Source organism: Panicum virgatum, chromosome 5K (assembly GCF_016808335.1).
Source record: "Panicum virgatum strain AP13 chromosome 5K, P.virgatum_v5, whole genome shotgun sequence".
Lineage (NCBI taxonomy): Eukaryota > Viridiplantae > Streptophyta > Magnoliopsida > Poales > Poaceae > Panicum > Panicum virgatum.
In genome coordinates this window covers 48,046,562-48,101,454 of record NC_053140.1, presented here as the reverse complement: position 1 = coordinate 48,101,454, position 54,893 = coordinate 48,046,562, and the positions used below count along the sequence as shown (strand labels likewise).

General features: G+C 44.7%; 5 protein-coding genes, 1 long non-coding RNA gene and 1 other non-coding gene across 10 annotated transcripts; 3 read left to right on the top strand and 4 right to left on the bottom strand.

Moving 5' to 3' along the window:
• The first annotated feature begins 8,884 nt into the window (after nt 1-8,884).
• Nucleotides 8,885-17,359, top strand: LOC120708013 (villin-2-like). The gene is made up of 26 exons (XM_039993092.1): nt 8,885-9,168; nt 9,307-9,366; nt 9,474-9,533; nt 9,844-9,955; nt 10,094-10,193; nt 10,287-10,355; nt 10,431-10,667; nt 10,745-10,922; nt 11,002-11,134; nt 11,887-12,046; nt 12,151-12,307; nt 12,380-12,477; nt 12,581-12,739; nt 13,059-13,127; nt 13,212-13,280; nt 13,422-13,559; nt 14,051-14,179; nt 14,341-14,491; nt 14,635-14,645; nt 14,730-14,870; nt 14,971-15,096; nt 15,247-15,303; nt 15,540-15,638; nt 15,753-15,996; nt 16,249-16,493; nt 16,834-17,359. The coding sequence occupies exons 4-26, from the start codon at nt 9,903-9,905 to the stop codon at nt 16,945-16,947; spliced, it is 2,937 nt and encodes a 978-aa protein (XP_039849026.1). The 5' UTR covers nt 8,885-9,168; nt 9,307-9,366; nt 9,474-9,533; nt 9,844-9,902; the 3' UTR covers nt 16,948-17,359.
• A 1,306-nt stretch (nt 17,360-18,665) lies between these two features.
• Nucleotides 18,666-20,643, bottom strand: LOC120708012. The gene is made up of 3 exons (XM_039993091.1): nt 19,802-20,643; nt 19,268-19,625; nt 18,666-19,055 (listed from the first exon to the last, which is right to left on the bottom strand). Exons 1-3 carry the CDS (start codon nt 20,362-20,364, stop codon nt 18,807-18,809), a joined length of 1,170 nt encoding a protein of 389 aa, XP_039849025.1. The 5' UTR covers nt 20,365-20,643; the 3' UTR covers nt 18,666-18,806.
• Nucleotides 20,644-21,225: 582 nt separating this feature from the next.
• On the top strand, nt 21,226-21,298 carry TRNAF-GAA. The gene has a single exon. It is a non-coding gene; the product is annotated as a tRNA-Phe (tRNA).
• A 491-nt stretch (nt 21,299-21,789) lies between these two features.
• On the bottom strand, nt 21,790-29,581 carry LOC120708011 (kinesin-like protein KIN-14C). The gene is made up of 22 exons (XM_039993089.1): nt 29,265-29,581; nt 28,737-28,891; nt 28,547-28,654; nt 27,464-27,698; nt 26,854-26,951; nt 26,683-26,766; nt 26,502-26,579; nt 26,331-26,423; nt 26,215-26,244; nt 25,686-26,027; nt 25,525-25,606; nt 25,321-25,416; nt 25,053-25,232; nt 24,856-24,962; nt 24,593-24,768; nt 24,234-24,398; nt 23,901-24,154; nt 23,627-23,790; nt 22,658-22,787; nt 22,443-22,557; nt 22,204-22,304; nt 21,790-22,071 (listed from the first exon to the last, which is right to left on the bottom strand). Exons 1-22 carry the CDS (start codon nt 29,302-29,304, stop codon nt 22,001-22,003), a joined length of 2,904 nt encoding a protein of 967 aa, XP_039849023.1. The 5' UTR covers nt 29,305-29,581; the 3' UTR covers nt 21,790-22,000.
• Nucleotides 29,582-32,317: 2,736 nt separating this feature from the next.
• LOC120708010 (pseudo histidine-containing phosphotransfer protein 5-like) lies at nt 32,318-34,912 on the bottom strand. The gene is made up of 6 exons (XM_039993088.1): nt 34,737-34,912; nt 34,264-34,394; nt 34,071-34,139; nt 33,181-33,252; nt 32,816-32,888; nt 32,318-32,699 (listed from the first exon to the last, which is right to left on the bottom strand). The coding sequence occupies exons 1-6, from the start codon at nt 34,794-34,796 to the stop codon at nt 32,649-32,651; spliced, it is 456 nt and encodes a 151-aa protein (XP_039849022.1). The 5' UTR covers nt 34,797-34,912; the 3' UTR covers nt 32,318-32,648.
• Nucleotides 34,913-40,837: 5,925 nt separating this feature from the next.
• On the bottom strand, nt 40,838-42,431 carry LOC120708009. Its single transcript, XR_005689217.1, has 2 exons — nt 41,800-42,431; nt 40,838-41,177 (listed from the first exon to the last, which is right to left on the bottom strand). It is a non-coding gene; the product is annotated as an uncharacterized LOC120708009 (long non-coding RNA).
• Nucleotides 42,432-44,996: 2,565 nt separating this feature from the next.
• LOC120708008 lies at nt 44,997-51,591 on the top strand. 4 transcript variants are annotated; one of them, XM_039993086.1, is made up of 10 exons: nt 44,997-45,379; nt 47,325-47,413; nt 47,489-47,572; nt 47,857-47,969; nt 48,040-48,105; nt 49,085-49,186; nt 49,282-49,834; nt 50,023-50,228; nt 50,302-50,350; nt 50,732-50,872. In XM_039993086.1, exons 1-9 carry the CDS (start codon nt 45,240-45,242, stop codon nt 50,344-50,346), a joined length of 1,398 nt encoding a protein of 465 aa, XP_039849020.1. In that variant the 5' UTR covers nt 44,997-45,239; the 3' UTR covers nt 50,347-50,350; nt 50,732-50,872. The 4 variants fall into 4 exon arrangements, with proteins under 4 accessions (XP_039849020.1, XP_039849021.1, XP_039849019.1 ...); XM_039993087.1 differs by lacking the exon at nt 50,302-50,350 and adding an exon at nt 50,514-50,595 and having other exon boundaries at nt 50,732-50,867; XM_039993084.1 differs by lacking the exon at nt 50,302-50,350 and adding an exon at nt 50,954-51,591 and having other exon boundaries at nt 45,001-45,379; nt 50,732-50,883.
• Nucleotides 51,592-54,893: the final 3,302 nt, after the last annotated feature.

The following is a 54,893-nucleotide window of genomic DNA, read 5'->3' as shown; positions in this document are numbered from 1 at the left end:
TTGAAGCATTTGACATGTTTAAGCTTCTCTTCTTCCTTCTTCAACTTGAGCTTTTCTTTGTTGGGGCAACCATTTGCAAGATGTCCCATCTCATGGCATTGAAAGCACATGAAATGAGATAGCTTCATTTCTTCTTGCTTCTTCATCTTCCTATTATATTTATTCTTGCCCCATTTCTTGCCTTTGGTTTTGCTCTTGTTGGAACCAATGCCACTCATGTCACCGAAGCTTCTTTGATTTTTTATTATGCTTTCAGGGGTGACTTTTGATTTTGTCCATCTCTCTATCTTGTTGCTCAAATCCTTCACTTGACTTTGGAGCTCTTTGTTTTCTTCTACAAGGTTAGTCTCATATTGCATAGTAGAAGAAGAACAAGCATCTATATGTGAAGTACATGGCATAGACAATAAATCATCACATGAGGTGGATACATGTTTCTTTCCTACATCACAAGGGTTAGCAACATTTTGCAATTGATCTTTTAACCCATGTGATGAGCTCTCACTAGTTTTAATTCTTTTATTAGAAAATTTGTTAGTGAGTAAAGCATGGTCTAGTACCAAATTCTCATGAGCAACACTAAGCTCCTCATGAGTCAATTTTAGCTCCTCATGTGAACAACTCATGACATAAAGTAGATGCTTTTGTTGTTCACATGTGTCTTTGAGAAAAGAGTTTTCTTTTTCAAATTTGATTGTTTTGGCTAACACTTCCTCAAATAATTTGGTCAAGCTAGCATATCTACTCAAGAGCTCATCATATGAATCGTGGAGACGATGCGGGAAGCGCGGACCGGAGGCGCGACGCCTCTGCGAGCCCGGACGCCACTACCTGCAGGGGCAGCGACGGGCTGCAACGAAGCCGCCGAAGGGGTAGGCGCTGAGCGAGGACCGGTGCCCGCCCTTCCCGCTGCCAGCGACAAATCCGCCTCCTCCTCCGCGGCCACAACATCGAGCCTTCTTCACGGCCAACGGGGGAGGAGGGCCCTGTGATCGAGCCAAAGGGCTGGCTCGGAGGAGGCCGGCGATGGCGCTGGGACTGCGAGGTGGAGGAGGCGACGGCAGCAAGGCGAGGCAGGACGCGACGACTCAGGCGGAGACGATTTGGTCCGCGGACAAGCACGACGCGCAGGTCTTGATCTCCCTTCTGCCACGAGCGGCGTACGACCGACGCGACCGGCCGGAGGCTGCCGCGTGCACAGCTACGTGCCGCAACGTGAACGGCGAGAGCAGGAGAGGTGTAGGGTCGAGATGGCGGACTAGAGGGGGGTGAATAGTCCTTTCTAAAACTAATTGCGCCGGCTAACCGAAACTTATGCGGAATTGAAACTATTCGCTTAGCCAAGACTACACCCCTCTAACTATAACTCTAAGGCACCTCCAAAAAGATCCTACACAAAGCAAATGGAGTGCCAAGCTAGTAAGAGCTCTCTTAATAATTCTAATGCCAAGTCACACAAGCCTAAGCACTAGTACTTCACAAACCGGGGGAGCTCCTACACAATTCTAATGAGCAAAAGCACAAAGCCAACCTAAGCTCACTAGATGCTCAAGGACAAGGATACACAATCCAAATCCAAGAGCTCAACTTGCTTAGTTACACAATCTAAGCAAGAACAACTAATTAAGCTACACAAGCTAACTAGATACACTAGGATCTCTACTTCTAGCTACACAAGCAAGAAGATGATTAGCAAGCTACACAAGCTAACTAATCACTAGAGAGCAACTACACAAGCACAAGATATAGAAGAATGTAAATACAATGCTTGTGATTTGGAGAATGCAAACCACCGAGAAGAGTAGACAAAGTTGACACGGTGATTTTTATCCCGAGGTTCACTTGGTTGCCACCAAGCTAATCCCTGTTGAGACAAGCTCCAAGGTTGCCGCCGATCCTCTTGCTAGTGGTGACTCTCAAGTCACACTCTCCCACGTGGAGTGCTCACACCGAGCTCTAGCACATGATCCGGCCGGACCACTTGTTGCTCTTCACGTCGCGCTCAACTAGAGTTGCTCTTTGCGGCTCCCGCGGGGTGAGCACAATACCCCTCACAAACTCTTCTCCGGAGCACCGCACAAACTTCTTGCGGGCTTCAACGGAGTCTCTTGCCACCAAGCCGTCTAGGAGGTGGCAACCTCCAAGAGTAACAAGCACACCGGCTTGCAACACGATCACCTAGTGCCACTCGATGCAATCTCTCAAAGCAATCGCACTAGAATCGCTCTCTCACTCGATCGGATGATTACTATCAAGTTAGAGTGAGTAGAGGGCTCTCAAGCACTCTCACACATGGACACCAAGTCCCCAAGGTGCTCTCGCTACTCAAATGGCCGGCCACACCCTCTATTTATAGAGGGAGGCCCCAAACTAGCCGTTACACTCAAATCCCGTGAAAACTGAGTTTTCGCGGACTGTCCGCCTCACAAAAACCGGACCGTCCGCCATTTAAAACCAACGGCTAGAACTGCAATGATTATGTGTCAGAGTCGACCGTTAGAGCCCCGGGCGGACTGTCCGCGCCCCTGGGGCGGACTGTCCGCGGTTCAAAACTTCGAACCAACCGATTTGCAAACGTCTCTGACTAAATCTGGAAGTTACCGGCGGACTGTCCGCTCCCCAGGGGCGGACTGTCCGCAGTTCAAAACGTGAGCACACACAGAAACCGCAGTGTTTCTGTCCCAGAAATTTCAGTAGGAGGCGGACCGTCCGCCCCCAAGGACCGGACGGTCCGCAGGTCATTTTGGGCACCCAAGACAGAACAACCAAGTTTCTGCGCCCGTTTCAGCTTTTAAAGGCGGACCGTCCGCCCCCATGGACCGGACGGTCCGCAGGTCATTTTGGACCACCCACAGAGGCAAAAACGGTTCTGTTTGAGCTCAACCGAGATAACGGTGGACCGTCCGCCCCTCAAGGGCGGACCGTCCGCAGGTCTAGGGCGGACCGTCCGCAGGTCTATTTCCAGCAGAAATGTACCTCGGTAAAACGGCCATAACTCTTAACTCCGATGTCCAAATTAGGTGATCTTGGACTCTATGGAAAGCTAATTCAGAGGGCTACACAACCCAACTGAATTCTTGATCCAAAACACAATGGATCAAAGCAGTATTCCACTCCAAGAGACAACCTAATTTCCGGAGAAAACCAAAAGACCTTTCTTGCTTCCCAAAGTTGATCAACATCAACTCCAACTCTTTCTTCCTTTGCAAATGTGCCAACACCACCACGTGAACAACACCATGTGCATGTGTGTTAGCATTTCACAATCATTTTCAAAGGATTTTCACTTGATCTCACCACGCCACTCGATTCCTAGCAACATCGCAATGTTAGATCGCTCAAGTGGCACTAGATGACCGATATGCAAACAAGTTTGCTCCTCTTGATAGTACGGCCATCTATCCTAAATCCGGTCATGCACTTCTCTACACAACCTTTGACCGGTGAAATGAAATGCCCTACAAGTCATACCTTTGCCTTGCGCATTCCATTTCATCTTCCCAAATATTGATGCCACACAAGCACCAAACTCCATCAAGCCTTTTGATCATCATTATGAGTCAACACTTGGCTTGATCTTTCTTAAATGATATGATCCACTCCATATCATCACATGACTTTTTTGGTCCATCGATCTTGACCTTGCTCGCTCTTCACCGTTGCCTCGGTCCATCGGCGCCAAATCTTGCCCAAGCTTCACCGCCTCGCGGTCCCTCGCTTCAAAGCCTTGACTTGCCCTTCTCCATTGCAACCGGTCCATCAAGCCGAGCCTTGTCTTGATCTTCTCCACTTTGGTCACATAACTCCATGTCATGTCTCATATGCAATGAGCTCCTCGATCACACTATATGAGCATAGCATCAACACTTAGCCATTTCTCCTCCATGGCACATGTTGCTCATACTAGTGTCTTTGTGTGGACTAATCTCCTGTGTATCTCAACATAAACACTTATTAGTCCACATAAGTTATCACTCAATTACCAAAACCAAACAAGGGCCTTTCAAGAGGCTCCGGCGGCTGATGCCACACGCCGTGGGCCCCACACGAAAACAGTAGCACAGGCCTCCGGAGGACACGCTTTGGTTCAGCGATATAGGTTTACTTATTATTTCAGACTCTCTGATTTGATCTGGACAGAGAGAGAGAGGGAGAGAGGTGAAAAAGAAAAGTTTTTGTCTGGTGGAGGTCGCTAAATGAGATAACGACCACCCCGCGATCACCGGATAATCCCGTTTGCCGTTTGCCCGTGCGTAAAAGTTTCCATAAAAAAATGATGGGAATGGGGTACGGTGTGGTGAATCATTCTACTGTGTTTCAGGCTCTGAGGTTGTCTGTAGCTAGAGACCTAGAGGAAGACCTAGAGACGGCCCTATTTAGTTAAAAAAATTTTCTACAGTACCCGACATCGAATATTTGGACACATATATGGAGCATTAAATGCAGTTGAAAAAAATAACTAATTACACAGTCTAACTGATTAGCACGAGATGAATCTTTTAAACTTAATTAGTTTATGATTGGACATTAAAAACTCGACCTGCGAGGGGCTAGCCGCCCCCCGAGCATTTTTATAAGAAGGAGGCCTTCTAACGCAGGCCGAGAAATCCCCCGAACCCCGGCTCTTTCTGACCTTGGGTTTGGTGCCATTTCCTGGAACCGTTACCCAGGCCGGGACCGTTACCCACTAGGCCGGGAAACCATGACGTCAGGCCGGGCCAGGCTGACTACACAGCCCAAGCTATCAGGAGCACAGCGAGGGTTTTTTTTTCCCACAGGCGGGGAAATTCGCCCCAGTGGGGGTTCGAACCCCCCACCTGTGGAGTGCCGCCGGTTGCTTCGCACCACTCGGGCTAACAACCTTAGGCTTTATGATTGGACATTATTTGACAAGTAATAACGAAATGTGCTACAGTACCAAACCCCAAACTTTTTCGCAAACTAAAAAATAAAAAAGAAGAGCAAAGCCGCAGCCCCAAGGAGCCTGCTGCCTGCAGCTACCGGCCGGCAAACAAAAACACCGTTTTACTTTTATCAGCGAAAATTGTAGGCTTCTAATCCGTGAAGATGATAGGCTATATCGGCGAAATCTGCTGTGTTCTTGCTGGTTTGCACCATGTTCTGATATTATTAATTCACATGGTCAGCCACTCAGCCCGACATCTGAACTTTTTATGGTGTCAACGCACTATCAGGCCGCGAGAGCAGTTTTTCGCGATGCTTGGTCTGTGGAAATGCAGGCTAGGTTTCGATTCAGTACTGTCTGTTTTGAGGCAAATTGTTCGGGAACTGACGAATGAACGTGGTTCTGCATCTTTGAGGTGATGATGAGGTGCACTGCTGCGTTCGGTACGACAACAGGTTTATCATGCTTAGCCTACATGGTTAGGTACAACGTATACAAAAGGGTATGTGGTTGTAACTTGTAATCCGGCAGTGTGTGTATACTTCAGGTGGTCCATGAACTGGGCAACTGGCTACTGAAAAAGCTCCCAACTCATAGGCATTAGTGCACTAAGGCAATAACAAGAATTTCTTGGAGCTGCGATGAAGAAAATCCTCAAGTTTCTGTTGAGCAGCAGTAATTGGATAGACTGGTTGTTTTTGGAAACGAAGGATGGCATTGCAAGTCGTGGTGGTAAATGTCACGGCCCACAAGTCGACTGGGCCGCACGGGTTATTGCAGCGCACAGCTACTGTAGCGCCGCGGCACAGGATCTTTAGTTCCACATTGAAAACGGTGAGGGAGCCGAACCAGCTTAAATTGCCGGTCCTTGAGAAGCTAGTAACTCCGGTTCGAACCTTTTGCGCGAAGCGAGGACGAAAGCGTAAGAGAGTTATTTAGCATGTGTGATTTACTCAACGTGTAGAGTAGATCTGTTATCCCGGGCCGGGTCGTTACAGAGACACAGATGCCACCGGCATGTGGACGGACACACATGAGCTGCTGACAGTGAACCCACGGACGTGACACATGGGATCGTTAGCACTAGACGTATGGGACATGACCAAGAGAAGAAATCCTGCTCCTTTGTCCCGTATGGGTAAACTGGTTCGACGGAGACACTAGACGTATGGGACATGACCAAGAGAGGAAATCCTGCTCCTTTGTCCCGTATGGGTAAGCTGGTTCGACGGAGACGTCGAATCCTAACGGGGGAGATTGCCACGGCCCACGGGCCGACTGGCCAGCGTGGGTTACCGTAGCGCACGGCTACTATAGCGCCGCAGCACATGACCTTTAGTTCCACACTGGAAACGGTGAGGGAGCCGAACCAGCTTAATATAGCCGGTCCCTGGGAAGCTAGTAACTTCGGTTCGAACCTTTTGCTCGTAGCGAGGACGAAAGCGCAAGAAAGTTATTTGGCAGGTGTGGTTTACTCAACGTGTAGAGTAGATTTTAGCTGTTATCCCGGACCGGATCGTTACAGTAAATCGATTGCGAGAAAGGATACGCTCTCCTGATGGATTAGTTTTGGGCTTATCGACTAAAATAAATTAAAAGGATGTATCAGGTGTAAACCAATTTTTTCGTGCAAACTATAGAAACTTCAATTTGTGCAATAACCTGATGACCGTATCCTCGCATACTACTCCGTAGAACACTTCAAGTTCAGACTCAACAGAAAAGCCTACAAAGTACTGCAAGGCGAGTTGATACAACTCCTTCCAACTCTCTCGTCGCTCGATTTGAAATCCTTTACTACAACCCGCGATGGTTTCTGATCTGATGTTGCTGCCTGGCCTTCAGCTCGCAACATTGGTTGGCGCCGACCACCGGGGCGTGCCTTGACGTGTTCATACATACTCGGCCCAGCACTCGATCACTCCGTCTGCGAACCATGGGCTTCCGGTGTCGCGCTGCAGCCTGTGTACCAAACCACTGCGCTTTTGCCGTAACAGCCGCAGGCTGCAGGCCTACCAATGTTCAGATCAGGAGCAGCGCGGCAGTTATGCAGAGAGAAACGCTGCGCCGGCGAGGCGGTGATTCGAGAATTTCGTTTTCGAGTAACTAACCATAGGAATGAATCCGACATTGATCTGATCGTGGGCAGCAGAACATGGAAACAAGAACACGTGAGCCGGGATGGATGGATGGATGGATGATACACCACAACCTCCTCCAATGCAAGCATGGAAACGAATCCTGAAGGAAATAAGATGATGGCGTCGATGCTCCCAACCAACTCCCTGAATCATCAGGCCCTTTTTCTGGTTAGACAGGCGCAGCCGCGCAGGCTGTCGCTTTGCCAGTCGAGCGAGCGAGCGCGCGGCCGGGCTGGGGCAGGGGCAGGCGGCCGTGCCCCGGCGCCCGTACCCCTCCTGCTGCCGACCCGATTCGCAGCTGCGGCGGCACATGGCATGCCGGCGCCCAGGCCCCAGCCCCCTCCTCCTAAAAGCTTCGAGCAAGCGGCGGGCGGGGCAGCCGGCAGCCAGCCTGCGTGTCCTCAATCACACGCTCGCGGCGCCGTGCGTGCTAGCCATTGCTGCTGCCGATGGCGCGGCTGGCTGGGGCGTGGGGTCCGGCCGGAATGAGATGGCGTGATCAGTGAGCTGGGCGCGGCGGGCTGGATGAATCAATCAGATCGACGATCGGATGCGTGCACGAGCCGGGCCATTATTGCGCCATGTGGAGGCGGCATGGCTAAATCAGCGAGCTCTCGCCGGCGTGGAAAAGGAGGTGGTCCGGCCGCCTTTGATTTGATCCATGTTTCTTTAGTTTTCTTGCCAAGACAGCGAGAGAGAGTCTCGATGTTCTTTCTCTTTTTTTTTGATTTTTTTGCTTGGTTTGTTTACTTGCAAATGAGATTTTGAACGGGGACTAAACCGTTCCACGTAGAACTCATGTGCACTAGCACTGCACACGCTTGGTTGATAAAAAAGTAATGTGAAATTGCAGCTCGAGAGACATTTTTGCCGCGTGTTTTGGCTTTTATTATAACGACCGTAGCGTATGACCGACCAAATATGTGGCGAATACGCTTTGGGCTGCCACCGGCTCTTGGGCCATGGATGAGGTGGAGTGGGTCGGTGAAATTTGAAAAAGCAAGCAAGCCGGCATCCTCCTGGTCGGTGTGGGCGGTGGCGCTAGGAGATCCTCACAGAGCCGAGCGCCCCCTCCAGTTTTTAGACAAAACAATTGAGAAAAAAGTTTTGGCCAAAGTATTTGGTAAAACTTTTATAGCAGAAAAAACTTTATGAAACATTTTGAAGAAAACCTCTTGCATCCAAAAGTTTTGTATAGAAACTTTTAGAAAACAAAAACTTTTCTCAAATGTTTCCGAGAAAAACTTTGCATCCAAAAATTTTATATACAAACTTTTGACGAAAAATTTGGAGAAGCAAAAATTTTGCGGGGCGAATTTAAATCAATTTTTTTTAAAAAGTTTTGAGAAACAAAAATTATAGCGCCGTGTGTTAGTTCGCAGTTGTGACGCGTTGTGCACCGGTTCGCAGCATCGACCACAAGCAAGCCTACATGTTATTAGGTTCCGCGTGGGCGATACGATCTACTCCCTTCGTCCCACAAAGATTGTTCATTTAAAAAATTCAGACATACTGCTACTAAAAAATAACCATGTTACCTATAATTAATTATAATAGTTGTCGTGTTGTTTATTTGACTCTAGATTCTTAATAAATGCATGCGTTGGAACCAGAATAATAAACATTAATTATGGGTATTTGATTGGCTCTATTGCCCTTGTCTATGCAATTATTTTTTAATATTTAATATTTTATTAATTATATAAATTTACAATTTTTTAGGATAAAATTTAAAAGCTAAATGAATAATTTGAATTTGCAGGGCGGAGGAGTACTACGACCCACCCACCAGGCCAGCAAGCTAGGGGAGAAGAGGAGAAGAGAGCCGGCCAAGGCCGTGGCCGAGCCAGCCAGCAGTGCTCCGCCTGCCGTCCCGTTCATCATCATCGCCGCTCCCCTTCCCTATTTACGCTCGCCACTCTGTTCCAGGTGGCTCCTCCTCCCCCTCTCTCGCTTTCCGGCCTCCCCTTCCGTCTCTGATCCACTGATCACTCCCCGCGTTCCGCTCTCCCTGATCCGGCGATCGGCGGGGAGCCTCCTCTCCCGGCGCGTAGATCGGCGACGACGCACGCCCTCCGCCGCCGCCCCGCGCCGGCAGAACGCCACTCGATCCAGATCCAGGTATCGCCTCTCTCTCTCTCTCTCTCTCTATCTCTCTCTCTCTCTCTCTCCCCAATTGCGCGTCTCTGCGGAAGAACAGCAGCACAGCTCGGGGAACGCGCAACTGGCGTTCTGATGCCCTGGTAACTGTCTGCTCAGGTTGTTTCTGGTCTTCCCGTGAATCAGCCCTTTGCAGTGATTGGTCCGGATCTGAGGGAGGTGAGCATCAATTTTCGTGGTTCACTATTTTGTTCTTTCCATTACGGCACGCCATTTATCTAACATACAGATCCAAAATCCCTTCTTGGTTTTGTGCGGGGTTGCAGATCCGTCAGTTCTTGGGTTCCTATCGTGGTGCTGGTTCGGATCTCCCTGCTGCTTGTTCTGTATATGCAAACCCCTCCCCCTCCTTCTCTGCCATTTATCTAATCAGCTGACTTTTACAAGAGTTAAAGCTCTATCTAGCTAAAGCTACAATTTTGAATCACGATAATTTTCCATACCTTGTGCATTAATATCCATATTATCTGGTTCAGAACTTCTTTATCCGCCTATTTGTAATGGGTATTTTGGTTTTAATATTTTTCCTTTTTTATTGTTTTCTTGATTAAACACACTTTCACATTTTTTATTGTTATTTTTTTTCCATTTTCAGCATATGGTTTGTCTCTAATATTCAGCACACTTGTTGTGCAGCGGAACTTTCTGCTACCATCTTGTTTTCTTCAAAGTAATCCCAGAAACGTTGCTTCCATATGTCAACTGCAAAAGTGCTAGATCCTGCTTTCCAAGGAGTTGGCCAGAAAGTGTATCCTTTCATTGTTTGTCAGTCTATTCTAGTTACATTTTGAGAAATTGGCTTTGGTAGATTTTTTTCTTCTGTTATTCAAACTTGCAATCTAGAACTTGTTTATTAAATATCAATGCATCCCTTAGCGTCATCCAGTGGGACAGAAATATGGCGTATTGAAGATTTTAAACCAGTTGCATTGCCAAAATCTGATTATGGTAAATTCTACTGTGGAGATTCATACATAGTTCTGCAGGTGCCTGCTTGTGCTTTATTCTCATACCCATTATGAAGGTCTTCCTATTTTACCATAAGACAAAAATATTAACTATTTATGTATTTTTTATAGACATCCTGTACCAAAGGCGGCGCGTATCTGTATGATATCCACTTCTGGATTGGGAAAGATTCAAGTCAAGTATGCACGTTGAACTTAATTCTGTATTATTAGTACTACTGCTTGCTTTTCTTGTGACTACTGTTTGTAATGCAGGATGAAGCTGGGACTGCGGCCATCAAGACAGTTGAACTGGATGCCGTCCTTGGAGGTCGTGCAATCCAACATAGGGAACTCCAAGGTTATGAATCTGACAAATTCTTGTCATACTTCAAGCCTTGCATTATACCTTTGGAGGGCGGTTTTGCTTCTGGGTTCAAAAAGCCTGAAGAGGAGAAGTTTGAAACACGGCTGTATATTTGCAGAGGGAAGAGAGCTATACGAGTTAAAGAGGTATGGAAGATTCATGTGCTGCGCGCCCTTTTCGATTTTCTGCTCAATAATTCCGGGATGCTGCCTTACTTGTTCAGGTTCCCTTCGCCCGGTCATCGTTAAATCACGATGACGTGTTTGTCTTAGATACTGAAAATAAGTTATACCAATTTAATGGTGCTAACTCCAATATCCAAGAAAGGGCCAAAGCATTGGAAGTGATCCAATATTTAAAGGAGAAATATCATGGTGGTGTGTGTGATGTTGCAATTGTAGGTGAGGGACATAACTTTAGATTGGCAAATTTGTTGTCCATCTTTTGCTCTACTTATGGTTTAGTTTATTTTTATATCAGATGATGGGAAGTTACAAGCAGAATCAGACTCTGGTGAATTCTGGGTCCTTTTTGGAGGTTTTGCACCAATAGGGAAAAAACCTGTGAGTGATGACGATGTTGTTCTTGAAACTACGGCACCAAAGCTCTACAGGTATTTCCCGTGTCAATCATTGTTATGAAAATTGAAAATCATGCGGTAGGTGGTTGATCCATAAAAATAGTCGAATTAACGGTTCTCTTTTAGTAGCGTAAAGGTAAAGGTTACTGCAATGAAAGAATTACATTCTTTTAAATCATGGTCGATTTCTGTAAACCATATCAATGATTCTGTAGTTTCCCATGCAATTGTACCTCCTAGATATAAATGGGATAAGGTACCTAGATGTATTCTGATTTGGCAGCTTTGGTTTAATATGCACTCCGTCTTGCTAATTTTGAGATATTACCTACTTGAGAGCAGTATTATCTTTTGGAGCCACAAAAATAAAACTTTAATATAAATAACTAAATGTTTTCATCTAATAGCAAAGTTTCATGGTTTGATGGTCACGTAGCAACTGCAAACTAACTGTACCGTACTCTGCATTCTTTAGTGCATGGTTTTTTTTTATTCTGCTCTGATAGGCTATCAAATTGATAATTGCAGTATCAATGTCGACCAATCTATGCTAGAAGCAATATCATATATATAAAAATTTGATTACTGAATCCATGCCATGGCTCAGTTGGTGCCATAACTATGTTTCTGTGTTCCCTTAGAGATTCTATCATATTTTAAGTTCTTTATGATCAATTGTGCCTTCTGTATTTTACCGGCCCCTTCTTAATTGTAATGCTGTGAGGGGGCAGTTCTTCCTCCACCGGTTGAGTTTTTGTTTTTATTATGAAATGTTCTCCATGCAGCATCAATGATGGTCAAATGAAGCTGGAAGAGGCAGCTCTTACAAAAGCTATGCTTGAAAATACCAAATGTTTCTTACTTGATTGTGGTGCTGAAATATATGTATGGGTCGGCCGGGTAACTCAAATGGAGGATAGAAAATCTGCCACTAAAGCAGTTGAGGTAAATTCCTGAACAGTTTTTCTTTCCTCAGCCCCCACCCCCCACCCCACACACAATGCTTTCATTTCTTGTAGGTAATACTTTCATGGTTGTGTCTTTTTCAGGAATTCCTTATTAATCAAAAGCGTCCAAAGACAACAAGAGTTACACAAGTCATTCAAGGTTATGAGAGTCATGCTTTCAAGTCCAAGTTTGAATCATGGCCAATGGGCAATGCTGCTGGGAGCCCTGGCGTAGAGGAAGGGAGGGGAAAAGTTGCAGGTACGTCATCCAATTATGAGGATAACGAAATTTCCCCCTAGATTACCGCTGATAATATTTTTTATTTTTCAGCTTTGTTGAAACAACAAGGTGTAAAGGGAGCTGCAAAAAACACCGCTCCAGTAAATGAGGAAGTTCCTCCTTTGCTTGAAGGCGGTGGAAAGCTCGAGGTTGTATTGATCAATATTCCTTTTTTATGAGCTGTGTTGTTTGAAACAAGTAAACTGAAAAGACATTTAAGGGATATGTCCTTACCATAACAAATTGTAACAGGTATGGTGTGTTGATGGCAACGCTAAGACTGCTCTGCCGAAAGAGGACATCGGAAAGTTTTACAGTGGAGACTGTTATATCATTCTCTATGCATATCATTCAGGCGACAAGAAAGAAGAATACTATCTCAGTTACTGGATTGGGAAGGATAGTTTGGCGGTAATATACTTTGCATGCTGCCAGACTTATGTTGTTTGTCTTAAACTGTTCTTGCATCCTTTCTCCCTTTCTACTTTTGTGCTTAGAATTTCATTGTGTCGGCAACGTTTCCTTTTGCTGGTAGAATGTCGGCTGATGAAATTTAATGTTTTTAGTAAAAACATTTTTTAGACTTATAACCAAACAGTTTCTGCTCATCTGCAAAGCTAGTGGCATAAATTCTTTTGAAGCTAATTTGCACTTGTTCTTTTCCTTTTGCAGTGTTAACTTCTGACTTTTACAAGTGATCTGGATCTAACTTATGGCATTTGCTTCGCAGGATGATCAAGCGATGGCATCTCAGTCAGCTAATACAATGTGGAATTCGTTGAAAGGACGGCCTGTTCTGGTGCTGCATTTTATTATTTCAGATATGCCTGAGCTATTTGTTCAAAAGAGACAACTTCTGAGTTATTGATAGTTTTTTTTGTAGGGTCGCATATACCAAGGGAAGGAGCCACCACAATTTGTTGCTCTTTTCCAGCCCATGGTTATCTTGAAGGTATATGTTAAGCCTACCAAACATAATTAGTTGTGTCCCTTTTATGTTTTTTTTTCAGTAATGGTTGTCTAGTTTGATTCCATGCCTATCTAAGTAATATATATGGATAATATGTATCTGGCAAATCAATAAATTATGTAGGGTGGAATTGGGTCCGGGTACAAGAAGCTTGTAGAAGAAAAGGGTGTGACTGGTGAGACTTATTCTTCCGAAGGCATTGCTCTATTTCGAGTATCTGGGACATCGACCCACAACAACAAGATTCTTCAAGTTGATGCGGTACTACCTACCTCTTTCTACTAGATGATGTTGTGGTAGGTTGGAACTGCAGAGATATATAGGGGTAGATGGAGGCGTGCTCACCCTCCCTGTGGAGGCTCTGAACAACCTGATTAAGTGGCTAAATATCTCTTTGCTTAACCTGAACAATCTCTACTCTGCTGCTTATATAGCAGAGGACTAACAACCAACTCCTAACAAACTGGAACTCCTTTAACAAACTGACTAACAGACTAGACCTCCTATCCTATTTTCTAGCCGCTTGAACCTGATCTGGCCGGTTGTTGCTTCTTGCGCTTGCACTGATACTGGACGCCAGTGAAAGCGTCCACAACAGATGAGGATGAATCTTTCTATTGGAAGCTTTTGGATAATGTGTAAATTGTGTAGTGTTGTATTACAGGATAATATTGACTCGACAAATACCTCCACAAAGAGCTTTAATGAATTTCAGTTGATTATCTTTTAGCTGACTAGTAATCATTTTATAGGTGGCAACATCTTTAAGCCCAACAGAGTGTTTCGTATTGCAATCTGGAAATGCTATGTTTACGTGGCTTGGCAATTCTAGCACATATGAGCAACAGCAGTGGGCAGCAAAAGTTGCTGAATTTTTGAAGGTATGAGAGCACCTTTGAACAGCTTGAACCCAATCTATTAAAATTTCTATCACACTTTTTAAGTCCTATAAATCAATTGAGAACTTCCAAAACTTTGTGAAGCTCTGCTTTTTCTCTCGTTCAATATCTGTTGCTAACCTTTGATGTTTCCAATCTTACAGCCTGGTGTTGCAGTGAAGCATTGCAAGGAGGGGACAGAGAGTTCTGCTTTCTGGTTTGCACTTGGTGGGAAACAGAGTTATACAAACAGAAATGCTACTCAGGATATTATTGCTAGAGAGCCTCACTTATATGCATTCTCATTCAAGAATGGTCAGTTGTTGTAAATTTCATACTTTCATCCAGTTTTGTATCCATACAAAGTTTCTATTTCCTTTCATTCATTTGAAATATCTGGCCTAATCATCATTTGGTTGCTTGGGTTTGTTTGTGCTACAATCTTCGTCATTGACCAGGGAGATTGGAGGTCAGTCCTCTTGCACTTGCTCTCCTTAGATCTATTCCTTTGTATTGCACAGTTCCAGGTATGTGATTTTATGAGCTGCTTCAGGTTACTGAGATCTTCAACTTCTCCCAAGATGATTTGTTAACTGAAGACATGATGATACTGGACACACATGGTGAGGTCTTCATTTGGATTGGTCAATGTGTGGAATCAAAAGAGAAGCAGAAGGCATTTGAAATTGGCCAGGTATCGACTGAAGCAGAGACCTTATTCAGTATTGATCAGTTCCAGTTTGCTGCTGTGGTACCTTTATTCAATATGCAACCCCTTGTTACTTTTCCCCCAGAAATACATAGAGCATGCAAATTCTATTGAAGATCTTTCTTCATATGTACCACTATATAAAGTCATGGAAGGGAATGAGCCATGCTTCTTCAAGACGTACTTCTATTGGGACAACATAAAATCTGTGGTAAGCTCTTGGAAACATTATATTTTATCTTGCCTTTTCTGTTCTATCTGATATTAATCATACAAGAGATATTAATCGATTGCTGCTGAAAAGTTAAGGTTTTGTTACAAACTGCACCATATTAAATAATAAGTTTCATACTTCATACAGGTTCATGGGAATTCCTTCCAGAAGAAACTCTCGCTACTTTTTGGATTTCGTTCTGAGGTAAGCCTGAGATTTTTAGTTGAAGATACAAAGTTACATATGTATATATGCTTGGTTTTCTTGAACAAGTTTCTTCGATGTTAACCATTCAGTTTTTAAGTTCCTTTTAGGCGATGGACTTAATATATGCATGATTAACCATTTCTTGAACTGTATAAAGGTTCCATTGAACCAATACTCGGAAATGCAAATAAATATTCAACAAGTGCAATCTTTACATCATAGTTCTTTTGTAGGGTGCACCTAGGAGCTCTGGTAATGGTGGACCCACTCAGAGGGCATCTGCATTAGCAGCTCTATCATCTGCATTTAATCCATCATCCCAACAAAAGCTGGTAAACTTTAAATAGCTGATTTGATTCGTCATAGTATGTATACATTTTGGCTAAAAGAATTATACATTCTTTATGAAAACATCAATGTAACTAGCTTCTTGATCTTTATGTCAGTCTAATGAGAGGCCTAAAAGCACAGGCGATGGACCCACTCAACGTGCCTCTGCACTTGCTGCCTTATCAAATGCATTTAATCCGTCCTCAAAACCCAAAACTCCCACCCCACCTCCATCTCGTTCAGGTCAAGGATCTCAAAGAGCAGCTGCTGTAGCTGCATTGTCCTCTGTGCTGACTGCTGAGCAATCTGGATCTTCAGAAAATCTACGAGCCAAGGCTAGCAGCACAGCAGATAAGACAGGTAGAGCTACACGTTTCTTTCCAGTACCATTCTTCAAGGAATCACTTGTTAGGCGTTTTGAGTTCTCTGATTTGCTTTCCTCGTTTCTTCGAAATGTTTCCTTTAAAGGCTTGTCCTTTTTGTTTTGCAAGTGTAGCCTTGGAGCACTAGTCGTCTATTTGATGTTGTTGGTACACCTGACGAATGGAATGAATCATACCTCCTTACTGGCATATTTATCACTTCAATGTTTGACACCCTTTTTCAATGCAGATGTCGACAGGGTTGTAATAACTCAATCTGGTGCATCTTCTCCTCAGTCTGAAGCTGGGGAGTCCTCTGTGTTTCACCAAGAAAAAGATGTTGTAGATGGGGCACCATCTGAGGCTGATGGAGCAGAGGCTGAGGCCCCAGAGGAAGAAACAACAGAGAATGTGGGTGAAGCAACCTTTAGCTATGACCGCTTGATATCCAAGTCCACTGATCCTGTTCGTGGGATAGATTACAAACGCAGAGAGGTTTGTCCCCGCCCTCATTCTTAAAGTTGTGAATTTCCGTTAATGACCTTAGGATGTGAATAGATATTGAATTGTTTCTTGGGGTTTCATGCATCAATAAGTAACTTTACTTTGGCTTTTGGCTGCAGCTAAATTGTGTGCTTCTGTTATATGATGCATTTGGTTCTCTTTCGACAACTCCTTTACACCTTTCTATAATCATTCGTACATATATTCTACTGTTGCTCGTCCAGCCAATTCTGTTAATATTTGAGTTTGCTTGAAATGAGCTTTACATTTAAAGGAAAGCATGTGAGGACATCAGTTCAATTTTAATTGTACTACTCTATTGATTTTGCAGGCATACTTATCAGATAGCGAGTTTCAAACTGTTTTTGGCATGACTAAGGATGCATTCTACCAACAGCCAAATTGGAAGCAAGAACTGCAGAAGCGAAAAGCTGATCTCTTCTGAAGAGAACAAGCTTCGTATCTAGTGTCCGCTATAAAATTCTATCGTCTTATCGTGAATGGTGGTCCCACGGGAGTAAATCTATCATATATTGTCAGTCATGCTTCTTTCTGAGGACAGGCTACTGGTGGCTTTGCTCAATTGGTTTTTTTTTTTTTGCAACCAATTTTATAGGTCAATTCTTTTATTTGTACATGGCCTGAGTTGTGCTGCTTGCGAGGTCCTTATACATACTCTAGCTTGCTTTGTGACTCTGTCCATATGTGTATATAAATTTTTTTTCATTGGTTTGTTACGTATGGGCATTTCCTGGTAGGTCATCGTTGTATTGTCACTCAGGTGCATTGCTCACGAAATACTTGTGCTATTTGTTTGCTGTTTATGGTTGACAATTGAACGCCTCTGGTTGAACTTATCCACCCGTACAAATAAGTGGCCACCTCTGACCCTGATTTGTGAAGACAGTGATTATTATATCATATCTATTATCTAGTACCCGGCACAAAGGACGTGCATCCAATTTTAGATCACCAAGATAATGGACATGCAAAAACAGTTTTTTCTGGGAAACTGCAGCAGCAATTCAACCAGAACCAGGAGGCAGACCTTCACGAACGCATGTCAGACTAAGCAAGGAGCTAGATTAGTCCATCCCAAACACTCTTTGAACCAAACGCTGCAAAAATGGAGCGGCTCCGTCCCGAACTGAATCATCTCATGAACCAAACGCACCCTAAGGTTCCCAAACGGAATTGAAATACACCATTAACATGGGAACCACACTATTTTCATTCATGCTCCATTCATCTACAATCTGGCAGGCTCCTGTCATCAACATTACATTGCCTCGCAGGCAACCTTGCTATATAATAATGCGTTATTGCAAGTAACATACGCGGGAAAAGTGGTACTTGCTCGCCGTTGCATCCATGAAACTGTGGACAACACGTGTAGTCTCATGATCCATATCGTAGGCAATCAGGCTCCGCCGTCGTCTGTCAAAGAGGAAAATCACATTGCAATCCGGTAGCATATATTTGCAAGTTTATATATATCGACATACTCATATCGTGTATTGGTAATAAATAAATGTCGATGGATGTTTTCTTGTCGTTGATGGAGTCGTTCGAGCTTTCAGTTCTCATTTGACGTAAGTCTCATTTTACTGCTCTTTCAGTTTATAATATCGACAATGTTTTTAAGAATTAAGTAAATCTTACTACTAATATATGCTTTACCATTTTGCAAATATGAAAAAAAAATTAGCTTAAGGGCCCACCGTATCCCGTTCGCTCTAGGCCCTCTTAAAACACTAGAGCCGGCCCTGACCGGGAGACACGTCACACGTACACTTGAAGCGATCCAGGCCAGCGGTCTCGCCGGCAGCCGCACAAGGATCTCGATCAGGAGGTCGTCAAGGTACGACGACGCGGGGTTCCGCTGCCGCTTCCGCCCGGCCATCACTCCGAGCTGCCACGTGAAATCGATCGCCGATGATACATTACGTTTAGTAGACGCGTTCACACGGCTACCCCGGGAAAGTAACTGTATCAGAATTTATTCAGAGGACCGACTCGAGGGATGCAGCTCCCTGTTTATTGCTTTCTATTTTTGTCGAATGTTGTTGGATAGCACTATTTACCATGCGTATATGGATGAGACGTTTGATTAGTACCATCTGTGGTCAGGCCTGTTGATTTTTTGATATTGGATCCAGTGTATACGAGCAACACTTTCCCTGGCCAAATTTGGTTAGTACTTTTTTCCTGACATTTCAGCTGACGAACAGTGGCAAACAAGTTTTTGCTGTTACTTGCATGTTCAGGCAGGGGAAACAAGCCCCGCAGCTGCTGAACTGAACATCACCAATAGGAGCATGAGAGGAAGAAATGGTAAACCAGCACAAGGCAAGCTGCTACGATGATCTGCAGATTCAGCGGGAAGACCTTGCCGCCGGCGCCCAAGTTCAGGGAGTCCTTTGCTGCGCTGACCGAGGCGCAGGAGAGGAAGAACTCTGCCGACACGGCACCGTCCCCGCCGTCTCCTTGGCGATCGTCGCTGCTGTAAGCTGGTTTCCCAGACACGCTCTTGTAGAGCCCACAGCTCCATGCCTGCATACATGGAAGTGGAACAGGTGAGTAACGCAGCCTGTGAAGTGTGAATCAAGAAGAATACTGATGTCGGTGATGGCAATGGGCCTGTGAATTATAAAGTTTCAGTCAATTTCTTGTTTACAGGCTCTATTACGTTTGGACACCGTTTTGTGGCCGGCCTTCCTCTTGCCCGATCGTTTTCGCAATTTTAGTAATGATGTGTTTGTCACCTGGAGTTGCTCCCCGACGGTGACCACGACGGCGCCGTCCAGAGGCCGGAACCTCGACCAGCCTCGCCGGGAGAAGACGTGGAACCCCGACGCGCCGGGGCAGAGGTGGAGGGCGAGGGCGCGCGAGCAGCGCGAGCTCCGAACCAGCATCCGCAGGACGTCATCTTGGCTGACCGGGCCGGACGCGCTGCTGCCGTCGTGTCGGTGCTTGCGGATGCAGAGAAGCGAGGTGTTTCCGTCAGCCTTCGCCAATGTTGCTTCTGCGGCGTCGGCGGCTTCCTTGTTGCCTTGCTGCAAGGCGTGCAGGAGCATGGTTGAAGCTTGCTCAAGCTGAGCGAACAGGTCATCTGCTGTGTTCCTGCGCAGTGTCAAAATCAAGGATGGGATGGATGCATGCCATCCAAAAATTTCAGATCGATTATGAGTTCGCACCGGAAAATTGTTCAAATCGTCTAGCCTTTTTTTGGGTCACCTGCACGGTGCAGCCAGTCTCGCAACATTTTGAGTTCATTAACTAACTTGCTTTGTTCATACCTGATTTGCTTGGCACCATTTCGCAGCGGCCGATTTCCCGCCATTTCTCCGTCTCCTTCGCCGGGCGGCCACCACAGCTCCTCGATATCCTCATCTCCTCCGCCACCCTCCCCCGACGCTGGCGATCCTTCCCTCGCCGTCGCAGCACGTAACGCCCCCAGGACCAAACCCGCGTCGACCCCGTGGCCGACCACCTGGAAGCAGCCAAACGCGACGGCCGCCGACCTCAGCGCCTCCACCGCCTGCTGCGCGCCTTCAGCCACCGGCGACGGCGAGTCCAGCACGCGCACGTCGATGACGGGCGGCGCCCACGCCGCCTGCTTCTTCCTGTTCCCCCGCGGGCCGGGCCTCTCCGGCAGCCGCAGCACGGGGACCCTGGCGGAGCAGCGCAGGAACCTGCCGACGTCGTCGTCATCCTGGCACTCCCCGTACCCGGACGACCCCGAGCTGCTGCCCGCGAGGACGCCGGTGACCGGGGACGGCGGCGGCGCCCGGAACTCCGGCACCGGCAGCTCCCGGGGCCTCTGAAGGTAGGTGACGAAGGACGCGGCAGCCATCACCATCAGCGGCGGTATAAATGGTTCTGGTCTAGTTCATGATGCTCTAGATTTCTAGCAGGTTATATATATAAACACATGCATGGCTGAGCTCGAATGCAAGATGTGCCAAATTATTCTACCAGTTTCTAGTGCGTTTGAGTTCTTCAGTGGTATGGTAGGGACATGAAGTCATGAACATGAGCGTGTGGGGATCAAAAATCAAAATGGGCGCACAGAGGAAGTGGGGCTCCCTGAGCTTCTTTGGTGAGCTTTCTTTGTGCGGTAAAGAGGGACAAGGGGGGAAGGGCGTCGGCAGATGACAGCTCGAAAGAGGAGAGGGTGCGGGGGCATGCATGATGCCGCATCATTGTGCCAGGGGGGCGATGGAACTGTATCTGCGTACGACTGAGTATCCTTTCGTTTGTGCGTTCTGTTGAAGATGTTCTGGAACGCGACGTACTAAAGCGCTTTTGTTTCTGTTGTGCTGCTTTAATTTGGAGGGTTTGATGATGATCTAGCGTCCTTCTGTACGTGCATTTTAGTACTTTAATTTGTTTGTCGATTGTAGCTGTGGCAGGCAGTGGGAGGGAGAGGGACCATCTTCTCGTTTTCCTCGAACTAACATCGGCGTCTCACCCAATCCTCTTGCAATGTTCGTGTCGTTTATACTTTTATTTACTCTCGCGAGATATTCAAAACCAACACGAGGCCGAGCAAAAGTTTCAGAGCACGAGATGAGGACCAGCAGCACGCATTGATACGTGCTCCGTAGTTTCGGATGCCACTGAAGTCGTAAACGTTGCGATTTGCAGCTAATGGCAGGTTCATTTAAAGCCATTCATCTATTGCCTATTAAAGTAAATTTCTGTATAAGAAATAATTAAAGCGGGGATAGCTCAGTTGGGAGAGCGTCAGACTGAAGATCTGAAGGTCGCGTGTTCGATCCACGCTCACCGCATTTTTTTTAAGACTATGGGTCTATGGCTACATGTTTACGGTGGCTTTGCTCATTTGCACGACTATCACCTTTATCTTTCCTTTTTTATTTTTTACGAATTCTGTGCTCTCATCATCGGCAACAATCTGCTGCTTTTTTATTTTTTACGAATTCTGTGCTCTCATCATCGGCAACAATCTGCTGCTTTTGTTTGTGCTTATCGCCTGAAGTGAAGCAGAATCACCTTTATCTTTCCTTTTTTTATTTTTTACGAATTCTGTGCTCTCATCATCGGCAACAATCTGCTGCTTTTGTTTGTGCTTATCGCCTGAAGTGAAGCAGAATGAGATTGGACACCTGGAGAAGCAGCCGCTGCTGCCATTCGCCTTGGCCTCAGGCGTGAGCCGCCTGAACCCACACAATTCACAATGGCACAGCGCGCGCCTGCTATCCGCTGTACGCTGTACGCTGTACGCTGTACGCTGCACGCGCACGGCAACACAATTTCGGCATTTCCCATCAAATGGCCAGCCTGTCTATAATCGGCTGAATGCCCATTATCATTACTCAGCAGATCGTTGACAGGTGATTCCGGTACAGCGACACACATATACCCTACACCAAACCACCCGTTGTGTTTCAGCACAATCTGTCAGCGTCAGATTACAGACGCGTGGAAATGGCATTTGGGGGCCCGACCCATACGCTGGAGTCTTTATTCCTCTACCGCCTTTTGGGGGGTTTCAGTGAAGAAACTCCTCCTGTAACCTGGCTTCCCGTAGATTTAGTGCGACCTGGTTAGCGAACATGAGTTTGCATCAGTATCATGGGATACGGATAGTACCACGCGTCGAAATGCAATTTCTGGATGCTCGCAGCATAGATCAGCTTAGGTAGCATGCAAGTGATTTGCGTTTGTATTGTACCTGGAGGTTTTAGAGCAGACTCCCTTGGTTTTGGCTTGGAGTTTGCCGGCTGCCCATTCTTTGTGAGGAACAGTCTGGCTATCCTTGATGGGGTCTTCTGCCTGTAATTGTAGGGCATCGTTTTAAGTTGCAGGATTCGTCACCGAAAGAAATATGGGATGCCTTATCGATGATGAAGTCAAGAGAATGATGGCAAGGAAGATAGATGTGGAAAGTGGAAGCGCTCAATGGTAACATACATCTGATCTGCTGCTGCCTCGGAAGCACCGCCAATGGAATACTCTGTTCCTGCTACTGAGCAGCCGTCATCAGACACATTATCTTCACATTCAGCTTCACCTGATCCCGCAGCCCCTGTAACAGTGGCCAAGTGTGTCCATTACTGATTCCATTGACTACTGCATAATTTTGAGGCATGGTGAAATCCTGTCACAAGACATAAACGATCCATTACCTGATAATCGCCGGATCTGTTGTCTACTGTCATTTCTATCTGTTGATGAACTTGGAGATTTGGATTCCTCCTTCAGGAGCTGCTCAATTTCCATATCTTTCCGTGATATCGTGTCTTTCAGATATGAAACCTGGACACAAAAATGATGAAATGCTTCTGAAATTAAGATAACCAATGGAACATGCAGAAGCTATCTGATCTGATTACCTATGAATCACCGATACTTCAAAATGGATGCCATACCCGTATCCGATACGGCGATACGCCCTGATACGCGTATCGGGAAGTATCGAAAAATTATGATTTAAAAATAAAAGATTTAATTCCCGATACTCCGTCTGATACTTCCCGATACTCCGTCCGATACTTTTGGGCCAATAACACCTCATTTGAAAGAGCATCGGGAGCCCATCAACGTAGGCCCATCCAGGTTGAACTAATCATTTAGCTATATTTGGTTGAACTTGAACATTTACTACGTATGTTGGCTCTTTGGAAATGTAATATTTATTATCTATTTCGTTCTTACGAATTATTTGACAATTTACATTTTTAAAAATATATATACTTGCCGTATCGGTGTATCCTTATTTTTTGAAAATCGCCGTATCACCGTATCGCCGTACCCGTACCCGTATCGGCGTATCGCGTATCGGTGATACTTAGCTGATTACAGTAACAACTACCAGATATTAGCCTTATTAACAGAAATACACTTTTTTAAGATTTTGATATTAATATGTGAAGCAATAAACTTACTATAATGTTTAATAAAGACTCTTTTCTCCAATTAAAAAATTAATTCATATAAGAAGAGAGTGTACCCCTTGAAACTGATCACTGTAAGTTAATATGAAGCTTACTAGTTCTCAAAGCTAAAGTGATGTTTGTATAAAACTTGCTATTACTGTTAAACTAGTGAACACAAATTATCCTGATCTATGAGAGTCAGATAAGAGAGATAAAAACCTGTTCTAGCAGCTCCTTTATATCTTTGCCCTCTTTATTACTTCTTGCAGCACCTAACTCGACTCCAGAAACCCTTTCAGCAAACTTCAAAGTGCTCATTGTTTCTGAAAATGATTCGGTATCAGGATTTATTTGAACAAACATCAGTGTCTTTGCTTGTCCACCTGCAAGAAATAGAAAAGAATTATGATAAGTAATTGCCCAAAAAGTAATAACAGCTATATGTTAGCAACCCCCGTCCCTCTTTCTTTTTTGAGGAACAACTATATATTACCTAAAGAGCTTTGTAGAACTTGAGTCAGCTTGCTGTTTCTGTACGGAACATGGGCATTTTTTTGTGCCAAAGCAAAAATCACATCACCAAGGGCAGACAGGGATTTGTTTATATACTGCGCTTCTTTTAATCTTTCTCCAATTGCTTCAGATCGCTCAACTCTTTCACTCCCAGCAAGATCAATCAAATGGAGACATCCTCGAGAAGTAGAACCATTCTTCAAATCCAACCCTCTAACATGCACAGTTAGAATGCTGCATGCAACAAAGTTTCAGAACATTATATTCCAGAATTTTTAAGGTTTGACTTTAACAATCAATTATTGGCACATACCTGTGAGATCGACTGCTCCTTTCATTCAGAGCTGTTGATCCAACTGCTCTATTTGATTGTCCAATTTCCATCAAGTCTAGCACATCTGATGTTGATTTGACTGGATGTAAGCTTGCATCTGGGACGACAAGTCCATTCGGCTGAGAGGTACTCCAAATTCCAAGTGTTTCTTTATGTCAAGAATAACAAATTTTTTTCTTTGCATATCAGTCAGTTGGAACATTAAAATGGAGCCATGTGAGAGATCATAATACTCCCTCCGTTTTTAAATATGTGATGCTTATTTTCTTGTTCTAACAACGCATATTTAAAAACGAAGGGAGTACAAAATAAACATGCTTTTGGTGGGGGAAGGATATCTTTTTTGTGCAATATTATTGGATAGAAGATCCCGCACTTGTTCGTTGTAAATCTCAACCATTTGCACTTCCACCTCATATGAGAAAGCATTCCTTCTACTTAAAGAGATGTCGAACAAGTCATTTAAGGCTCGATAGTTAACACCCCAATCTTCTTTCGATGTGCCCGGTCCACTCTACGGAAATGATACCAAGCACCAATTAGTAATATCCCCAAGAATAGTATCAGTTCAACTTTGTTATCTTGAGTCTTGATTTCTTACCATTGTGTAAGTTTTTCCTGAACCAGTTTGACCATAGGCAAAAATGCACACATTAAATCCATCAAGTACTGATCTGATCAATGGCTGGATGTCTGAGAACACTTCAGCTGAAAGTTTGTAAGAAATGTTGGTGAGCTATATTCAATGACATGCCTTTTTTAACTTCAAATTGCATCACTAGCATACATGAGATATACCTTGAGAAGCATGCGTTTTAAACACCTTGTTAAACTTGAACATTCGACACCCATCCTTCCCTTGTTTGAATGGGTTTGTGATGATGATCTCACCATTTTCACCAATATAATCAACTGTAGTTGTTTTCCCATCTTGACCAGGAAGAAATGGTCTGACACGGCAATAGACTCGGATATTACCTGATAATAAACATTAGAGTACAAAGGAAAATGTTAAACAACAATAAAATGTGCACAAATGTAGACATATCGTTGTGCAGAAAATTACCTTTTAGTTCCTGTACTTCATTAAATAACTTCTGATTTTCAGCAAGAACCTTATGGTAATTGTTGGCAGCATCTACTAAACCTTTTAGATCATGTCCTAAACAAGTTTGGCAAGTTAAGAAAAGAAAAAATATTTTATCAGCAAAAATAGAAAATGTATGTGTGGGACAATGCCGCTATACAAATCACGAGTACCCTCACATACCAATGTTAGATATTTCGTCCCTCCATTTCATTTGAAGGGTAAACATTTCCTGCTTAATGGACTGAGATGATAACCTTATATCCTAACATAGTTGAATAATATAAGTGAGAAGCATAAATAATCTACAGACAATGGAAAATTGATATAAAAAATAAAATAACCTTAATTGACATTTTTTGATTATCCATAAAACTCTGGAAAATGTTTGCCTTCCTGCTCCAAAGTTGAGATTTCAGTTGGGAAGCAGACTCAATCTCTTCAGCTTTCTTTTTTGATTGCATTAGAAGAAACTCAGCTTCTTTAATTCTCGAAGTCAAGTGTTCCTCCATCTGCCTAGCTTCTGTTTCCGTTCTCTCACGGTAATGTTCATGCATCCTACTCAAGATCTGTATTTCTTTCTGAAGAGAAGCTATTGTATTCTCTGCGCTCTCCTTTTCCCGGATCAGCCGAACCATATCTTGTTCGTCTAGTTTTCTTTTCTCATCAATTTTTGATTTCTCTACCTATGTGAGTAAAACAAACAAATTTATGATATGTTCACTATAACTATGAGCACCAAATGTAGTACAATATTCAAAAGTGATCCAAGCATCATACAACCAACAGTTTTTTCATTTTTTTCTAAATACTGATTGAAGCAACATGGTTAGAAAATTTTTTAAAAAAAACAGATTAGGATATTTTGAATACCTCCATTAGCTCAAGCCGATTTACTGTCATCTGAAGAAGAGCAACATGTGTCAATAACTAAACACAATAGTGATTCCTGTGATAATTTTCAGACCATGAACAAATTCGATAGCTACCTCATTTTCTTCATTTGTTCCATTTACTAATGTCTCGAGTGCTTTAATTTTTGAACGGTACTTGTCTTCCCGTGTCTTTATGATGCTATTTTGCTGTGAAAATAAGTGATCTGTTTCAAGTAGAATTTATATGACAGGAAATGGTGAATTCAAAACAAATGACACACTTACATTTCTTATGTGATCTGCTTGAATAGCAATGCGGTGCTCAATCTCTTGAACAACATTCCTTAGCAAGTAAACAACACGCTGAGACAAGAATAGACTGGATTTAGTCATCAATAACTGATGATAAATAAACACTGAGATTCCAGGCAGTAAGTTTATTGAAAGTCCCTGAAAACAGACTTACATGTGGTATTTCTCCTCTTTTTCTCTCAATGCTCTCATCTAGAATGCCATTAACAATTCTAAGAAGTGATTGAGTAGGTGCGTTCTGATAAAGGATAGTTATATTAATTAATAAAATGGCAGAGATAAGAATAAAAAAAGTGATGACATGGTCTGATGCTAAAGAGTTTACATCTAGACTACTTGGATGCATCATCTCTGAAATTTTGGCAGCAGGAAGATCAGTGTAGGGGCCCCGCTTAAGTTGGAAAGCATCATGGACCTTTTGTCCTGCAAAGTAAGGTAAGCATGATGGGCTGTTAAGTCTTGTTTCTTCTGTTGATTTCAGCTTCATGCTGATTTATTTTAATAACGACCGGACTGTGCCCCATCATGATGCAGAGACTGGAATTAACATGCCCTTCTTTTTTCTAAAAGAAGGGTGAGAATGGCCATATATAAACATGGCAAGGCACTTAAGTCAAACTTAAAGTGAAGAAACAGGACTAGAACCTGTAAATGTAACCTGTCTATTAAAGATACACAAGCTAAGGGTACTCGGAAAGCATGAATATGAAAGTTACCAACATATAAAGTCATTCGTGCTGAAGTGCAAGATGCCTGATTTTTTTTCCTTGGGAAAGGGGGGATTACTATATATATGTGAAGTCCAAAGATAAGTTAGATATACCACCGGCAACCAGTCATTAATGGAAATTTTTCTGTTTAAACTACATACTTAGAACCAGATACACAGTTCATTGCCACAAATGATGACGCCTAAAGAAAAGACATATGCATACCTGAATGAAGATTGTTTCTTTGTTGAGACTTCAGATCCCAGTGGCCCTTCTGTCTTTCTTCCATGGGAGATCTTTTCCCCGGCGTCACAACCGAAATTATAGGCCCATCGGATTCTCGAAGTTCCAGTCTCCTTCTAAGGGGTGTCTTAACATTGTTTGAAATGTTTTGACCTGATCCTGTAGTCACATCATCCTTTAGAGTCAAGAGACACTCCACTACAGAAGACACTGATCCCTGTAATCATTGAATGGGCAGGGTTAACAAAAACTGACATGAACAGAACCACAGACTTTCAATTGACAACTGTGAAAAAAGTCTCTATCAAAATGTTGGACGTACATATACCCCAGGACCATTTCCCAAAAGAAATCACAAACTATGAACTCTACTAACCATCTGAGAATGACACAGATTTCAAGGGGGTTTTGAGTCTATGCTGTAGGGGTGAAGCTCTTATGGATTTTGGTGAAGGTTTGATATAATTCTACAGGAGAGTTGTAAGATCTAAGTGCAACACTTTTCAACCTTTCCAATAGCAACTGAGGTTATTGCTGCTTTTCAGTCAACCATAATCGAGCTTAGTGGTACATCTCATATATAGCCATATTTATGGACATGGTTGTCAAAATCTCAATTACCGATTTACGCAGTTACAATCAGAACCAACGGGTATGGTTATGCGATTCTTGTCAATATAATCTACCACTCTATGATTTTTAAGTTTATGATCCCATGCCAAGATAGCAATCTTACCTAAAGACATCCAATTTGACTTAAAAATCCACAATTTTGATAACCTTGGTTATTTTTTTAGATAATGGAATATTCCGGCCTCTACGGTTATGAATACACAAAATCTTCATACTGAAATAGACCCACCGTTGCTAAGCAAGGCCTAAAATAGTAGGCATTATTGCCAACATGGTATTAAGGACTAACACCAACTATGGCAACAACCATTATTAACATACACCTTGAAAATGAGATGGTGGCACCATTTAGTTCAAATAAAACGCATACTGGCAAGCACTATGTATACCGGAAAACTACTTCACAATTTCACATAACATGAGTAATCTCACCTCCTCCAGATCCTTGATGCTGAATCCTGGTAGCCCCATCTCCGCGACAACAGAGAGGAATTTCTTCACATTCGACCTCTGGTCTGATGCGTTACCACCCCACATTCCCTTAAAAAAAAAGAACTCAAATTTAGATCAGCAAGAGTAACACGCACCAGAAGTTCAGCACCCCGGAGATGACTGAACTCACCTCCTGAACATCAGGCATGAGCTTCTCCGCAATGTAGCAGAGCGCGGTACCGTCGATGAGGTACTCCCGCAGCTCCTCATCTGACGAATCCAATGGCAAGTCGAACTCCGGCAGCAACCCACCAAGCCAATCTATCACCTCAGCACGCCGATTGGCTAGAAATAGTTTATAACCAAAAGGAGCAGTCGTGAGAAATGCGTGCAGAATCGTAAGATTGAGCTCGCAAATTAAAAATTTAAAGCCTCAGCACATCACTAGAGACGAAGATCAAATTTTGAGCTCCTATACAAAACTCTGACAAGCCAATGCTCAAGGAAAACTACTGCATCGCTCCAACTTAGACCTGAATCGCTCCAACTTACCAGTTTTTACAAAAGAAAAAAAATCAAATGGCATACTAAACACATGAAGCTTTCAAAGATCCAAACTTTGGGCTTTGGAACTTGAATTAAGGCGTTAGACCATTCCCCACAGAAGAAAAGGCAAAGGAAAAGAAAAAGTGAAAGCTCAGATCGGCGACCATCCCACCTGCATGGAACTCGCCGTACTCGCCGTCCACGTTCCCCATCCCTCACCGCCGGAACCGGAGCCTGCACGGGTCCGAAATGCAGGCCGATCTGGGCCCAGATCGAGCCCTCCGGCGGGCAGGGCGGCACGGGTCCGGCCGAATCGAGAGGCTTGGAGGCAATGCGGGAGGCGGATCGGCGTGAGCTCGGGGAGCGTTTGGCCTGGGTTTTCTTCGCGCCTCCCCTCGTCGGCCTCTCGCTGCGACTTCAGCAGCTTCCCTTTCCTCCTGCGACTTCCCCGCTTCACTGGTTAGTTGGATTTTGATTTTTGTGTTTGCTTGTGCGTTAAGGCCGGTAGTCAGTGTAATAGCGGCAGTACTATGCTGTCCCTGCCAGTGCCACCCACCTTGAAGGCCTTCTTTCGTTCTCTTCAAAATTCCAAAATTTTATAAAATTTTTGGTCACATTGAAATTTTTAACGCATGCATGAAATATTAAATGTAGCTAAATAAAATAACTAATTATACAGTTTGTCTATAATTTACGAGACGAACCTTTTGAGGCTAGTTAATCCATGGCGGGACAGTAATTACTAAATACAAACGAAAGTGCTACAGTGCTTTGCACCCAAAATTTTACGCGTCTAAACAAGACCGAAACATGCGTGGATTACTGTTACCACAGGCTTCGCACGGTCTGAATCAAATTTTCGGTTGTTGTGATAGTCTACCGTTCGATACAGGTTGCGCCGATGGTATGAATATGCCTAAGACTATTTGCACTGGGATCCTATAAAGGATCCTAGAGGAGTCCTATACCGAAAAAACGACTGTAGTGCCATACTTTGAAGCATCCCCTACCCAAGCGGACGATCTCGTTTTCCCTAGGAACAGGGGACTTGCGGGACTTTTGCAATCGGCCAGCGTGGCGCTGGGCCCCGCGCGCCCGCTCCGGCGGCCTCGCCTTCGTGCCCAGAGAGGGAAGAGGGAAAGGAGCGGAGGACGGGCGACGGGAGAGCACGGGCGGTCGCCGGGGAAGCGAGCCGGTGACCTGAGTCGCATGATGTGGCCGGCGGGGAGGCGTGGATCTAGTCGACGACGCCATGGCCCCGCGCGGGCTACCGCCATAGTCGCCTGCATCCGGTCGCCGCCCTGCTGCGTCGTGCCCGCCGCCGGCCGCTCCGGCAAGGAGGGAAGGGAGGCCGCCATGGAGGCCTGCCGTCAGAGAGAAAGAGATAGGAGGAGCGAGGTAGGACGCGCGCCAGCGAGAGAGGGCGCGCGCGCCGGTGAGGGAGGAGGATGGAGGACGCGCGGGCCGCCAGGCTCGTCCCCTGTCGCCGCCGCCAGGCTTGTCCCACGCCGCCGCCGCGAGCAGAGGAGGGCAAGGCCGGCGGAGAGGGGGCCCTGCAGGACAAGGAGCTCGCGGGCCCCGCCACAGCGCCCCGCCTCGCGCCTCCGCCCCACACCGCCATGGCCCCCGCTTGGCTGCAGGCCGCACCGGATCTGAGCCATCGAGGGGGGAAGCTGCGCGCCCCCGCCATGGCCCTCCACCGCGGCACGCACCGCGAGTCCTCGAGGCGGGGCTCCGCCGTGCCGCCAAGCTCGAGGCAGGCCTCCGCGGCGCCGCCGAGCTTGAGGCGGCCGCCATGGCCCCGCGCCGGGGCGGGTCCGGCCGCCGCACGATGGCCCCACGCGGCCGGTGCGCGGCAGGGAGGCGCGGCGAGGGTCTCCGCCGCGTGCGGAGAAGGAGGAGGAGGGAGGGAGCCAGGGCCAGCGGCGGTGCGGGGAGGGAGGGAGGCTGGTGGAGCGAGCGGGGATGGGAGCAGGGAGAGAGAGGGGGAGGGAGAGGGCGTCGGATAAAAAATTAAGAGAGAGAAAAAACTGACGTGTGGGTCCCGTAGCGAGTAGTTGGTATAGAAGAGAGATCTAGAGAATGAATGAGTGCAGAAAATCTAAATATAGAGAAGAGAATCTGAATGACTAAGACAAAAATATTCTCTTAGAGAATGAATTTAGAGGATCATGAGTGTGAACACCCTAAATAGCCTACCATAATGGACTAGATTTGTAGGTACGTACTACATGGTACTCCTTCAATGAATACTCCTCGGTTTTTCTCCAACTAATTTTATTGTTTTGTGGGTACGCGAGTGTTTGCACCCGTGACGTGTCTCCAAAGGATTTTATTGTCCAAAATTACCGAAATATTAGTGCTACCAGGATCCGTAATAAAAATCGACTGGGTACCTAACCTAACAATATGGCATTGCGCATCGGCACATGTCGACGCCGCGGGTGATTATTCCAAGATCCAAGATCCAACACCGCAACGTGCCCAAAAGAGAGGAAACCCAAAGGCCAAAGAGAAAGAACCAACTGGTGACGCGGGAAGATTGCCCGTAGAAAGAACCAACCGATTCCGCAGTTGACGTAAATGTCCGAACCGACCGCCGAGGCGTAGGATGTTTTTCTTTGGGATTTCCAGATTTTCTTGTCGCTGTGAGTTGTTGAACAAGCCCAATGCTAATTCGCTTTTTTTGCTTTTTTTTTCCCTCCCTGCCCCAACGCTACGTGACACACACGCCTCGGCGGCTTGGTGGCAGATCTGAGTCTTGCTGCCCGGCAGAGGCCCGCAAGGCGATGGTTTCGGGCATCATGTAGCTCTGCGGCAAGCGGAAACGCAATGTGAAAATACAGTGCATCGGCGATGAAGTTGAACAACGACGCAGTACTACAGTTACAGTCAAGTACAGGCGTGGTCTGTTCGGTTGGTGCCCACCTCGCACCCCGCCATGGCGTGTCATATCAATCCCTCCCACCGTCCCGCGGACCACGGCAGCGTGGCTCTGGCGCCCAGGGCACGCGCATGCATCTGTCCAACGCAAAGCACTGTGCCGTGTCGTGAGGCCACAGGTATTCCCCCGGAGCCCAGGGCCCAGGCAAAGGAAAAGGATCCATGCAATGCGACCTCACGTCTCTCTGACTGTCCTCGCGAGCCGTGACACAACCCGAAACGCTCCGGATGACAGATGGGGGCAGACAAAAAATTGCAGGAACTATAGAGGAAAAAAAAACAGAGAGCGCAATACTCTTTGTAGTCTTATTCCACCGTTATGTTACTATCATCTTTCGTGTAGACTTACATAGGTTTCTCATCTCTTATCCTCCTTTCCTCTTTCTGTCCTTTTCTCTCTCTCTCTCTCTCTCTCTCTTTTGGAAATGACAATCTATTCTTATTTCGGTTATACCACATGCGTAGCATCTCTTGTTTGTTTCATTTACGCTGGCCCCTAGTCAGCAGCAGGGCCAGATAGTTGTGGCAGCCGGAAACCTATGTCCAGGCAATCTTCTTGCGCCATAGTCCATTTACTGCAACTTGTAGAATGGCAAGGGCCAAGGCTCCGTTCTTACATAGCAGGCCTGCTGGCAGCTCCGGCGGGACCGGCTTGTCGCAGCAGCTGCGCGTACATAAACACAAACTGAGATGCTAACGATGATGTTCACCTGCCATGAGTCCTGTTTCATGGCACAAGTTACAGAACAGTGGATGACATTTTTTTCGGGAAATGGTTACCTGAAAATAGGCTTCTAGTTTCTGCCTCAGGACACCATGCTCCATCTTCACTTTCTGAAAAGATTTCATACAACTGCAAACCAAAACATGGAAAACAACAGCTTTCTTATTACATGGACCAGATATGAGGGCAGTTCATCTTTGTTTTTGGATTTTGGAAAGGACTTGTGAGAATATCTCAATGGATACAAACAGAAAAGTGGTAGACTTCAGGGAAAACTTTATCAAACCTCCAAAAGAAATGGTTCTTCAAATAAGAGACAAAAGTCTGAAAGAACTAAGGCATCAAACAGGATGAGGAAGGGGAAAGAGAGATTGAAAGAACTAAAGCATCAAACAGGATGAGGACGGGGAAAGAGAGATACCCTTCTGCATTTCCTTGCCCGCAATAATCCCTGAATGACATGCACTCACTGTTCATCCTTGAAGCACCAATGCTGCATCAAGTTTTGTAATGTCAAACACATGCGCAATATATAAAAGGGTGCCTAGCTTGATTGGTTAGGTAGTCTTAGTAGTACTCCTCGGGTCCTGAGTTCGACTCCCGGTGAGAGCGAATTTCAGACTGAGGTAAAAAAATCGGTATTTCTAAAGCACATGGAAATAGGTCCCGGCTCACCCCGGCCCGCTCTCACACGGGTTACGGTATGTGTTACGACGCCCCTGTGTAAGGGTGGAGCAGGGGTTCGGGAGTTTTCTCGACCCGCGTGAGATGTCTTCTTCTTACATTAATGCTGAGTTTTTTTTTGGTCAGACGTCAGGGTTATGCTTTCTTAAATCTGAATTCAGAACCATGCTACGCTTACAAAAGTTCACTGGCTACACATATTATGCGTTTGGTTGACATTGAAACATTAATCTCACATCTCACAGTCTAATAACAACACAAAAAAATACCGAGTTTTTTCTGGGACAACAGACCACCATATAAAGCCTTCAGGAACTTTGGTTTACATGCATATAACATACTGGAGATTTCATTCGTGAGGCATTAATTTGAGATGTTTCAGATTTCCCCCCTTTTTTAAAGAAGAAGCTGAAGCATGCAGCAGGTGATGACAAGAAAATGAAGAGCACACGTTTGTTTAATGGATGATCTCAGCTTTGCAGGATATTCAGTTATACTCCATAGTCTTGTTGGTTCTCATTAGTCATGAAAACAATAAGGGAAGCTATGTGTGCAGTACTGAATCAGTCATACACCATGCAGCATATGCAACTGAACAAATATATCCAGGTAAAACTCTGGATCTACCTGGAGCAGCTGCCTTTTAGTTGCTGCATGTATGCATCCCACTTGTTGAAATCTTTGGGGTATTTTTCCCTGCAGTGCCACAAAGTTTCAATTAGTCAAGCACAGCACTACAACCTGCATCAATTGTCTTCTTTCTTTTTCATCAGAAAAAGCCTTCTCCTTGATTAAGTAAGTTTCACTACATAGTGCTTACAGTGCTTGCTCAATGTTGGATATTAGCCTGGCAGAGTCCTTGAAAAACAAAGTAACGACCTCTTCAGCAAAATTAGGACTAGCATCATCCTGCAAGTCTTCCACCTGACAAAATTGCTCATCTAGGTACCCCTGTCAGTGAAATACAGGTTACTGAATCAGCAAGTGATAGATAAAAAAAAACAATAAAACTGTCGCTGTCATGAATGGGATCAAAAGAAGGCATGTATATACATATGAAGAATTAAGATCAAATTTCTAGTGTCCTTGAGGACAGTGGCGGAGCCTGAACAACAAATCAGGGGGGGCCAGTCTTGTTAATTAAACTGCTAATCTAATGAACAGTACCGAAGTTACTGTTCAACTAGTGGAGATTTTCGGGGGGGGGGGGGTATGGCCCCAACGACGCTCCGCCACTGCTTGAGAAAGCATTAACATATACTGATGATAAAGAAAACCTTTCAGAATACATGCCTGATCAAAGAGACTCTTTTTCATGGATGCGGCTTGGCGTCGCAAATTAGAATAATCCATTTGTATGAATGAACTAGGAAAAAGGTGGCAAGGCGAAGATGATATAGATAGGAACACACTTCACAAGTCACAACACAATATAACAGGTGGGAACTACGAGATATAGAAAGTCGAGCGCGCTGTATGCTTATATAGTCGAGGAGGCCGTTACTATTCACCCACCAAACATAAGTGAAGCTCTAGATATTCCAATTTCTGGATAGCAAATGTTAGCATCTTGCGTGCGCAGGCGATTTGATTGCCACGGTGTGCACAAGCTATCCACATTCTGGAGAGCGACTTGAATAGATGCAGATTCTTGTAGCCTGTATCTCTTTTTGATCAGAGACATGCTGCTGTACAGCAATCATGAAGAAAGCATTTTAAGGGAGCTTAGGCTTTATCAAGAGTCAAGATTAGTTTAGTACTCTACAAACAGAAAGAGTTAATCTGTTTCATGACTTTCATTTGGCTTGCTGTCAAGGACCCATTGTTGGACCACCAACCGCCTTTCCAAGCGTGGGCTGCCTCAACCGGCTAGGCGCCCCTCTTTGTGACCAGGATGAAAAATCAATTCAGCACTTACTGGTGTCTTGCGTGTGATTGAAACTCTGGTTTCGCTACGCAGATCGTACGAGTGTGTGGGAGGGGGACGAGGACTAGGAGAGCGAGGACGGTGGCGAGGGCGCGAGGCGCCGTGGTGCTGCACGGCGCAAGGAGAGGGGTGGCGATTAGGGCTCCCAAGGTAAGCCAGCAACAACTAGTTGCTTCTGCTTAATCTCCAATAATGAAAGTTTACAGACTTTATAGGACTCTAGGGTCCTATTGGGCCTTAGGCCCGCGAACCACATTGCCCTCCTAGCTACTTGGGCGACGCCTTGCATACGTGATGCCCGTCATAACAGCGTGTTTGCCCGCTAAGTTTGGACAGAAATCATACAGAGGTTGGGGCTGGTTACAGTAGCACCATAGCCTTCAGTTACTCAATTTTCAAGCTGGTTGTGTTTGGCTCTCAAAAACATTGCTAAGGAAATGCGCAAGGGATTCAATTCATTGGCTATCCTGGTTGCTTGGAAGATCCGGAAACACCGGAATGAGTGTGTCTTCAATGGTGCTAATCCTAGTGCTTCTTTGGTTCTGCAATCAGTAGCAAATGAGAGCATCATTTGCTGCTCAGCTGGAGCTTGTGCACTTGCAAAAATTTCTGTTGAGTTTGCTTAATCTGGACTTTTAGTCCAAAATAGGTGCTCTGGCAGTTTTTACCTCCAGTGAATGGTGAGCATGTAACAACTTTATATGTGTGTGAGTGGGTGTGGGTTGTTTTCTGGGGATCCTTGTTATTCCTACTTCGTATTTTTTTCTCTCTTCATAATGAAATGAAATGCAGTTCTCCTGCTTTTTCGAGAAAAAAAAATCTTATCCATTGCATCAGGACTCCTTTCATAACAAGTTTCAAAAAAAGGACTCCTTCCATAACAAACATGATCCACAAAGATCAAAAAATTAGCTCAGCATTGATACTAGACTGCATTGATACTACATAGAACAGGATACGAGACTGCATTGATACTACACTTGAAGTGGAAGTTCAGACCTAATACAGCGGCCTAGGAGTGCTAATGGATAATGGCCCTAGTGCTCTATTCATAATCCAACTTGGCGCTTATATATTTTTAGCTCAAAATTGTATAAGATTAGAGCCCAGTTCTTTTTTAGCTCAGCCCTTAGATCATCTAGGCTGAAATTTGAGGCCCTTTACCACCCCTCTACTGCCAAATTTTCTGTGTTGAATTGCTAAAAGAAAACATAGGCATATACTACTACTACAGGTGTAGTCCCAGGCATGGCGATCAGATCGGAAAAGAAGCAACAGTTGTAAATTAATCAAACATGGGCAATCCTATCATTTGAAAAGTGCACATTGTTAACATAAAATCACAAAAAACTAACAGTTTAAACTTTTTCTACTACCATTTTAGGTGTTAATTAACTTTCTAAATTAAACAGGAGATAATCATGAAGTCAGTTAAGCTAAAGCAAACTAAATTACTTCAAAATCACAACAGAAAAACAGTTTAAGCTTTCATTGTGATCAGCCTCCAGACTTAGAGAATCATGCAGACACTACTGGAAAACAGACTATGGGAACCGGTTGGAAAAGGCCTTAGGCACCGATTTTCCAACCGGTTCCCACAAACCGAGACCAATGGCCTCGCCTTAAGACACCGGGTTTTTCAAGCGGTGCCTTAGGCTTCCATTGGTACCGGTTGGAAAGACCAACCGGTACCAAAGAGACTGCCACGCTGACGCAAGGTGGCAGCCCCTTTGGTACCAGTTAGTATTTCTAACCGGTAACAATGATCTTTTCATTTTTTTTCCAAATCCAGTTTTGTTTGTTATATTTATTACTGTTTATTCTTTTATAATTGCTAAACGCACTCAAGCTCTACAGTACTATACGTTCATTGGTCGTTCGTGTTCGTTTTCAGAGAATATTTAAAACTAACTAAAAGTGAAATGCGAGCATATAATTAAGCAATTAGATGAACTAATATATTTACAAATTTACAAACATCAAGGCATAACGTTTAAAAATATTTACAAATGTACAAGTTATGTTTGCAGTCCAACTACTGGTCCCCTCAGGAGGTCGATGGAAGTCCTCTATGGATATGACCGTCGTGGTAGAACTCGCCTCTAGGATCCAAGATCTCGTTCAAAATGAATCCGGCGAGCTGCTCGCACACGGCGTTGATCCGATCAGTAGAGTAACATTCATCCCCCATTTTGAGACATCTATCATTTAGGAAAAAAAGGATTAACATCATATGCGTTAGTACAATTATAAAAATGTACTAGTGAACGGTTTGGACGTACTCTCGTGTCTTCATCAGTAGTCTTCCTGCATGGAGTCATGATGTGCAAAGTAGTCGCATACGTAGTACCCGCACCAATCAGTTCCTTATTGTTGTCTCGCACACTTAAAGAGAAACAAATAAATTACTCAATTTAGAACAATTTGGGATTATATACTTAACTAGACAAATTTTTATGAATCAACATACCGGATAATCCATGTTAACGTTCAGTTCGGGCCTCCATTGACCACGTCCTTTGTTATTTTTCACAAATTTTTTCCAAACCCTGCACTCATAGTTAAGTTTGATATTCAAGAATTGTTATTAACAGAAAAAAAGATATGATTGTGCAAACTGAACTTATCTGTTCAAGGGGTCTAGGATATGTTGGATTGCGGACTTTGGATTTCTCATTGAGTCAAAGACTATAAGATTGCCGATCTCTACGGAAAGTATGAGTAAAATCCAATGATAACTGTAGATATAGATAGGATATATACATACATGCATTAGACGACTTAGTATTTATTTAGTAATATAACAGAGGATTGAGTCGACCAAGGCTTACCCAAAGTTGTATGGTATGAATATATAGGATTTGTAATTTTGTCTAGTCAACGAATCGTACATGTTTTGGCACGTTTCCTTATAATTTTCGTTGAGCACTTTCTGGTTGACTAGCAAAGGAGACATGAAGCTGATCTGATGGTGCCATCCATGTTTTCGGCTTCTTTGGGTCTCCTATCTAAACGATACAATAGAAATTTTATAATGCACACATATAATTATGTTCTTGTGAATAAAAAGTATTAATGTAGAGGTAAGTGATACTTACAAAACCCAAATGGTGATGATAGAGACGTCGAGGGCTTGTCGATGGTAAATGTGATATAAATTTTCGAAGTACACCCAGAAGTCGTCCTCCCCGAGGAAGAAATCATGGTCACGATACTTGACTCCAAACATTTTTCCTTCGTCATTCGACATTCGCAGGTACCATCTATGCAAATTGAACATCTGTGTGCCTAGACTTTTCTCCTCTTCCTCAGTGACAAAAGGTTTTCCATGCTGGAATGGAGTAAGAATGGGAGCGACAGGGATTTCCGCCTCCACTTGCCCCGTTGCCTCCTCTAGCGTTAATCCAGTTTCAGAAAGAAATATCGCGGCCTGCAGGTCCGCCTGGAGTTGTACGTCCGTCGGGTGTAGGAGTGGCAACCCTGGCACCCGGAGGGGCTCGAATCCTTTCTGTTGTGTGCCAAGCTGAGGAATGGTCTTGCCACATTTTTTCTTCAGATTTCTCACCTTGTGTGCTTTTGTCAGAGTACGATCATAGTCCGAGGATAAGCTTTTCGGTTTTGGTGGGTTGTATAGGTTTGCGAGAAGCTTTTTCCCTAGTACTAGAGGTACATTTTCCCTCTTCGGGGGGACTTTAGGCTTCAATTGTTCTTTTATATATCGAGCAGTCTCCTCTTCCAACTCCTCAGCGGTTTTTCTCGTAGGTTAATATTCTTTTGACCATTTTCTGCTTCTTCTTTGAGGGTCCAAGCCGTAGAACACAGATAACCTTGATATGTGTAAATCAAATGTTATAGCTCGAGAAGTGTTTACATGGAAAGACAAGAGTAAAAAAGGTCAAATTAGCTATCTTTGTTTTGTCAAATGAATTTGGTGTATATCATCTTGATTTACAAATAACATACAGAGCTCAAAAAGTTTTCTGATATTTATTGGAGGAACCTTGTCTACTATCCTTTTTCCACATACAGAAGGACAATGAATCAAAATTTGATTTGTGGCAGAAGGACACATGTCGCCTTAAGAATGGTCACCAAGGGAAAGAGACACCAGCATAGGAATGAGCAGTGTGACTGCACCTTGAGATTTTTGTGAAAATGGAAGCACCATTCGGGGGAAGGTAGTGACTGAATAGCTTGCGTATAGACAAAGTTTGCAGTTTATTCATCTGTTGCGATGGCAGTGACCCATCCAACATTTTCTTTTCGCCAATATCCATTTCCTGTACAGGCTTTCTGTTTGTTTCGAATTTCTGATCCATGCCATATTCCTATCAAGTTGTGATGTTGACTGGGGATGAAGAGCAATCATCAGATCAATCATTGAATGAATCTCTTTTACCTCTTTTGCAAAAGGCTGTTGGTTTTGCCACGTGGTCCAATGCTTCCGAGAGAACATTGGCTTGGGACAATTTGATCGAACTGTTGAGGTCTGTTTCTTTGTCCTGCTTTTCTTTGGCTGAGGCTCAAAGTTAGCATCTTGGAACTATTTTTATTCGCCATCGTTCTCCTAGATTTTATCATTGCATTATGTTTGAACTTTAGGGGCACAAAAAGATATCTTATTCCATATTTCCCAAATTGTCTGATTACATCCTATCCTGCAATTTCTTGCGTAATCTTAGGATGTTTTTTTTAGAAGCATGCAGTAGTATTCTCATGCCCACATAACAGCTAAGAGGTAGCAGTATAAGGTAAATATACTGATGTGAAGTAATCGACTTAGCAGTATAACGTAAATGTACTGATGTGAAGTAATATGAATTTCTTAAAGGAATACCCAGTAAATGACAGTTTGGTGATGATTAGCATAGAATGAGAGCATTGAAATCTCTCAAGTGAATATCTCTCTTTCCATATGCAAGTTCAGAAAATTAACTTCATTTACTGAACTTGCATATGGAAAGAGAGATATTCACTTGAGAGCTTTCAATGCTCTCATTCTGTGCTAATCATCACCAAACTGTCATTTACTGGGTATTCCTTTAAGAAATTCAGATTACTTCACATCAGTACATTTACGTTATACTGCTAAGTCGATTACTTCACATCAGTATATTTACCTTATACTGCTACCTCTTAGCTGTTTTGTGGGCATGAGAATACTACTGCATGCTTCTAAAAAAATATCATAAGATTACGCAAGAAATTGCAGGATAGGATGTAATCAGACAATTTGGGAAAGATGGAATGAGATATCTTTTTGTGCCCCTAAAGTTCAAACATAATGCAATGATAAAATCTAGGAGAACGATGGCGAATAAAAATAGTCCCAAGATGCTAACTTTGAGCCTCATCCAAAGAAAAGCAGGACAAAGAAACAGACCTCAACAGTTCGATCAAATTGTCACAAGCCAATGTTCTCTCGGAGCATTGGACCACGTGGCAAAACCAACAGCCTTTTGCAAAAGAGGTAAAAGAGATTCATTCAATGATTGATCCGATGATTGCTCTTCATCCCCAGTCAACATCACAACTTGATAGGAATATGGCATGGATCAGAAATTCGAAACAAACAAAAAGCCTGTACAGGAAATGGATATCGGCGAAAAGAAAATGCTGGATGGGTCACTGCCATCGCAACAGATGAATAAACTGCAAACTTTGTCTATACGCAAGCTATTCAATCACTACCTTCCCCGGAATGGTGCTTCCATTTTCACAAAAATCTCAAGGTGCAGTCACACTGCTCATTCCTATGCTGGTGTCTCTTTTCCTTGGTGACCATTCTTAAGGCGACATTTGTCCTTCTGCCACAAATCAAATTTTGATTCATTGTCCTTCTGTATGTGGAAAAAGGATAGTAGACAAGGTTCCTCCAATAAATATCAGAAAACTTTTTGAGCTCTGTATGTTATTTGTAAATCAAGATGATATACACCAAATTCATTTGACAAAACAAAGATAGCTAATTTGACCTTTTTTACTCTTGTCTTTCCATGTAAACACTTCTCGAGCTATAACATTTGATTTACACATATCAAGGTTATCTGTGTTCTACGGCTTGTGCATGCCCACGTTGTCGGCACTCAGCAATTCCTTTTATAGCATTGAGAACTCACTTTCCACAACCTAAAAGTAGCATATGCATAGCACAACATGAACTGGATGTGTGCAGTACCTCCAAAGCAACTTTATGGATTTATCATCCACACTGCTCCAAAAAGAAACCTAGATGCTTTCTATGTTCTGTTTGATGTGTAAGCTCGATTGCTTTTTGGCACATTAGCAAGGTTCAAAAAATCGCTACGCGCTGTGCGCGCGCTCGAGCACGGTAAAAGAGTAATCGTGAATAATCGTGATTAAACGTGATTAATCGTTTGTACTAATATTGCCAAAAAAATAAAAAATGAGATTTTCAAGAGGTCTTACACCAGTAATTTCTTTCCTCTGGCCATCTTCTTTGCTGGACAGCAATTGTACCTACACAAATGACAACAACCTAATTAGTTTAACTGTTTAAGTTCATGAAAAAAACAAAAAGACAACAGCTGGACATTAACAATAGAATATGACCAAGAAAAGAAAGAAAGAATGACAATGAGCATGAAATTAACAGCTGCAGCCTGCAGCACACCAGTCCATATGAAGTAGCAGATAGCCACATGATGACATAGCATAGTTCATAGTTCAAATTTCTAACACGAAGAAAATAAGAACTTAAAAGTCATAGCAGCAGCTAGCAGCTAGCAGCTAATAGTACATAGCACAAATGCACAATCAAGCAAAATATGATAGGCAAACACAACATGCAGCAGCCCACAGTCCAGACAGCTTCAATCCTCAAAGGAATTTGCTCATAGTATTTCATCTTCATCATCCTCAAAAGGAATTTGCTCTTCCTCATAGTCACTGTCGGCTTCAGATTCGAACTCTTCTTCTTCATGTAAATCTCTAGGCTGATTCCTTCCACTCCTACGAGGTTGAAGCTGCTCATCTGCTCCCACTGCATCTCCAAGGATACGCCATGTCATCCCAGTTCCAGGAACAGATAGAACAGATAGAAATACTGAAATAGGCTTAGTATAGTACAGTCCATAAAGAGGAACAGAGGATTACCTAAATGGCTGTTGGCTGAATACCAAGGGGAGCGGCGGACAGGCAGGCAGGGAGGGACGGCCGCGGCGGACTACCACAGTGGAGTCAGGGGTGGAGAGGGGGAGGCACGGCCGCGGGCTGCGGCTGACCTTTCCCTACCGCGGACTGCAGACCAGAACGGCGCGGCGGACGGCGCAGGGAGGCGCGGACTGCAGAGGCGGGGAAGACGGCGCGGGGAGGCGAGGACTGTAGAGGTGGGGAAGCAGAGCCGCGGCGGACCGGAACGGCACGACGGACGGCGCAGGGAGGCGCGGCAGACGTCCGGATGAGCAGGGAGGCGCGGTGGACGAGCAAATGCGGCGGCTATGGATTGGGAAGGGCGCGACAGAGAGGTAACCCGACGGACCCGCGCCAATCTTTCCCGCCGCGCGTGATTCTTTCCCACCCGCTTTCGCGCCGCGCCGCGCGCCAATCTTGCCCCCGCTTCCCGCTTTCGCGCCCGTGGGAACCGCGCGAACGATTTTCGACCAGTTACGCGCGCGTTTCTAGCGATTACACGAGGCCGCGCGATTACACGCTCGATTAAACGCGTCCAGCGATTAAATGCTCGATTAAGTTGTAATCGACACATTTACCCGGCGCGCAACACATAATTGCGATTAGTCTTGCGATTAATCGCGATTTCTTGAACCTTGCACATTAGTATGCCTTCTATTTGCACCTAGAAAGCACCAACTTGACCAATCGTCTCCTTTCAAATTTACTTACAAATCAAAATATGTCCTCTTCTGTCGCTCAACTTCATTCAGAGGAAAGTTTTTTTGAGGTGAGGGTATAACCTGGGTTCACTAAAACACTAACCAAACAAACATTCACCAAGCTTTCGAGTGCACGATACACAGTAATCAAACACAGTATGATCTTTTGCAGCTCAGTACCCCCACTCACTGAAAGTCACTCCTCCAGATTTTGAAGTTGTACACGCAAGCTACTCCTATCCATGCATGATCTGTAGACGCTAGAGTCGAGCAGTAGAAGCTTAACCAGCACCTAAAGTTGGAGCGATCTTTTTCATCCGAGTACTAGAAAACAAAGATCACAGGGTCTTAGCCGTCATGCTCCCCCTAGATTGGTTTGGTGTCACCTCAGAAGAACCGATTCCCTCCTAGCGGCATCGGTAGGGAGCGTGGGGGAAAAAAGAAGAAGAAGAAAAGGTGCGGTACCGACCAATCGAGAGAGCAGAGAACGACACGTTGATTCCCGGACAGCAACCTCCCCGTCCGGATGAGTGCCCCTGCCCCGATCTCCCCCGCGCGGCGCGACGTGAGCCGGAGGTCAGCCGCAGGTTTCGCATCCGGGGATGCCGAGCGGGTAAGTGGGGGGCAAAAGACGGCGCGAGGGAGAGCGCAAAACCGACGCAGGAGGTAATGCCGGCGGCAGAGGGTGAAGTCGTTAGTGAGTTACCTAGTGGGGCGCAGCCGCGCAGGATGAGGGGACCGCGGCGGGTTTGGTAGGTTGTGCTGGCGGTGCGTCGCCGCGGCGAGGCGAGGTGAGGTGAGGAGGGCCGGGGCCCGCGGGGCGGGTGGGGTGGGGCCGTGAGGGCGACCGCGGACCACTGACCAGGCGCGGGCGGCGGCGAGATGGAAATGGAATGGATAGGTCTGGGAGGGCGGGCGGGCCGAGCGGGCTTTTATATAACTCCTAGAAGATATGGAAGATAGATAAGCTAAGTATTTATAAAGTTTATTAGATTCAATTAAATTCAATTCAACATTTAAAAATAACATATTCAACATGTTTTAAAAACACATTGCAATATTTTAGATTAAATACTACATTCAATATTTTTTACGAATTATGTCAACATCTCAAGAGAATATATTTAACATTTGCTAATACCTAATCTAATATTTTCTTATAAATCGACCATTCACAGTTTCTTCTCCGGCACTGGCGGCGGCGGGTGGCGGCAACGCGCGGCGGGTGCGGCGGTAGTCAGCCTAGCAGCAGCACGCAGCAAGGTCAGCTGGGCAGCAGCTCACGACGAGGGCAGCTAGGCGGCAGCTCAAGCAGCAGGCTCACGGCGGGGGCTGCTGGGCAGCAGTGCGGCGGGGGCAGCTAGCTAGGGGGCACGCAGTCGCAGAAAAGCAGCGCATGGGAGCACGAGCTCCGGCGACGGTGTTACGGCCAGCAGCTCGCGGCGGCGGCTTCGGAACTGAGCACCAATAGTTGCAATGGCGGCGGCGGGCGTGAGGCTGGTGGAATTGGATGACGGAGGTAACAAATCAAACGGAGGAAAATCATCTGTACGAATCTCCAATATTAGAAGATTGATAATAAAAAATTTTGTGGAAGATATATAGGATCCACCGGCGGGGCTGTGTGTATTTTTGCACCGGGCCTTGTATTCATGTGTGGGGGTGGGAAGGCCGGCCCAATGCTTTGGGTCATTGAAAAAAAAAACAGAGTCCATTAATGATTAGATCTTGGGCCTAGTCGCGTTGGAGTCCTTTTCCGCACACGGTACTAGCTCTACGTGCGCCACTGCTCCGTCCTCCCGCGCGCCCCGGCAGCCGCGACGCGAGCTCCGGCGGCCGCGGCGCGTCCACCGCACACCCCGGGCCCAGCGCCCCCTGCGCCGGCAACCACGCTCCGCTGCGGCTCCGCTCGCGCCGGCATCGCCAGTCGCGCCTTGTCCGCGTTGGCGGCTGCCTCACAGCCACCCTGCGCCAGGTCCGCTGCGGGCGCCCTCACAGGTCTGCGGCGGCGGCGAAATGGCGGATCCGGATTGGATCCTGGAGAGGGAGCGGAGGCAGATGGAGCAGATCCTGGAACTGGACATGGAGGAGCTACAGGTCGAGGAGGTCGACGACGATGGCTCATCCTCCTCATCCTCCGTCGACACCTTCCTCAGGTCCAAACCCACCCCTGACCCTCGCCCCTTCCTTACCATTCCTTGCGAACCCACCCCTAACCCTCGCCCCCTTACGAATCCTTGCGACATCGGGGTTTTGCGGTCATAGAGTTGTATAACCGATGGTTTTAGTATTTATGAAAATACATTATGTCGGTACCCTGTACTAGGGATACCCACTCTTACCGCAGCAAGGCAGGACCGTTATCCGTAACTGCGCGGAAAGGACGGAGTAGCCAGGCCCCACGGGACTGGCTCTTCCCTCGCCAGGCCAACGGCCCCGGACCCGTTCCCCGCCTAGGGATGGGTCCGGAGACGCCACGTGTCTCTAGGGAAGGGAAGCTCCATGTCGACAGCCGAGGCCTCGGACCCCCGTAGGGGTCCGGGACCTCCTGCGTCCATCCAGACCTCCCGCACTGCGTGGGGGTTCGGAGCCGCCCCGTGGCCCGGAGGCACGGGTTCGAGCGCGAGCCTTCCGCTAGAAGACTCGCGCGCCCGCTGCATTTAATGCAGCTGGACAAGGCGTGCTCTGCCGATGCGGCACGCGAGACAGCCTTTGTCAGGCCTCACTGTGCACCGCGTATTACCAAGGTGCACAGTGCAGCCGCCTGTGCCGCACCCGCGCAGAGCCTGTCTGCAGCATTAGATGGATACGACGGCACGACACTTTTCCATCATGCCGCCTACGCCGCAAGCTACACAGCCCGCTTAATCTACGTGGCAGGCGACGCCAGGCATCGTCCCGACAAGACAGCGCCAGGACATGATGAACGAGGGACTCCAGGAGCAGGCAAAGGAATCCAGGAGAGAGATCTCCTTTGCCTGCAACGTCATAATGTATGAACAGTACGTTATTTTATACTACATCGTTGGGCCCACCTGTCGGGGACCCATCAGCCATGTACGCGCCTCCCTTGAGATATAAAAGGGGGGCGCTCGCTGTGCACAGGGGGCTCCCCAGACACACAAGCTCTCGCGAACTCTCTCTCTCGAGGGAAGGCAATACAACACACAGTGGACGTAGGGTATTACGCTCCGGCGGCCCGAACCACTCTAATCCCGCGGTGTTCATCGTGTTCTTGAGAGAGATCGAACTAGGACTAGCTAACCCCCGAGTACACACCCTCTGGGATAGGGCGGGTGCCTTCCGCCACCCGGCTGTGGTTTGCAGCACCACGACATTTGGCGCGCCAGGTAGGGGAAAGGCCCAGGCTGGGTGAAGGCCAAGGCCCGGCAGAGGATAGATCCATACACAACCAAGAACAATACTTCTCCCAGTGGATGTAGGGTATTACGCTCCGGCGGCCCGAACCACTCTAGATCGTGTGTTCTTGTGTGCTTGTCTCAGTGCCAGATTAGCCCAATCGCCTAGTACTTCCCCGAGTGCTCCCTCACTGGGAATAGACGGGTGCGTTCCGCCACCCGGCTGTGGGTACCCTAGAAATCCCACAACACATTACATTCTGAATTCAGAGGAGTTGGAGATTAGGATTGGGGAAATTTGGCAACCTTAAGAACATAGCAAACAAGCATCGAGCGTAGAATAATATTCGTTTCAGAGTTTCAACCGGAGATAATTAGTGATCACTCGACACTCACAGCCAATGTTTAGTATTGGGCGTTCAATTGCTCCAAATCTTTTCAGCTTCAAGTGTTACTGTCATCACAAATTTGTTGATGTAGTCGACTTGTGCTTGGTGGTTCCCTATGGAACGATGGAGGAGTGATGAAGTAGCAATACATGGTGTCCCCATGTTTGCCATATTCAGATCACTATCTACTATGATTTCTATGCGCCTGTTAAAGTACTATTGGTCCATGAAATTTTCCCACTCTCTGTATTCACTTCATTGGTAAAAAGGAATTGGATTAGTTTGTTGCCACCCAGTGTTTGTGAGGCTTCTTGTTTTATTCTTCTCTTCTTCTTCACATTCTTTTATTGCAGAAACACACGTAGAGATGGAGGGATTAGCACTTCTGAGGAGCTTACAGTTGATACATCTATGGTTTCCTTGCAAGTTCACACCTATCTTGGTGAATATTCTTGCTAATCTTATCGTACTTTACAATCCTGGATTCAACTTATGAAATGCCTGCTTACTTTGCCAGAAGCGAAGGTTGATGGTACCCGAGGCAAATTTGCTTTCTTGGATTACGACAAAGTCCTCAACTTGCCGATGCTTTATCTTCAAGGTAGCTTCCCTGTTTCTTCTAGACCATGCAGTGTATGACAAAGCTTACCCCAATAATTAATCTGACTATATGGACAATGCTTATGAAATCGGCCATCCTGTTGTCCTTTCCAAATGGGCCTAATAGTGACTGCATAGGTGGTCATCATCTCATCATAAAACTATCTCCAGAAATGGCCACCTGTGTTGCCCTTTTTTACATGAATAGGGACTATCACGCACTAATATTTTACATGTTTAACATAGTGGAGTTATATTAAAGCTTATGCCATGAAACCTTTGCAGGTGTTGTTTTGTTCCCTGAAGCTTCCCTACCTCTTCGAGTAATTCAGCCTAGAATAGCAGAAGCTATTGACAAGGCTGTTAATCATGTTGATGCTCCATGCATGATAGGTGTGGTGAGTGCCACCCCTCGTTCTTATGATGCCTCTTGTTACTTTCGTATTTACAATTGACATCCAATGCCAGGTTCATGCTTATCGACGCGCAAATGATGGACATCACACTATTGCTTCCGTCGGAACAATGGCAGAGGTGGGTTTCTTTTTTCATAAAAGCTATTTCAGTGTAGACTCTGGAGTCATATGTGGCAATCCATTTAACACAGACATCAATCTAAGCTATTTGATTATTAGTCGTATACTCATATCATGTCTATCAGTGGTCTACCGGTTTTCCTCTTTATAGAATTGTTTCTAAATAGTAACTGAGTATCTGCCTATATGACACTCTGATAAATCATTTCAGATGAGTATATCAATATGCATGAACTTTCTAGGAACCAAAAAAAGGGTATAAATATCTTTGAGTCTTCTGTAATGATATACTAAAGTCTAAACCAGGGGTAACACTGCATAGGGTTAGGGCAGTGCATATGCAGCACAGAATTTAGGTTGCAGCTGGTTCATTTTGACAATATGTGTACCCAAAGTTGCTTATGCTAAAATAAGGTTATTATTTATGTTGCTGCAAGTATGTTAAAGTAGACATTGGTGTCATTTTGGTTCCAGCTTTGTCCCTGATTTATAATTCATTTGTAAATAAATATTAATGCAATCTAAAAGACATACATCAAGCTATTAAAATGAATTGATGGATTCCCATGGGACTTGAACATTTCGTTACTGGACAATATTCTTATGGAATCTGTGGCTATAGTTGACTATAGTGTTTCTTTTTTTTAGCTTCGGAGGAGCTATGGTTGAATATAGTCTGGAATAACCTGCAAACTGATTTCTGGTGTTATACATGGATCAATTGATGATACACAACATCTTGGAACACAAGCGTGCACTCCAAGTGTCATTTTTACGCTGCCAATGTCTCTGAAATTGACTTTTTGTTAAATTCTTTTACACTTTTTTTTTTCAATTTCAAAATCAGTAGGATCAGTAAGTTGTGAACTAAATATCGGGACAAGTTCTTAGTTATTTCTCTCCCAAACTATTATATTCACCGGTGTCACTTTCTTCTCATAAATGATTTTAGCTTATGTGTTTATTTTATTTCACAGATACAGGAAGTTCAACAGTTGGATGATGGTTCATCATGTGTTTTCTCTCGTGGTCAGCAGCGATTTCGTCTTGTACGTCATTGGTTGGACGTCGATGGAGTAGTAAGTCTCTATAGTTGAATAAAAGAAGCCTGTTGTTCCCTGAAACAGAGGAACAGAACATAATTTATGACATTTTTCATGTTAACACTTTACAGCCATGGGGTGAAGTCCGAATTATTAAGGAAGATACACCTCAAAGAACTCCAAGAGATGCTTTTGGACAGTTAGCTGCAAGTAACAGTTTCAGGCAATGTGCTTCATCAATACCTAGTGTATATGTGTCTGGTTCTAAACAACTTGATCATGTGGATTCTGAAGTAGATGTGGATTCTTTATCACCCACTAGCACGTCAAGTGATCAGTCAGTAACAGATAAAAGAGTACACCTTTCAGGTTTGGTAACTTGTGGTAGTTTGGATGAATCCTCAAATGAAGATGAAGATCCCATACGTGAACAGTTTTGTTGGTGCCTTGATTCTGTTAAACTAATTGATGGGTGCAGTCAGCAAGATAAGCATACAAACACCGGAGATTGGGATGATATTTGCTTCACGTCTTATTTGGGAGTAAGAAAGAAAAATACCGAACAACGGAGACACTACTGGGGTGGTTATAGCACAAAGATGGCATCACAGGCTCCATTGTCATTTTGGCCTCGCTGGACTTATGAAATGTATGATTCATATTCACTTGCTAGGAGAGCTGCAGGTATTGAATTCTCCACTTCTTTTTTAACATGATTGTAGCAAACTGAATCTATGTTGTTCCACATCCATTGATTGCTAACTGCATAATATTCCTTTCCATAGTGTCCATCACAAAAGTGTGAATCTGTTAAGCTGTGATTTAAATTTTAAGTGTGCTGTGTGTGTAATCTTACATTTTCTTTATGGCAGATTTGTGGAGACAGGTAATTGTAAACCCAAGCGTGGATGACCATGTGAGAAAGCCGAATCATTTGTCTTTTCACATTGGAAGCAATCTTCCCATCTCATTATCTCTGAGGCAAGAATTACTTGAGATCGATGGAATCTCATATCGATTACAGCGGGAGATTCAGCTACTCAAAGCTTTCAATATCTTACGATGTAGAAACTGTCTGGTAATGGTTTAATTGTTTTGAATTAGTTACTCTGCTGCAATACTGATCGTACTAGTATATTTTCCCATTCTAGATGGTATCCTGTTCTTCATTTCTGCAATCTGGCCACATGGTTTAGACATGTGAGTTTACATTTCTCTGATCTGCAGTTGCAGCTAGTTTTAAGAGTTCTTGTTGGCTTGCTGCAACATGCATAATGGTGACATAAGATGAAATATCCAGGTTTCTATAAGTATGTCCAGATTTTAGGGTTCATAAAGAGTTTCAACTTTTCCTTTTACATAGATTCAAGGAAGAAAACTTATTGCCTCCCTCAATGGCTAAAACCCACTGGGGAGTTGACTTTTGGGACCAGCATGGGAACCATGTATGGTTGGCATCTCATGATCTCATCTAATTTTTGTATCTGCAATTGTCCTGGTGATACCAGCTGTAAAAGATGAAATAATTTCAGCATAAGTTTTTACTAATGTGAGACGTGACAAGTTCATTTCTTGTTGCAGACTTCTATTGCAAGACGAAGTGACATGGTGATGATATCCAGTGTGGACGCTATTGGTTCTTACGGTTCTGTGAAAGAGATGATTACAGTACACAGTGTCACTAGCCTTGCACTGCGTGGTGACCCGTCCAGAGTTCACAGCTGGTTTCCAGGGTATGGCATTTTTTTCAGCTGGTTTTCCAAAATTCACGTAGACTGGCTAAGTTCTTTTTTTTTGTTGCAGATATATATGGACGATTGCACTGTGTGCTGCCTGCGAGTCCAACATAGGCTGGCTATTCAGAGCTGACAAGAAGAACCTGCATCCAAAATCTTTCTGGGGGATACGCATCTCGAAAATTACTGATGATATGCAGTCAGGACAGGTCTGATCAGATCATCCATATACGACTTTCGTGACAGTGAATTGCAGCAGACCATATGCTTCTTCCCTCTCTTCATTGCAAGGTGCAATTTGCCTGCTTTTACTTTCTATAAATACGAAGGGAAGAGTTTTCAGCAAAAGAAAGTTGGATCGCAAAAGGGAAGAGTTGTAAAGAAACCATGTTAAGCGTGCATATTTCACAATGCTGTACATATTCTTTGGGTTCGTTGTGGTTTGGCGGCGCTCAGAGTTTGCCGTTTGTGACAGCAGCAAGTAGCAGCTAGTGTTGTTATACTTGTGGGGAAACTTTGGCGATAGCAAAAGGGATCCAGTCATCCAGATGGTAGTTTTGTTATACTTGCTGGCTTCATTGTAATTCATGCTTCTATCACTGAGTTGAAAGAGTGAAGAAGTCTCCAACAATGTCCAGTAGATTTGTTGTGTATGAAAGAACATCAACATGCGTGAGAGGGCGGTGGGGATACAACAGCGCGTTATGTGAAACTATCAACTGTATCTTCTATCCATATGTCAAGTATACCTGTTACGCCAAACTGCATGTCACATACGCTCACATATGAAAGGGCTCCTAACCCGTAAAATGCGGTAAAAAAACAAATTTGACAAGTTTGAGGACCGCTGATTTTCCGTGTGCGGGTCGAGAAGCGAATGATTAGCCGAGCCGAACTGGTGCATGCATGGATTCGCTCGCGGCGATTCATGGAGGAAATCCGGTGTGTTCTGGAGGAAGCACAAGAGGAGCCTGATGTGAAGTTGAAGATAGTTGAGTGCCCCGTAGAAGAGGAGGATGAGCACGAGGAGGAGAGTGGCGGCGGCGACGACGAGGAGAAGAACTGCGGTGGAGGCGACACCGTGGGGGAGGACAGCGACGACGATGTGGGGGGTTGGGACGAGAACGGCGACCTGTGTCTGCCCTTCATCGGGTCCTGGGATCCTCCGGTACTAGTTTGCACTGCAGGTAAATGGTAACTTCCGCTACTCAAGTATTTTTTTGGAAACCTAACAACTAACCCTCTTTTTCTAGAACAAATAGAGCGCGTGTCATGCAAACGGTAGAATCTAATCCAAAACTGAAGAAACTATAGTTTGTTTATATAATTTCGTACCATATGACTGACTGGCGCAAAACCCTCGTTTCACATATCATGGGTTTTGCTTTTGCATTACAACGACACTCAAGCAGGTCCTTGATGAGTGCAACTGTTGTTTCTACAGGAGCAAGTTGTTCTAAAGAGAGAGCAGAGGAGATAATTTCATTAGCTGAAGAAAGGAATCATGAACTGATGAGAGAATGGTGTGAAATGGTTGAGAACAAGATGTCTCATTTGCCTGCGTTTCCTCTTAACTATTCTTCCAGAGATAACCACATGCTGTGTTTCTAAACATGAGTGCTACCACCTGCAGTATTGGACTGAAATTACTTCTGAAAGTAAGTGAACTAATGATAAATGTCTTGCGATTTAACTATCATCACTTGTGCAGTTCATTCTCATTTTTTTTTCCTACCTGCAGCTGCAGCAAATCATCCGTATTTCAAACCCTGTGAGATGATGCAAGTGTTTTCCTTGAGATTATCAAATCCTATAGATCATCCTGTTGATATTTATGGGTCTTTTTCTGTTCGTGATGGCTGGGAGCCACTCCCCAATTATCTATTTAAGCGCTCAAGAGATGATCCAGCCATGATTCCTGAGGTAAGTGATACTTGTCATTATCATGAATTGAAGTTGCATAAGAAGAAAACTAGAACTCTAATTGGTATCACAAATAGATTTATTCAGGCATATCTTGTTTTGACAGAATAATTCTTTATTACGCAAACTCTGTTATCCAAAAGTTGATCATTTGGACGCATAGCATGTCTAAGGTGGCACTCCCGTCTAGCTCCCTCCCCATTTCCTAGCCTACTGAGTGCTCAGTGTTTTTTATTATGCTCCAAATTGTTTGGAATTGGCCTCCTTACTCCAATTTATCTGTATATAGTAGTCCTGGTTCCAGGTCTTATGTTCAGTATGCCAAAGTGTCATTGTGTGTGTGAAAGTTTACATACTTGATGTAGAAAAGGGTATCTGTCACCTTTAGATCTCTAAACTAACTTGTGGTTCAAGTAGGTTGACAAATCTGAAACTGAAATTCATGCGAGTAACGGAAAATACTCCGTGCCCTCGTGGGCACCTGCCCCATTTAACGCTGTTAGTCTCTCGTTAGTTGCTTTATATCAGTGCACTTGTCATCTTTTGTCTTCTTCCGCTTGTCTTCTTCTGTTACATTTCTCTTGCTCCACCCACCCGATCCATACACCCAGCACACCCACTCATTTTAGGTAAAATGATCAGCATCATATATGTACCATCATATCTCACGGAGGCATTTTTTAGTCTTAACATGGATTCAGCAACATGTATAATAGGTCTTCACATGGATTCATCAATATGGATATTTTCTCTCGGTTATGATTCTGTTTTCACATGGATTCATCAATATGATCTTGTTAAAAGATGCCACTATCTTAATCATGGAAAATAATTTCTTTCTTTTTTGACATGGAAAATAACTAACGATGAATTATGATTCTGTTTCTTTAGACAAAATGTGATACTTGTGCATCATATTGAACCCTTCTGCTAGTGATATTATTTATAACATTTATACCGATCTCTTATTTAGTTCTAAATTCTAAATTATACAACTACAGAGTTGGTCTTTCCTGCCTCTTCGTAGCCCTTGTCGTGGGATATATGTGTTGCAGTATTGCTTAATAGACGTTGATCTTTGGATAAAAGAGGAAGGAGATGGATCTGCTGACAAGCAGTTGTTTGCGGGTATGCTGAATCGAACACTTTTTTGTCGCGAATTGGATCAAAGCTGATAGGACGGTTCCAGGGCGATTGTCATGGTATGGACATGCATTATGCATTTCTTCCTAAGGGGATTTGAGACTGCTATAGAGGTGCTCGCGGAAGCAGGACATGTATCGCATTTGAAATTCAGTGCTTCAACCAGTAGTTTTGATGATGAGATTCCACTATATGATGGTGCCTTTTGTGGAAGTGGGGTAGTATGTAAGCATTGCATGGCTGTGAACAAGAAAGATGAATTGCATATTGTTTTGAAAATGGACGGCTCGCAATACAAATGGACTTTCAAGGCAGGAGTTGGAGTGGTCGTAGCACCTGAACACCCGGTCCCTGGTTTTTCTCAGTATTTTGTCATGAATGTATCTTTTAGAACAAGGGGAAAAGCAGCATCTGGTTGGCAGTGGAGCTGCATCTGCAATGTAGTCTCCACGAAGGTGTATCTGTAGGGTAGCATGTTCGAACGATTGCCATCTGAATAATGAAGGCTCTCTGTCAGTTACTGAACAACATGGTATAAGCAATCAATGATATATATATATAGTAACTCATGCGCAAACAAGAAGCATATACTTCATTGATTCAAAATAGGGTGTAAGAAATGCTTAGGTGCCTGCCTTGAGTCTCAACGGGAGTAGAGTCTCCAACGTTCTCCGGTTCAAGCTCCTCTTGCTCCGGCGTCACGGTCTCTACACGAGTGCAATGATGCATGATAAATAAATATGCCATGAATGATTGACATGGTATGCAAATGGTATGAGAAGGTATGATTTAACATTGCAAAACTATGATAAAAATGGCTAGACATGTAGTACATATGTGGATTAATCATAGCTAAGAGTAAGGGTAAAGAACAATTAAATGCGGACCGTCCGGCTTGGGAGAAGCGGACCGTCCGGCTCTAAACGGCGGCCCATTTGGCG

What these genes read in the sequence shown, in the direction of transcription:
- LOC120708010 (XM_039993088.1), bottom strand. Translation starts at nt 34,796, where the DNA reads ATGGATTATTCTAATTTGCGACGCCAAGCCGCATCCATGAAAAAGAGT. An exon ending in AAAAGAGTCTCTTTGATCAG is followed by an intron (nt 34,395 to 34,736) that starts GCATGTATTCTG and finishes TTTCACTGACAG; the next exon opens with GGGTACCTAGATGAGCAATT. An exon ending in AACTAGAAGCCTATTTTCAG is followed by an intron (nt 32,700 to 32,815) that starts GTAACCATTTCC and finishes ATGTACGCGCAG; the next exon opens with CTGCTGCGACAAGCCGGTCC.
- LOC120708008 (XM_039993084.1), top strand. Translation starts at nt 45,240, where the DNA reads ATGGCGGATCCGGATTGGATCCTGGAGAGGGAGCGGAGGCAGATGGAG. An exon ending in GGTTGGACGTCGATGGAGTA is followed by an intron (nt 49,187 to 49,281) that starts GTAAGTCTCTAT and finishes AACACTTTACAG; the next exon opens with CCATGGGGTGAAGTCCGAAT. An exon ending in ACTTGCTAGGAGAGCTGCAG is followed by an intron (nt 49,835 to 50,022) that starts GTATTGAATTCT and finishes TCTTTATGGCAG; the next exon opens with ATTTGTGGAGACAGGTAATT.
- LOC120708011 (XM_039993089.1), bottom strand. Translation starts at nt 29,304, where the DNA reads ATGGGGAACGTGGACGGCGAGTACGGCGAGTTCCATGCAG. An exon ending in TGAAGTACAGGAACTAAAAG is followed by an intron (nt 25,233 to 25,320) that starts GTAATTTTCTGC and finishes GTTTATTATCAG; the next exon opens with GTAATATCCGAGTCTATTGC. An exon ending in GAGGCAGCAGCAGATCAGAT is followed by an intron (nt 22,305 to 22,442) that starts GTATGTTACCAT and finishes CTACAATTACAG; the next exon opens with GCAGAAGACCCCATCAAGGA.
- LOC120708012 (XM_039993091.1), bottom strand. Translation starts at nt 20,364, where the DNA reads ATGGTGATGGCTGCCGCGTCCTTCGTCACCTACCTTCAGAGGCCCCGG. An exon ending in AATGGTGCCAAGCAAATCAG is followed by an intron (nt 19,626 to 19,801) that starts GTATGAACAAAG and finishes GACACTGCGCAG; the next exon opens with GAACACAGCAGATGACCTGT. An exon ending in CCGTCGGGGAGCAACTCCAG is followed by an intron (nt 19,056 to 19,267) that starts GTGACAAACACA and finishes CCATGTATGCAG; the next exon opens with GCATGGAGCTGTGGGCTCTA.
- LOC120708013 (XM_039993092.1), top strand. Translation starts at nt 9,903, where the DNA reads ATGTCAACTGCAAAAGTGCTAGATCCTGCTTTCCAAGGAGTTGGCCAG. An exon ending in AGCCCATGGTTATCTTGAAG is followed by an intron (nt 13,281 to 13,421) that starts GTATATGTTAAG and finishes TAAATTATGTAG; the next exon opens with GGTGGAATTGGGTCCGGGTA. An exon ending in AGATTCTTCAAGTTGATGCG is followed by an intron (nt 13,560 to 14,050) that starts GTACTACCTACC and finishes ATCATTTTATAG; the next exon opens with GTGGCAACATCTTTAAGCCC.